Source organism: Corythoichthys intestinalis, chromosome 4, assembly GCF_030265065.1.
Source record: "Corythoichthys intestinalis isolate RoL2023-P3 chromosome 4, ASM3026506v1, whole genome shotgun sequence".
NCBI lineage: Eukaryota > Metazoa > Chordata > Actinopteri > Syngnathiformes > Syngnathidae > Corythoichthys > Corythoichthys intestinalis.
The window spans coordinates 1204118-1272366 of record NC_080398.1 but is presented as its reverse complement, the minus strand read 5'-3'; the positions used below and the strand labels follow the sequence as shown (position 1 = coordinate 1272366).

Genomic DNA, 68249 nt, shown 5'->3' with positions numbered 1-68249 from the left:
ACGATTTAATAAAAAAATATACAGTATATATATTTAAAAAAGGCATGGCCGATATTTTTTTGCCGATTCCGATACTTTGAAAATGACGTGATCAGACCCGATCCATCCCGATCGATCGGGACATCTCTAGTTAAAATTATTGTGATAAAATGGAAATTTCTTGGTTTTGAATCCGTGCTAAACATTTGTTTGATTTTTGTTGGTTTTGTCAACAGTGACGATAATGAAAATACAATCATGTGAAAAAAATGATCATGATGATGATCATGTGAAAGGCCACACTATGGAAGCCTGTCTGTTTTCTAACATATTTAGTCATATGGAGTTTTTATATAAATTTGAATAATCTTGAGAGATTCAAGTTCTAGAACTAAACAATTCAAACAAAACAAAAAAAGATTTTTCATAACTTTCTGTAAAATGTAATTTTAAATAAATGCCATTTATGTTGAGGAATAAATTAGGAGACCCCACATTCAATCCCACTTAAAATGGCTAAACACATGGGTATCACATCAGGTGCACATGATTGGAACATCATAACCCAGTATTTTGAAGAAGGCTTGCCTTATTTAAACCTCACATTTAGGTTGGTATGCCCCTAACTGTTGAAGTGAGAGAAAACACCATGGTGAGACCAAAGGAGCTGTCTGAGGCCTTCAGAAAGAAGACTGTAGACGCTTATGAGTCCGGTAAGGGATTTCAAAAGATCTCAAAAGAATATAAAATCAGCCATTCCACTATCCAGAAAATAGTCTACAGGTGGAGGACATTCAAAACAACTGCTAACATGCCCACGTCTGGCCATAAAAGCATGTTCACCCCAGAGCAGACCATAAAATGCTAAAAAGAAGTCTTCAAAAACCCTAAAATGTCATCACAGGATCTACAGCAGGCTCTTGCTACTGTTGATGTGAAAGTGCTTGCCTCTACAATCAGAAAAAGACATGTAAGACTGTGTAAGAAGGAGACCTTTGTTCTGCAAGAAGAACATGAAGGCCAGACTGAAGTTTGCCAGAGTGAATGTAGACATAGACCAGGACTTCTTGATTAATGTTCTTTGGGCAGATGAATCTAAAATTGAATTATTTGGACACCAGAACAGAGGACATGTTTGGCCTAAAGCCAATACAGTATTGCAGGAAAAGAATCTCATACCAACTGTGAAGCATGGAGGTGGAAGTGTCATGGTTTGGGGATGCTTTGCTTTTGCAGGACCTGGCCAGCTCACCATCATAGAATCCACCGTGAATTCTATCGCGTATCAGAGGGTGCTTGAGGAACATGTGAGAAAAATTAAATTAACTCGATTAAAAATGTTAAATGTTTGACAGCCCTAGTTAAATTTACACCTTATGCCTAATATATACATAACACAATAAAACAGAATTGTTGTGGAACTCGAACTGTTGACTGGACAGTTATGGACTATGCACATTAAATCATTAGTAACATCAAATATTACACAATACACCAATGTACAGTGCCTTGCAAAAGTATTCGGCCCCCTTGAATCTTGCAACCTTTCGCAACATTTCAGGCTTCAAACATAAAGATATGAAATTTAATTTTTTTGTCAAGAATCAACAACAAGTGGGACACAATCGTGAAGTGGAACAACATTTATTGGATAATTTCAACTTTTTTAACAAATAAAAAACTGAAAAGTGGAGCGTGCAATATTGTTCGGCCCCTTTACTTTCAGTGCAGCAAACTCACTCCAGAAGTTCAGTGAGGATCTCTGAATGATCCAATGTTGTCCTAAATGACCGATGATGATAAATAGAATCCACCTGTGTGTAATCAAGTCTCCGTATAAATGCACCTGCTCTGTGATAGTCTCAGGGTTCTGTTTAAAGTCCAGAGAGCATTATGAAAACCAAGGAACACACCAGGCAGGTCCGCGATACTGTTGTGGAGAAGTTTAAAGCCGGATTTGGATACAAAAAGATTTCCCAAGCTTTAAACATCTCAAGGAGCACTGTGCAAGCCATCATATTGAAATGGAAGGAGCATCAGACCACTGCAAATCTACCAAGACCCGGCTGTCCTTCCAAATTTTCTTCTCAAACAAGAAGAAAACTGATCAGAGATGCAGCCAAGAGGTCCATGATCACTCTGGATGAACTGCAGAGATCTACAGCTGAGGTTGGAGAGTCTGTCCATAGGACTACAATCAGTCGTACACTGCACAAATCTGGCCTTTATGGAAGAGTGGCAAGAAGAAAGCCATTTCTCAAAGATATCCATAAAAAGTCTCGTTTAAAGTTTGCCACAAGCCACCTAGGAGACACACCAAACATGTGGAAGAAGGTGCTCTGGTCAGATGAAACCAAAATTGAACTTTTTGGCCACAATGCAAAACGATATGTTTGGCGTAAAAGCAACACAGCTCATCACCCTGAACACACCATCCCCACTGTCAAACATGGTGGTGGCAGCATCATGGCTTGGGCCTGCTTTTCTTCAGCAGGGACAGGGAAGATGGTTAAAATTGACGGGAAGATGGATGCAGCCAAATACAGGAACATTCTCGAAGAAAACCTGTCGGTATCTGCACAAGACCTGAGACTGGGACGGAGATTTATCTTCCAACAGGACAATGATCCAAAACATAAAGCCAAATCTACAATGGAATGGTTCAAAAGTAAACGTATCCAGGTGTTAGAATGGCCAAGTCAAAGTCCAGACCTGAATCCAATCGAGAATCTGTGGAAAGAGCTGAAGACTGCTGTTCACAAACACTCTCCATCCAACCTCACTGAGCTCGAGCTGTTTTGCAAGGAAGAATGGGCAAGAATGTCAGTCTCTCCATGTGCAAAACTGATAGAAACATACCCCAAGCGACTTGCAGCTGTAATTGGAGCAAAAGGTGGCGCTACAAAGTATTAACGCAAGGGGGCCGAATAATATTGCACGCCCCACTTTTCAGTTTTTTATTTGTTAAAAAAGTTTAAATTATGCAATAAATTTTGTTCCACTTCACGATTGTGTCCCACTTGTTGTTGATTCTTGACAAAAAATTAAAATTTTATATCTTTATGTTTGAAGCCTGAAATGTGGCGAAAGGTTGCAAGGTTCAAGGGGGCCGAATACTTTTGCAAGGCACTGTATATCAGTAGCTGTGTCCTTCAGTCTTTCTGATAGTTTTCCCCTGACCTTTTTACAGCAATAATATAATGAAAACCTGAAATTATGGCTTTTAGTTTTGGCCACCCCAAGATTTTAAGTGGCCCCATCTAGCCACCCTTATGAAAAATTTCTGGAGGCGCCACTGCTGTATTCAAGTAAAAGTAAAAAGTATGGCTTTGTAAAACTACTCTTAGAAGTACATTTTTCTCCAAAAGTTACTCAAGTAAATGTAACAAAGTCCTGTGTTACGACCCACTTCTTAAAGTAATGGATTGTGTATAATATTGTATTAGTGTCTTCAATTTATTTTTATGTTGACATACAGTAAACAACAATTATTACATTGTGAAATTTAATTTCTTCATTATCAATGTTTATATGCAAGATATATTGTCAACATTGTGCTTTTAATGTACTTACCAGTAATGACATTTTTATTACCTCATCTCTGTGGTCGACACATTTTTATTTTTATATCATGTTTTATGTAAGATCTGTTTTCTCCATTGATACATTTTCGACTCGAATTTATGGCGTTCACCCATTTGTGTCTTTATGCGGTGGGCGTAATCCTTCAATTAAGCGTGTCGTGTTTTTTTTTTTTTTTTTTTTTTAATTGGATGCCATTTTGAAAACGCTCCGTATTTATGTTGTTTTTATTTGCGTTTACAGCTCTGTGTTCTTAATGAATTGCCAAGGACAATGCTTCAAAGGCATTGATGCCTTTATGTGGACGTTTAATTAATTTATGCTAATGGAGTTTACTTTCGAATATAGCTGGCACAATAAGAAAGACATACCCTTGTTTTTGGTATTTCTCGAGTGTGTTTATGTGGAGGAAAACGGGTAAACAGCATGTCATCGCGCTGCGGGAAACGGAGCGTGACGCTACTATAACGACGGCGTAGCTCGCACGCGGGTCATGCTAATTAGGCAGAACGTCATTTTCATAAATAGCCTCGTTTATTTGAATTACTTTTATTACGGGCTGTCACTCGGGATTCATCCAAGAAGCGCAGTGATTCTGATGAACGAATTTGACGCAAATTAGCAATACCAGGCTCGTTAAAAAGCCGTTTGTTTTCATGCATTTGCTCGTTTGATGACGTTGATAGGCGTCAAGGCCTCAATGAAGTTGACCCAACATCAGACACATATTTATGTGAAAATAATGTCAATTGTGCATCGTTTGTGCTGTTAAAAGTTTCGTTTGTGCTACTATCGTTTGACAAAAAGTATTTACAATACTTTTATAGGTTAATCTGAGGTCAGATAGCCCCCCATTTTGATTAAAAATGGGTAAAAATTGTGTCAATTGTTTGTGTTGCAGCACAAACAAAAGCTTTTACAGCAGTTTTGTAAATATTCTGCTTTTAATTTGCTGTGATGATGTCATACAGACCCTCCCTCCATCTACAGAGGAATAAAACCTCAATCATGCCGTTCGTTTGTGCTAATTTGTGCAAAATGTGATCACTACTGTCATGTACTTCCTCAATCTAAGTACATTTAAGGCCGAGACTTGAGTGGAGTGTGCTTCTCATCACATGTGCACGCGACTCATCACTTAGGTTCCTTTTTACCGTAATACGACACCCACAGGGAGTGCACAACTATGGCAACAGCAGTGTGATATAAATATGTTACAACTACATATTAAAAACAGAATACAGTGATACCTTGAAATACAAATTTAATTATTTAAAAAAATAATAGCAGCACAAACAAAACCTTTTAGAGGGCAAAAAAGCACCAACGATTGACATCATTGCGGTTCCATTCCAACGTCGATTGAGGGGGGGTGCGTGACGTCATCACCACAAATTAAAGGCAGAATATCTACAAAACCGTTGCAGCACAAAAAAAAAGCTTTTTTTACAACACGATTGACACCATTTTTAGCCATTTTTGATCAGAATGAGGAGCTAGTTGACCTCAGATTGAGCAATAAAAGAATTATAAATATCTCAAAAATGATAGCAGCACAACATAGCACAAATGTTCGACATCATTTTTATATAAATTTGCATCTGATGGGGGGGCCAACCATATTTGGAGATTAAGAGGGGGCCGGGTATAGCCCCCCGTAGTGGCTGAAAATATCATTGCATGTAAAGGACTTCTCCTATACTGTATATGAATTTAAAATCAAGAATTTGCCAGTAAAATGTTCTCTATAAAAGTTGTAATTAGAGATGTCCGATCACGTCATTTTCAAAGTATCGGAATCGGCAAAAAAATATCGGCCATGCCTTTTTTAATTTTTATTTTTTTATTTTTTTATTAAATCGTTTTCTAATTGTATTTAACGTTACAGACGTAATATGTTACACTCATCCAGAGTCTTTAGTTTAGGCTTAAGGTAGGGTTATCAAATGTATCCCAATAACGGCGGTAATTAATTTTTTTAAAAAATGTATCACGTTAAAATATTTAACGCAATTAATGCATGCACTGCATGACCCACTCACGCATTGTCACGCTCAACCTGTAATGGCGCCGTTTTACCTATATAGAGAGATAAAAGGCAGCATAAAATGAATAGAGTGAATTTTGGCAGCCTTTGGAGCCTTTTTTTTAATTGGCTAAAGCCTTACAATCCCTCTCCCTACGATTAGAAATATCATGGGAAGCAATGTGGGAAAGCAAGGTAGCAATTGATCTTTTTCTTAACACCTTATGCTATTTGCCAACGCTGAGAAGATATATCAATTGGTAGCACTACACACAGTCATGGTTCCACTTCCTATCATGCATTTGGGCATGGCTACAGTATCATTTACTGAAAGCTCCACAAATACTCTAGATGGCAATATTTAGTCACAATGTACAAAGTCACAAGTCTCTATCCGTGGATCCCTCTCACATAAGAATGTTAATAATGTAAATGCCATCTTGAGGATTTATTGTCATAATAAACAAATGCAGTATTTATGTACTGTATGTTGAATGTATATATTCGACCGAGTTTCATTCATTTTTTTCTTAATGCATTGCCAAAATGTACATGATCGGGAAAAATGATTGGGAATGATTGGAATTGAATCGGGAGCAAAAAAAGCAGTCGGATCGGGAAATATCAGGATCGGCAGATACTCAAACTAAAATGATCGGATCGGGAGCAAAAAAACATGATCGGAACAACCCTAGCTGTAATGCAAAACAACCAACAAAAATGAATGAAATGAACAAAAACAATATTTTCATAATGGGTCACAAATAATTTTCGATCATGTGACTAGCACCTTAAAGACGGTCATTTGCTTTGTTTATCAAAAACCATCTCAGTATAGAAGTGGGGTTGGTGGTGCGTCCCCTCTTCCCATCCCTGAAGGTCGGTTGATGGGGTAGTGAGTGGCCCGAGCGACCACCCTGGATCCTGGGGGGATGACGATGGCTCCATCACTGGGCTGCGGGAGGAGGGATGGTCTGCGCTGGCTCCATGATCACCCTCTCTCCTCGGGCTGGCTGGCGCCCATGCAGCGTCTCCGCTTGTCTCCATGGCTGTCACGTGTTTGGTGGGGCTCGTGCGCAGCTGTATTTGATTTGGCGCGCTCGGGTGGGGTCCCCAGTGCCGGGATTGGCGATAGGGCTGCGTAGGGTCAATTGCCGACGGGCTTACACTCACAAAGGATTCACCCGATTACTGGTTTCTAGATCACAGAACTGATTTGTGTACACTCCACCTCTCCCAGTCACATAGCTTGTAGACTCCCTAACCCCTTCCCCTTCTTTCCCTGGTCAACAGGCCTCCCACATGGTGTCAACCGGAAATACATCTAGCTGACGATAGCACCAACATATTCATAGTTAGTGTAGGCGTTCAATGTATTTCTTGTTGTTGATTGTGTTTCTTTTCTTGCGGTTTTTTTTCTTCTTTTCTTCTGTTTCCCCATAACCCCTTCCTGTTAGCTGCTTTGTCATAATAAACGAGGTATGTTGAATGATCACAAAGGGAGTATGTCATAGTCTCAATGTGAAACAGTAAAACTGTTCAGACCAACCAGACATCCGTTCTCCATGTCAAACAGCTGAACAGGACAGGTTTAAAAAAAAAAAAAAAATGATAAGCAGTTAAGCCGCTAAAGACTCTAATTGTATGACAGAGCCTCATCCGGGTGTACCATATTCAGTGGGCGACGTCCTTGGCCAAATGCATAACTGTCCTAAGCAGCAGAATTTCCCTAAAAAATGATGGTGAAGGGAAAAGGTACCGTTCTCGCACACACCATATAATTGTTTGCATTAGTATAACACATTCATTTAACTATAGTTCAGGCAGACTCCACTCAGTGGCCTTGAACACAGTAAAGTGAATCACCTTATCGGCGCTCATGAGGGGGAAAAGGAAAAATGGTACCGTTTCTCGTGGGCACCGTCAAACTGTTTGCATTACTCGAACACACGTCATATAATCAATCAGGGAATAGTATCATTTCTCATATTCACTGCAGGACTGCACTACTCTAACAATCCTAATGTAAAATAATTAGCACACCATAGTTTAAATAAACAGAATAGATACACAACGCCATCTTATCACAGAAGCCCAAAACGTGTGCGCCACATGCAAGACTGATGCACCAAACTCTGGCAATCAGTCCTCCCGACAAACGAACAAGGACAAAGACCAGCGCGCTTTGTCCTAAAACAAATATTACCAGCCCGGATAACAAAGTTGATAGCAGGCGCTTGTGACGTCAAGACCAGCGCCGGTCGCTGTAGCAACCACATCCCATCCACGCACGAACCTAAACAGCCCGAAACCGGCCAGAGAGGGATGATCCCAAAGCAACGCCTGGACACACCTTCGGCCGGCCCACTGACTTAAAAAACACTGGACACTGAGATAAGACAGATTTTGCTGCTCGGAAACATGTAGCCTTGTTTTGGATCCAGAATTGTCCCTCCGTCGTCTGTTTTTGCCTTGTTTTTGACCATTGTCGACGAATAAATTGTCAACCTGCTTTTGGCGAGTCTTTTTCAAACTTTTGGAACATAGAGTCAGTACAAAGGGTTAATATCAGAGGTGGACACGCGAAGTTCCGCCTTCCCGGTTGGCGCGCGCGGAGGCAGCATCGGCAGAGCGGCACTTTGTTCAGCTGTCGCTGTTTCCGTGCGGCTTGTCTGGGGAGGCGAATTTCAACAATGGGAAACAAAAAAAAGTTCATTTTCATTGAATGATTATAAATAATCTCAGCTGGAATATTCAGTCACAATGGATGCCGTCTCCTGTTTTGCCTGCCGCCATTTCAATTTCACCACGGTGAGGATTAGCTTCGCAAGGGTGTGAGTGACTGGATAAACTTGGCATTAAATTGAATATCTCCGCAGGATTGAAAAATCGGTGTCTACTTCTGTACAGAAAAACGCGAACACCCACACACACATAGCTGGGATGCCTGTAGTCACGAGCATGGGCTAAGCTACTAACCGAGCATATATCTTGTAAGTTAATGTTATTGCTGACACGACGTTTCGGGGTAATCAACGTGTCTTGCCACAAAAGTCAAACTCCGCCTATGCGGCCAACTTCACGTTGGTGGCGTCCAGTCCATTTGACTGGGAAGGCCGGCAGTGATTATTCGCTGCCAGCCTCTCCCAGTCAAAATGGATTGGATGCCTATCCCCGTCAATGGTAGTAAACAAATTAAATAGCAAAAAAAAAAAAAAAAAAAAAAAAAAAAAAAAAAAAAAAACACTTTCATCTGTCTTCTTCAAAGTCCCATTTCAGGTATACCTTGCCAACTGCCGTCTATTTAAGTCGTCGTCGTGGGTGAATTTACAACACACGCGTGAGTCGGAGGCGGACGACAGCTTGTCGGATTAATCAGCGCATTACTTTGACTGAAGGGAAGTAACAACGTAGAGTGTGATTGAGTGTCTGGGTTTCGCTCTTGAACGTCTACCTGAAAAGACGCCAGCTTCTTAATGCATGTTTTTTTTCTTAATAGCATATTTAGTCAATCAATGTGCTAATTGTTGTGCTGAGAAGCAAATGACGAGGTATGGTATCAAGCGATACTTTTGATTTGTTAGAGTTAAATAAAACCACCACTACATTAAACCAAGTGGGGGCCCAATGCGCAGAGGGTTTCCTGCTTATGCAATGGGGCGGCCTTGTCATAAAATGATTGTACCGCATTGGCCCAAATATAAGATGGCCCTTATTATAAGACGACCCCCTCTTTTTCAAGACTCAAGTTTGAAAAAAGACTTTTTGAACACCAAATTATTTTTTTATACAGAAAATAATTACAGTACACCCGAAACAAATGATTATAACAATATATTTTAGAGAAAAAGCATGTTATTTTGCCTCATTCAAATCTTAATATCTGAACATTTAAATATGTAAACTAAAGTGCAACCACATTCGTAACTGAATGGCTTCTGGTTTTCGAAATGTAAATAAACCAATCTATTGTGATAAAACAACAAAATTGCAATAACTGCATTCACAATCAAAGTGAAGTCTAACTGTAACTGTAGTCTTGAAACAAATCTGAATAAGGAAAAACATTGCAATAAAATAATGCAAACTGGTTAAACTTGAGAGTAGGTGAGATCTGTCATGACAAAACATCGCTTCAATGATATCTGGCGCCATCTAGCATCGTGAATGGGGAGAGTAGCTGAGATCTGTCATGACAGAACATCACTTCAATGATATCTGCCGCCATCTAGGGTTGTGAATTGGTATAATGTCTAGACCGCGAATATAAGACGACCCCCTCTTTTTCAGTCTTATTTCAATACAAAAAACACCTCCAGTCTTATATTCGGGTCACTATGGTAATTTGTTAGAGTTAAATAAAATTGCGTCCGATCTTATTAATTTTTACTCTCATTTATTCATATATGTCTGTAGCCTTAATTATATGATGATAATGTAAATAATTATACACAAATAAATGGGAGTAAAAATTAATAAGACACAATTTTATTTAACTAACAGATTACAGTATTTTTACATTGGCTAAAATAAAATAAAAAGTGCAAATAGTTCCAAAACTGAACAAGAAAATAGTGCAAAAATAATTACTCAGTGTCTGAAGTGTCTTCAGCCTTGGGTTAAAGCCAAATAAACATATCCTGATTTGAAAATACAGTATATCATAAATACAATTCAAAAAGTGCTAGTATTGCGGCATTTGATAGTTCCCACTAGGGCTGCAGTTATCGAGTATTTTAGTAGTCGATTAATTGATGAACTAGTTAGTTCGAATAATCGAGTAATCACATAAGGAACATAAAAAAATTGAGCTGAGCTCAAACAGTATTAAAAAATAATAATAAATGAATGAGGATCTCAGTAAAACAAAGAACAATTGGCAAACTTACATAGCACATGTCCGATAGCTTAAATGCTATATATATATATATATATATATTTTTTACAATGCTCTTAACAAATGGTTCAAATATATATTCCCACAAAAAATGGCTAAATAGACCTATAAACTAATTTACGAATGCATTAAAAAAGAAAAAAAAACTACAAAAAACTTCGCTTATGTGGGTCTTAACAGGGAGCAGCTCAATTCAGCCATTTGAAATGAGTTATGCCATATTCACTGTTGCCACAAGAGGGCAGTGTATCCATGCACATCAATAAAATTAAACACAAACACTTTCAAAACAAACAATTATAACACCACTTTGATTAAACGAATACTCGAAGCAGCAAAATTAAATTCAGATCTTTTTTCTAATCGAATTACTCGAGGTAATCGATTAATTAAGCAAGCAATCACTACTTGGAAAAGTTATGGCGAATGTACAGAGTGGGAACTAGTGCTGCAACGAATTATCGATCAATTTTGATGAATTGAGTATTCATTAAAGTCGTTGTAATGGTTTGAAAGTGTTTGCATTTAGTTTTATTGATCTGGGGGGGGGATACACTTCCCTCTAGTGGTGACAGTGAATATGACATAACATTTAACATGGCCGAATCCAGCTGTTAAGACAGACATAAGCTAAGTTTTGTTTGCTTGCTTTTTAATGCATTCGTGATTTAGTTTATAGGTATATTTAACCGTTTTTTGTGGAAATATGTGTTTGAACCATTTGTTAAAAGCATTGCAAAAAAAAAAAAAAAGTTAGCATTTTATAGCATTTAAGCTAGCGGATTTTTGCTATGTAAGTTAGTAAAACAAATTGAACAAAAGAACAATTGGCCAAGATGCTCATTTATTTACTTATTATTTTTTTATACCATTTGAGGCTCAGCTCAGGTATTTTAATTATGTTCCTGATCCGATTACTCGATTACTCGAACTAACTAGTACATCGATTAATCAACTACTAAAATAATCGATAGCTGTGGCCCTAGTCCTATCGTCCTGTCGTGATGTTACCAAACGGTAGCAAATTCATCCATCTAGAGCATTCAATCGCCTATTGAAATGCAAGGCTTCAACTAAAATGTCAACTTGGGATGCACATGGAGTACATTTACGCGCCCAAGAATGATTCAGTACCGCTGCAATAGATTTTTCCATAATTTATGTGATCTACATGCATGAATTATACATTCAGCCAACATATTGCGTACATAGCACACCCCATGCTGTGCTTTCTCATCCTTTCCGTAAACATTTGCTATCATGGCGCCATGTAGATTTTGTAGCTTATATATCACCTTCATTATGGAAAGCCATTTGGAAATTTATTACATATCCTTGATAGCCACCTCTACAAAAAGGTACAGTGGGGAAAATAAGTATTTAGTCAACCACTAAATGTGCAAGTTCTCCCACTTGAAAATATTAGAGAGGCCTGTAATTGTCAACGTGGGTAAACCTCAACCATGAGAGACAGAACGTGAAAAAAAAAACAGAAAATCACATTGTTTGATTTTTAAAGAATTTATTTGCAAATCATGGTGGAAAATAATTATTTGGTCAATACCAAAAGTTCATCTCAATACTTTGTTGTGTACCCTTTGTTGGCAATAACGGAGGCCAAACATTTTCTGTAACTCTTCACAAGCTTTTCACACACTGTTGCTGGTATTTTGGCCCATTTCTCCATGCAGGGGCTGTCATTGGGCAACACGGACTTTCAACTCCCTCCACAGATTTTCTATGGGGTTGAGATCTGGAGACTGGCTAGGCCACTCCAGGACCTTGAAATGCTTCTTACGAAGCCACTCCTTTGTTGCCCTGGCTGTGTGTTTGGGATCATTGTTATGCTGAAAGACTCAGCCACGTCTCATCTTCAACGCCCTTGCTGATAGAAAGAGATTTTCACTCAAAATCTCTCGATGCATGGCCCCATTCATTCTTTCATTTACACAGATCAGTCATCCTGGTCCCTTTGCAGAAAACAGCCCCAAAGCATGATGTTTTCACCCCCATGCTTCACAGTGTGTATGGTGTCCTTCGGATGCAATTCAGTATTCTTTCTCCTTCAAACACGAGGACCTGTTTTTCTACCAAAAAGTTCTATTTTGTTTTCATCTGATCATAACACATTCTCCCAGTCCTCTTCTGGATCATCCAAAAGCTCTCTAGTGAACCGCAGACGGGCCTGGACGTGTACTTTCTTCAGCAGGGGGACACGTATGGCAGTGCAGGATTGGAATCCCTGTCGGCGCATTGTGTTACTGATAGTAGCCTTTGTTACTGTGGTCCCAGCTCTCTGTAGGTCATTCACTAGGTCCCTACGTGTGGTTCTGGGATTTTTGCTCACCGTTCTTGTTATCATTTTGACGCCACTCGGTGAGCTCTTGCATGGAGCCCCAGATCGAGGGAGATTATCAGTGGTCTTGTATGTCTTTCTTTTTAAAATTATTGCTCCCTAAGTTGATTTCTTTACACCAAGCGTTTTACCTATTGCAGATTCAGTCTTCCCAGCCCGGTACAGGTCTACAATTTTGTCTCTGGTGTTCTTCGACAGCTCTTTGGTCTTGGCCATAGTGGAGTTTGGTGTGTGACTGACTGAAGTTGTGGACAGGTGTCTTTTATACCGATAATGAATTTAGACAGGTACCATTAATACAGGTAACGAGTGGAGCCTTGTTAGACCTCGTTAGAAAAAGTTAGACAGCCAGAAATCTTGCTTGTTTGTAGGTGACCAAATACTTATTTTCCCCTCTAATTTGGAAATAAATTCTTTAAAAATCAAACAATGTGATTTTCTGTTTTTTTTTTTTTTTTTTCACATTCTGTCTCTAATGGTTGAGGTTAACCCATGTTGACAATTTACAGGGCTCTCTAATCTTTTCAAGTAAGAGAACTTGCACAATTGGTGGTTGGCTAAATACTTATTTGCCCCACTTTACGATTTACCAAAATGCTTTTCATTATCTTTCTGTCATAATCATCAAAATTAAACAAGTTTGACATTTTTTAAACAAATGATTTAGATAAATCCACTTTCCCTCAATATTCAATTTTTTGGACCCATACATGAATACTTGATGCAACATCCAGTTTTTCTTTTTTCCATGCAAACTGCAACGCTCATCAAATGTTTCCAGTTTGCTAGCGTCAATATAAAGCACGCAAGCATGAAAAAAAAAAGCTGTTCGCTGTTTGTTAGTGTCTCAACGAGGCATTGTTTACGGGGAAACAACACGCCAGAGCGGAACAAGCGGAGACGACGGTGAAATGAAGCCTGGTCGGCTCTGCGCAGGCTAATCAGATACGTAGCAAGCGGTGAGCGAGGCGGAAAAGCATTGAGCCATTTATCAAGCTGGAAACTCCACCAGGAATATAATATATTCTTTGGATGAAAAGATAATAATACTTAACTCATTGGCTGCCATTATAGCTATTGTCAATGGCAGACAATCAGTTAATACTAAAATACAAACTCATCTTTCACATATCCAGCGGTAAGGGATGCCGTCAAGCTGAAGAAGGAGGCCTATCGGGCCTTTTTGGCCTGTGGGACTCCGGAGGCAGCTGACAGGTACCGGCTGGCCAAGCGGACTGCGGCCTCGGCGGTCGCCGAGGCAAAAACTCGGACATGGGAGGAGTTCGGTGAGGCCATGGAAAATGACTTCCGGATGGCTTCGAGGAAATTCTGGTCCACCATCCGGCGTCTGAGGAGAGGAAAGCAGTGCACTATTAACACTGTGTATAGTGAAGATGGTGTACTGCTGACCTCGACTCGGGACGTCGTGAGTCGGTGGAGAGAATACTTCGAAGCCCTCCTCAATTCCACCTACACGCCTTCCTTTGAGGAAGCAGAGTCTGGGGACTCTGAGGTGGGCTCTTCGATCTCTGGGGTTGAAGTCACTGAGGCGGTTGGTAAGCTCCTCGGTGGCAAGGCCCCGGGGGTGGATGAGATCCGCCCGGAGTTCCTAAAGGCTCTGGATGTTGTAGGGCTGTCATGGCTGACACGCCTCTACAACATCGCGTGGACATCGGGGACAGTGCCTCTGGATTGGCAGACCGGGGTGGTGGTCCCCCTTTTTAAAAAGGGGGACCGGAGGGTGTGTTCCAATTATAGAGGAATCACACTCCTCAGCCTCCCCGGTAAAGTCTATTCAGGGGTGCTGGAGAGGAGGGTCCGTCGGGAAGTCGAATCTCGGATTCAGGAGGAGCAGTGTGGTTTTCGTCCCGGCCGTGGAACAGTGGACCAGCTCTACACCCTCAGCAGGGTCCTCGAGGGTGCATGGGAGTTCGCCCAACCAGTCTACATGTGTTTTGTGGATTTGGAGAAGGCGTTCGACCGTGTGCCTAGGGGAATCCTGTGGAGGGTGCTCCGGGAGTACGGGGTACCGAGCCCCTTGGTAAGGGCTGTTCGGTCCCTGTACGACCGGTGTCAGAGTCTGGTCCGCATTGCCGGCAGTAAGTCGAATTCGTTCCCAGTGAGGGTTGGACTCCGCCAAGGCTGCCCTTTGTCACCGATTTTGTTCATAACTTTTATGGACAGAATTTCTAGGCGCAGCCGAAGCGTTGAGGGGGTCCGGTTTGGTGACCTCAGCATTGAATCTCTGCTTTTTGCAGATGATTTAGTGCTGTTGGCTTCATCAAGCCGTGACCTCCAACTCTCACTGGAGCGGTTCGCAGCTGAGTGTGAAGCGGTTGGGATGAAGATCAGCACCTCCAAATCCGAGACCATGGTCCTCAGTCGGAAAAGGGTGGAGTGCCCTCTCCGGGTCGGGGATGAGATCCTGCCCCAAGTGGAGGAGTTCAAGTATCTTGGGGTCTTGTTCACGAGTGACGGTAGGAGGGAGCGGGAGATCGACAGGCGAATCGGTGCGGCGTCTGCAGTAATGCGGACGCTGCACCGGTCCGTAGTGGTGAAGAAGGAGCTGAGCCGAAAGGCAAAGCTCTCGATTTACCAGTCGATCTACGTTCCTGCCCTCACCTATGGTCACGAGCTTTGGGTCGTGACCGAAAGAACAAGATCCCGGATACAAGCGGCCGAAATGAGTTTCCTCCGCAGGGTGTCCGGGCTCTCCCTTAGAGATAGGGTGAGAAGCTCGGTCATCCGGGAGGGACTCGGCGTCGAGCCGCTACTCCTCCGCGTAGAGAGGAGCCAGCTGAGGTGGCTCGGGCATCTGGTTCGGATGCCTCCCGGACGCCTCCCTGGAGAGGTGTTCCGGGCATGTCCCACCGGCGGGAGGCCCCGGGGACGACCCAGGACACACTGGAGAGACTATGTCTCTCGGCTGGCCTGGGAACGCCTTGGGATCCCGCCGGAGGAGCTGGTTGAAGTGGCTGGGGAGAGGGAAGTCTGGGCTTCCCTGTTAAAGCTGCTGCCCCCGCGACCCGACCCTGGAACAAGCGGAAGATAATGGATGGATGGATGGATCTTTCACATAGGCCACACTGTCGTTTTGTTTCCTCGAGAGGACGATTAGGTCTGACAACTAGGACTACCACTATGAAACAACGAATCGACAACTGATCGATCATCAAATTAATCAACAACTATTTTTAATCGATTATTTGTTTAGTTTTTAGTTCGTTTAGTTAATTAGACAGACTCAGAGAGATTGTCGGTGCCAGGATTAGCGATCAGCTAGCATAGAGTAGGATGTCAACATAACTGCACCGCAGGTGATTTACACAATACTGGGTTTCCAACCTCCCTGAGGTTGGGTGTGTGTGTGTATGGGGGTGGGGGCAGGGGTGGTTGAGCTGCGGTTTGTCGCCAATTCACTCACACGCACACTAAGCTCATATTTTTCTATCATTTCCTTATTAATTTCAATGGTAAGGGTCACCCTTTTCTATTTTACATGACTCGCACTAACCTTCCTGGGTATGGAGGTAGATTTGTGTCTTTATTATTCAATCATAAAAAAATAAATTAAAAAAAAGTTGCTTCAATCAAAATCTATATTTTCGATAAAAAAGTCACTTCAATAAAACAAAAAAAAATTTTTTTGAATGCAAAAATAAATTTGAAACCCCAAAAAAAGCATTTGAAAACTATTTTTCTAACTTTTTAACTTTTTTTTTTTTTTTTTTTTTTGATTGAAGTCAAGTTTTATTTTTTTTTTGTATTGAAACTTTTTTTCAAGGGATTTAACTGAAGTAGTTGTTTTGCGTTTGGGCCACATTTTGGCGAGGACATTTGTGTCTATTATTCAATCAAAAAATAAGATGCCTCAAACAAAAACAAAAAAATATTTTTTTGCTAAACAAAAATCACATTAAAAAATAATAATTCAATCATAGACAAAATGTTTTTGAATGCGAATAAATATTTGAGACTCAAAACTGTGCATTTGAGCACTTCATTTTCATAGAAAATGTTTTCTTCGATTGAAGCAATCCTTTTTTTTTGTGTTTGGGCCATATTATTGGTAGGACATTTGTTTGTAAATCATTCAATCCCCCCCAAAAAAGTTGCTTCATTCAAAATAAAAAATATTATTTTCAATCAAAGAAAAAAATCATTTGCAAAAATAAAATTACCCTCCCCTAAAAATTATATATATGGCGGAAAACACAGACAAGACTGAAAAAGCAGTTTCTGCTCTTGCACTCCTCTTTAAAAGAAACTGCTGTATTTTAAGCCAAAACAACTGTTTTGTTTGATAGAACAGATAGAATTACCCAAAATAAGTAGAAGAGGCACTCAATTTGGTTGAAAAGCTTGCAAGGAGAAAGAGGGGAAACCTATACAGCTTCCGCAATCATTCAACCTACCCCTTCCTTCACCTGGCTTTTTATTTGTGATGGCCCTAGCAACAGACAGGTGTCTTGCCCTAAAAGGGGCAGCAAGCTGGCGACACCCCTTGTATTTGTATGGCTATGTGTGTGCATGTAGGTGGAATTATATACATGTGTGTCAGCAAATTTCAGCAAAGCAAAACTGCCTCTTCTGCCTGTCATTGAACAGGCAAGAGGCCTCCTCAAGGCTTCTTCAAGACAAAACATAAACAAATAAGCAAAGGCATTTCTTCATTGCGAGCAGCACTAGGCAAAAGCATTTGGCAAGTAAAAAAATGCAACGATATACTGTATTGGCCCGAATATAAGACGGTGAAATAAGACCGAAAAAGAGGGGGTCGTCTTATATTTGGGGTCTGGACATTATACCCATTCATGACACTAGATGGCACCAGATATCATTAAAGTAATGTTCTGTTATGACCGCTCTCAGCTACTCTCCCCATTCACGACGCTAGATGGCGCCAGATATCATTGAAGCGATGTTCTGTTATGACGGATCTCAGCTACTAGTTTAACCAGTTTGCATTATTTTATTGCAATGTTTTTCCTTATTCAGATTTGTTTCAAGACTACAGTTACAGTTAAACTTCACTTTGATGGTTAATGCAGTTATTGCAGTTTTGTTTTATCACAATAGATCGGTTTATTTACATTTCAAAAACCAGAAGCCATTCTTTTACGAATGTGACTGCTCTTTAGTTTAAATATTTAAATGTTCAAATATTAAGATTTGAATGAGGCAACATAACATGCTTTTTCTCTCAAATATATTGGTATAATCATTTGTTTCAGATGTACTGTAATTATTTTCTCTATAAAAATTAATTTGGTGTTCAAAAAGTCTTTTTTCAAACTTGAGTCTTGAAAAAGAGGGGGTCGTCTTATAATCAGGGCCGTCTCATATTTGGACCAATACAGTAATAATATAATATTTAATAATATAATAAATGTCCTAGACAGTTCAGTTTCTCAATGTCCGTGGCTTGTCCTTGAAGTTGACCTGTGGAACCTAGGCCGGTTTAAACCGGTCAGAATGACAGGCAGTTTTATCAAGAACTAAACATGTCTACAGTCATCTATCACAAAAATGTGTTTTACTGCACTCAATCAGGGAACATCCTATTAAAGTAATCAATACTTTATTATGAGCCTTCAATGGTAAAAGCAAATATTTAATAACCGTTTAATAATCATCTCATCAGATCTATTAGCTAAACTAACTTTTCAAATTTTATAAAAACGAAAACATTAAGATTGGTTTGAATATCAAATTAGTATAACGCATACTAAGATTCATCTTTTAATGTATAAAATGGTTCCGTTTATCTTTATGAAGAAACATGAAGCCGATGCCCACGATTTACTTTCGCGGGCCACACAAAATGTTGTGGCGGGCCTAGATCTGGCCCCTGGGCTATTAGTTTGACACCAGTTCTCTGATACTTTTATGTTTGTCCAAGCCAATGTCTCCCTCAGAGACTAAACGATTCCCCTGGGAATCTGCCAGATTCGCCTGTTGTTGTTATTATTTTTTTAATGGCCAGCCGGGAACCCGCTGAGGTCCGGCTCCACCGACGCAACTTTGTTTTTTTTTCCCCAGAAAAGAGAGCACACTGTAGATAAGATGTGACAGCTCGATAGCTGCTCAGCGCTCTGCATGGAAGACTGACAGCCACAGCAGATAGGAAGGAGGCGCAAGAGGCGATATGTGACCTTTTCGCAAATGGATTTCTGTAAACTCGCACCGGACGCCGTGACATTCTCGTTGTGTTTTTAATTTGCCACTACATACTTATATTAAATAGGGACGCTAGCGCACCCGTGGGCTAAACAGTCTGGGCTGGTTTTATGACGAAAAGGTCAAGTCAAGCCAGGGATTTTTTTTTTTCAAGGCTTTTTAACAGGCTGCCAACTGCACGCGTTACATCACTTACTAGGTGAGTGAAGATACAGGTAGTCCCCGGGTTACGAACGGCTTCTGTTCCTACGCTGGCAACATAACCCAAATTTCCGCGTAAGTCGGAATTAACACTTAAAAAATAGCTATCCATAAAGTCCAAAAGTATTGTATTTTGTTTAATGGTGGAGGCTACACTGCCCTCTGGTGGCAGCGTTGGGTGCGGGTGGACTGTTGCCTTGGCTTCTATGACTGAGTAGGAGACTGGCATGACTATAGAGCCTACCCACCAACGTCATAAAACCACGTGCTCGCTGTATGGTTCCGCCCACTTGTCCGTCATTTTGACTCTGTATTAGCATTGTTTTCAATTGACGGCGGAATTTAAAATGCCTTTCATGGAAGACCCGGTGCTTTCTGATGCCGCAAACTCACTGGATCTGTTGCATAAAAAGCGTTATGAGGAAAAGCTTCGTTCTATACAGTCGCCAGATCCATATTTGATGCCCAAATCGATGTTTTTCGACCCACTGTCTTCGCCCTGTCTGCCTGACATCTGCTACGCTGATATTTACAATTATCTTGTCCACACAAAATCAGCCTATTCCCACGAAAATTTGAAAAACTTCAAGAGCTTGGAGGCTTATAAATACTTCGTTGCTGGTTGGGTGAAACAGGTCCTCGTTCGGCAGGAATCTATCTTGTGCTTGGAAAGGTGAGTTACGAAATTTTCAATTCAAAATCTTTTGTTATTGCTAACATCCACTGTCAAGTCTAATGTATTTCATGTCGTTTGTCAATGGAGTTAAGGCTTTTAATGTTTCATTTGGTACCAGCTAAATATTATTTCAAAAAATAACGATGGTGGAAGAAAGGGAAGTCACAAACATCTTGAATTTGAAACTATGTCGTACTACGTCGTATGTTGTCGGCGATTAGCCTCGCAATGATCTTAATTGTGGTTATTTGTCAGCTCCGTAGACTAGGCCAGTTTCTTTCACTTGGTACCAGCTAAATATTATTCAAAAAATAACGATGGTGGAAGAAAGGGAAGTCACAAACATCTTGAATTTGAAACTATGTCGTACTACGTCGTATGTTGTCGGCGATTAGCCTCGCAATGATCTTAATTGTGGTTATTTGTCAGCCCCGTAGACGAGGCCAGTTTCTTTCACTTGGTACCAGCTAAATATTATTCAAAAAATAACGATGGTGGAAGAAAGGGAAGTCACAAACATCTTGAATTTGAAACCATGTCATACTACGTCGTATGTTGTCGGCGATTAGCCTCGCAATGATCTTAATTGTGGTTATTTGTCAGCTCCGTAGACGAGGCCAGTTTCTTTCACTTGGTACCAGCTAAATATTATTCAAAAAATAACGATGGTGGAAGAAAGGGAAGTCACAAACATCTTGAATTTGAAACTATGTCGTACTACGTCGTATGTTGTCGGCGATTAGCCTAGCAATGATCTTAATTGTGGTTGTCAGGCCAAAACCCTCTAAATATATATTAAATGCATCTTACCGGATATAAAATGACTACTACATAGTCTGTGGTGATTTTTTGGTGTCCAGTTTTCACGTCGAATTGCAGCCGTCCATTTCGCTCTCCTCTTTGGATCCCTCGGAATACGGTAAAACTTCAAGTCTCTCCTTCCATCTTCTCTGTTAGTGCAACCAACAGCCACACATGCCTTCACCATTTTGATTATTAATGTTAAGGAGCAGAAAAACACGCCGTAAATAGGAGAAATGTACGTAGCCGTAACAGGTTAACACTATGTTTTGACGGACAAGTGGGCGGTACCATTCAGGAGAGGGGAGTTGTGACGTCACGTGGGTAGGGTCTATAGGACAGCTGTCCTCTCCTTTGTCCCACATAAGGCTGCAAGTTTTTTTCAGCTAATTTATGTTTGTGTCTGCATTTGTAATTAAGTTTAGAGCTACAGTTTGTGGAGTTATATGTGAGCGTTTTATTTTTATTTATTAATTTTTTTATGTAAATACGTTAGCATTCATAGCATTTAAGCTAGCGGACTTTTGCTAGGCAAATTAGGCTAATTTAATCTACTAAATTTACATTCTGATCAGACGAGATGGATCTTTGAATGCCAATTGTTTTTTTTAATATGTTTTACTACTAAGAAGTGTGTCGTTTTGAGTATAGGTGTACAGTATAGTGTATCACAAAAGTGAGTACACCCCTCGCATTTCTGCAGATATTTAAGTATATCTTTTCATAGGACAACACTGACAAAATGACACTTTGACACAATGAAAAATGTGTGCAGCTTACATAATAGAGTTAATTTATTTTCCCCTCAAAATAACAAAATATAGCCATTTATATCTAAACCCCTGGCAACAAAAGTTGAGTACACCCCTTAGAAGCTATGTCCCTAAATGTCCACATTGAGTACTGCTTGTCATTTTCCCTCCAAAATGTCATGTAACTTGTTACAGGAGTGCTGTCAGCATTGCTGCAGAGATTGGGGGGGGGGGGGGGGGGTTCCGCCTGTTAGTGCTTAGACCATACGCTGCACTCTACACCCAAATTGGTGTGCATGGCTGTGACCCCAGGAGGAAGCCTCTTCTGAAGACGTTACACAAGAAAGCCTGCAAACAGTTTGCTGAAGACATGTCAACAAAGCACATGAATTACTGGAACCATGTCCTAGAGTTTGATGAGACGGACGGGTTGCATATGTTGCATATGGGGCTAGCATGCAGCCCCATATCATCAAGGACTGAGGGAATTTTGATGTCTTCTTCAGACAGTCATCTTTGTAAATCTCACTGCAACAGCACCAAACATAAGTTCCAGCATAATCGCCTTGTCCAATGCAGATTCTTGACTTTTAACACCCTGTCCGGTGCAGATTCTTGACTCTTGACAAGGTGATGATGCTGGAACTTTTGTTTGGTGCTGTTCCAGTAAGATTTACAAAGATGACTGCCTGAAGTAGACATCAAAATTCCCTCAGTCCTTGATCATATGGGGCTGCATGTCAGGCAAAGGCACCGGGGAGATGGCTGTAGTTAAATCTTCGATAAATGCACAAGTTTACATTGAAATTTTAGACAGCTTTCTTATCCCTTCAAATGAAAATGTCATTTTTCAAGATGACAATGCATCATGCCACAGAGCTAAAACTGTTAATGCATTCCTTGGAGAAAGACTCATCCAGTCAATGTCATGGCCTGCAAATAGCCCAGATCTCAACCCTATTGAAAACCTGTGGTGGGAATTGAAAAAAATGGTCCACAGCAAGGCTCTGACCCGCAGGGATGATCAGGCAACTGCAATCAAAGAGAGTTGGCACCAAATTGATGAAGAATACTCATCAAGTCCATGCCTCAGAGACCGCTAGCTGTCATAAAAGCCAGAGCTGGTGCTACTAAATACTAGAGATGTGTTTTGATTGTCATTTCTTTGTTTGTTTCTCATGGTTTTATATTATTTTCCTCAGAATGGAGTGATTTCATGTATATTTCCCTGCACTTGCTCTATAAGATTAACATTTACTGACCACCACAATGTTTTTTATTCATTTCTTTTCGTGTTTCTGAATGCTAAAGAGTTGCACTTTTGAACTAATTCATTATTTTTTTCAAGCTTTTTATCTGACTTTGTTCAACATGATAAAATACCTGAGTGAGTGCTTGTCCGAGACTGGTGATTCCATTCTTTTTGCTGGGGTTTGTATTTTACTGTATGGGTTGCTCGTCAGTTTATCGTAATAAAAATATTGTTCGTCGACGAAATCTTTTCGTTACCGTCATTGTTGACGGAAACAACACCGTCTGGCACTCTAGTTTCTTTCCCTATCGAGCAGCCACTGAGCCCCTCCACCGTCACAAAGAACTCACAGGTGGACACACTTCTGGCTTCTCCTCATTGAAAGACCAGCATCCGCCACTGGCTTAAGAACAGTTTATTTACCCGTGTCCTGAATTTGTTTGAAAACGTGCGCAAGCAGACGGGGAAATCTTTTGTTCCGTTATGTACCTTTGGCTTAATTTCATTTCAGAGTTGACTGCTTTTGAAGGGCGGCATTATGTGCTATAAGTCGGCCGTGTCGTCCAGCTTGCCCAATGTGAAACAAAACTGAAACTAAACCAACACCTAAATTTGACTCAGGTTATCTTGCGCTGTAACTCCACAAAGGGTGAGAGATTACATTTGAAAATGACAAATGGCAAATTGCAAGCAAAAGCATATTTGTGCAATGAAAGAAGCACATTCATTCCTCACTTCCTCCCTTGGCAAATGGCTTTTTTCCCACATGGCATCTAAACGAATTAGAGGTATTCTGACTCTATTCATCCGTCACTGGCTGGGGATCAGTAATATGTGCTCATAAATTATTTTTCAGGTGATTTATTGCTCGAACCTGGACATTCTCATATTGAGTCTGATCTGAAAAACTAAGGTTATTATTACTATGAAGCCAATTTCATGCTGCAATTCCATGATTTTCACATGGGTATTGGCCTCACCTTCATCCGCACCACGTTAATTATAACGATCACGCGTAAATTGATGGCTTCGGATAATGTCACGGCACGATCAAAATGAGCGGCTGGGCCCGCGAGACACACAACAGATGATTTTGACATACAAAAACATCGGTCATTAATTAACGCAAAAGGGCACGGTGACGAGAAAAAAAAATTTGATTCGTGGGCGTATTTAATGTTTTCTGCTGTACTCGGAACAACATACATTTTCAAGTCATTACGGCGCCAACTTCTGACCTTGGCTGTTGTTTTTAATTAACTTCCCAGGATTTATCTGTCACGCGCCGCCAATGAGCCAAGAAAGCCGCACGAGATAGATGTTTTCAAAAGCCTTAATGTCATTGTGCTCTATTTATTTTGCCTGCCGAGAGATGGCCGTTTGATTGTGCGATGCATTTGGAGCGAAGCCACCTTTGTCTTTGCTGGATTTACCCTTCTGCGCAGCTGCCTACTTTAGCGCTGTGGTGTTGTCTCAGCCCAAACAGTTGTTAGTTTCTGGAATATCTACAAAAAGATCCTCAGCGGCTCAAAACCCAGAAAAAAATGGAGTGATGAAATATCTCTGGGCTACATTTTTTCAGCAAGCAACAGAGGGAATCGAGTCAGACCACCATAACCTTGAAAAAAAATCAGTCCTAGAATGTGGAAGTAGAACTAGGCTACTTCTCTGTACAGTATGTTAAAGAGGAACAATTCTCAAACTTAATGCAGTGAGTGATCAACAATATGTGGACTTCCAAAACTTTTTGGCAGATTAGTTGCAGAAAGATTTTCAGCGTACTGTGATTTTTGCACGATAAGGAGTTTGACTTTTTGGGCAGTGGTTGCACAAAATGTTGACCCCAAAACGCAGCGTCGGCAATAAAATTAACTTACAAGAAATATTTATTAGGGTTGTTCCGATCATGTTTTTTTGCTCCCGATCTGATCCTGATCGTTTTAGTTGGAGTATCTGCCGATCCCGATATTTCCCGATCCGATTGCTTTTTTTTTTGTTGCTCCCGATTCAATTCCAATCATTCCTGATCATTTTTCCCGATCATATACATTTTGGCAATGCATTAAGAAAAAAAATGAATAAAACTCAGACTAATATATATACATTCAACATACAGTACATACAGTGCCTTACAAAAGTATTCGGCCCCCTTGAATCTTGCAACCTTTCGCCACATTTCAGGCTTCAAACATAAAGATATGAAATTTAATTTTTTTGTCAAGAATCAACAACAAGTGGGACACAATCGTGAAGTGGAACAACATTTATTGGATAATTTAAACTTTTTTAACAAATAAAAAACTGAAAAGTGGGGCGTGCAATATTATTCGGCCCCTTTACTTTCAGTGCAGCAAACTCACTCCAGAAGTTCAGTGAGGATCTCTGAATGATCCAATGTTGTCCTAAATGACCGATGATGATAAATAGAATCCACCTGTGTGTAATCAAGTCTCCGTATAAATGCACCTGCTCTGTGATAGTCTCAAAATACTGCTTACTTAACTTTTTGGCCACAATGCAAAACGATATGTTTGGCGTAAAAGCAACACAGCTCATCACCCTGAACACGCCATCCCCACTGTCAAACATGGTGGTGGCAGCATCATGGTTTGGGCCTGCTTTTCTTCAGCAGGGACAGGGAAGTTGGTTAAAATTGACGCGAAGATGGATGCAGCCAAATACAGGAACATTCTGGAAGAAAACCTGTTGGTATCTGCACAAGACCTGAGACTGGGACGGAGATTTATCTTCCAACAGGACAATGATCCAAAACATAAAGCCAAATCTACAATGGAATGGTTAAAAAATAAACGTATCCAGGTGTTAGAATGGCCAAGTCAAAGTCCAGACCTGAATCCAATGGAGAATCTGTGGAAAGAGCTGAAGACTGCTGTTCACAAACACTCTCCATCCAACCTCACTGAGCTCGAGCTGTTTTGCAAGGAAGAATGGGCAAGAATGTCAGTCTCTCTATGCGCAAAACTGATAGAAACATACCCCAAGCGACTTGCAGCTGTAATTGGAGCAAAAGGTGGCGCTACAAAGTATTAACGCAAGGGGGCCGAATAATATTGCACGCCCCACTTTTCAGTTTTTTATTTGTTAAAAAAGTTTAAATTATCCAATAAATTTTGTTCCACTTCACGATTGTGTCCCACTTGTTGTTGATTCTTGACAAAAAAATTAAGATTTTATATCTTTATGTTTGAAGCCTGAAATGTGGCGAAAGGTTGCAAGGTTCAAGGGGGCCGAATACTTTTGCAAGGCACTGTAAGTACTGTATTTGTTTATTATGACAATAAATCATCAAGATGGCATTTATTTATTAACATTCTGTGAGAGGGATCCACGGATAGAAAGACTTGTGACTTTGTATATTGTGACTAAATATTGCCATCTAGTGTATTTGTTGAGCTTTCAGTGTCATGAAGTGCGGGGCAGGCAGGTGGTGTGTGGACCCAAATGCAGGGAAAGGGAGGCGAGGCAGGTAGACGGTGCAAAAATGATTTAATTAAGGCCAGCACAAACAAAGTATCAACAAATAATGTGGAGATCCGAAAAAATGCAGCATACAAAACTCAGGTCACTAACAAAGACTGGGTATCAAAAACTTACTGAGGCGAACACGAGGGCTTGGACAGGACTTGAAAGTGACGTTGACATAGACATTGACGGAGACTCTGACATTGACAATGACACAACAAGGAGTGAAAAGAAATTGGGTGCTTATATACACACACATGCAGACAAGACGAGACAACGAGGAACAGCTGGGCAATACAGGAGGACTCACTAGGAGCAGGCACAACAGGTGAAATCAATGGGTAATCACGGGGACAAGTCACAATAAGAAAAAAACAACACAAAACCTAACATTCAGTAAATGATACTGCAGCCATTCAACCCAAATGAATGATGGGAAGTGGAACCATGACTGTGCGTAGTGCTACCAATTGATATATCTTCTCTGCGTTGGGAAATAACATAAGGTGTTAAGAAAAAGAACAATTGCTACCTTGCTTCCCCACATTGCTTCCCATGATATTTCTAATCGTAGGGTGAGGGATTGTAAGGTTTTAGTCAATTCAAAAAAGGCTCCAAACTTCCAAAGGCTGCCAAAATTCACTCTACTTACTCATTTTACGCTGCCTTTTATCTCTCTATATAGATAAAACGGCGCCATTACAGATTGAGCGCGACAATGCGGGAGTGTGTCGTGCAACGCATGCATTAATTGCGTTAAATATTTTAACGTGATACATTTTTTAAAAAATTAATTACCACCCTTACATTAGCTTCAATTTTAATGCACATCCAATGTTATTACCAACTAGCTAAAATTGAGGATTTGCATTTAGGAAATGTGGGATGAAAATTAGATGGAGGTTGGGGATACTTCTGTGTTTGTTGACTTATTTTGCAAATAATTGAAAAAATACTATTTTGAATGAAAATGATTTTTTGTCTGTATGTGTTATACAGTGCCTTGCAAAAGTATTCGGCCCCCTTGAACATTGCAACCTTTCGCCACATTTCAGGCTTCAACCAAGATATAAAATTTTAATTTTTTGTCAAGAATCAATAACAAGTGGGACACAATCGTGAAGTGGAACAAAATTTATTGGATAATTTAAACTTTTTTAACAAATAAAAAACTGAAAAGTGGGGCGTGCAATATTATTCGGCCCCCTTGCGTTAATACTTTGTAGCGCCACCTTTTGCTCCAATTACAGCTGCAAGTCGCTTGGGGTATGTTTCTATCAGTTTTGCACATCGAGAGACTGACATCCTTGCCCATTCTTCCTTGCAAAACAGCTCGAGCTCAGTGAGGTTGGATGGAGAGTGTTTGTGAACAGCAGTCTTCAGCTCTTTCCACAGATTCTCCATTGGATTCAGGTCTGGACTTTGACTTGGCCATTCCAACACCTGGATACGTTTATTTTTTAACCATTCCATTGTAGATTTGGCTTTATGTTTTGGATCATTGTCCTGTTGGAAGATAAATCTCCGTCCTAGTCTCAGGTCTTGTGCAGATACCAACAGGTTTTCTTCCATAATGTTCCTGTATTTGGCTGCATCCATCTTCCCGTCAATTTTAAGCATCTTCCCTGTCCCTGCAGAAGAAAAGCAGGCCCAAACCATGATGCTGCCACCACCATGTTTGACAGTGGGGATGGTGTGTTCAGGGTGATGAGCTGTGTTGCTTTTACGCCAAACATATCGTTTTGCATTGTGGCCAAAAAGTTCAATTTTGGTTTCATCTGACCAGAGCACCTTCTTCCACATGTTTGGTGTGTCTCCCAGGTGGCTTGTGGCAAACTTTAAACGAGACTTTTATGGATATCTTTGAGAAATGGCTTTCTTCTTGCCACTCTTCCATAAAGGCCAGGTTTGTGCAGTGTACGACTGATTGTTGTCCTATGGACAGACTCTCCCACCTCAGCTGTAGATCTCTGCAGTTCATCCAGAGTGATCATGGGCCTCTCGGCTGCATCTCTGATCAGTTTTCTCCTTGTTTGAGAAGAAAGTTTGGAAGGACGGCCGGGTCTTGGTAGATTTGCAGTGGTCTGATGCTCCTTCCATTTCAATATGATGGCTTGCACAGTGCTCCTTGAGATGTTTAAAGCTTGGGAAATCTTTTTGTATCCAAATCCGGCTTTAAACTTCTCCACAACAGTATCTCGGACCTGCCTGGTGTGTTCCTTGGTTTTCATAATGCTCTCTGCACTTTAAACAGAACCCTGGGACTATCACAGAGCAGGTGCATTTATACGGAGACTTTATTCCACACAGTTGGATTCTATTTATCATCATCGGTCATTTAGGACAACATTGGATCATTCAGAGATCCTCACTGAACTTCTGGAGTGAGTTTGCTGCACTGAAAGTAAAGGGGCCGAATAATATTGCACGCCCCACTTTTCAGTTTTTTATTTGTTAAAAAAGTTTAAATTATCCAATAAATGTTGTTCCACCTTACGATTGTGTCCCACTTGTTGTTGATTCTTGATAAAAAAATTAAATTTCATATCTTTATGTTTGAAGCCTGAAATGTGGCGAAAGGTTGCAAGATTCAAGGGGGCCGAATACTTTTGCAAGGCACTGTAGGAATAACTGTGCCAAAAGTAGTTTTATCTGCATTTCAGTGGTTTTTGGAGGTTTAACCCCCCCCCCCCAAAAAAAAAACTTCTTTGCCTTCTTGACAGAGAGTTCCGGCAAGAAATTCTAACCACTTTCACCCCTGTTTAAGAGGCAGGGTAAAAAAAAAAAGGAAAAAAAAGGGATGGTCATTAAAAGTGCCCAGTTTATATTAAAGTCTTAACCTCTCGATGATTTTTTAAATAAAATGGAAATTTTCACGGGGCTAATTTTAACTTGTATATAAATATCAGTCTTTGAACTCGAGCAATTTTTTTCCGCTCGGCCCTCAGGGCATCAAAATAAGGAATCGAAATTTTAAAGTTGGAACGATTCCAGGAGCATCGGAGTGTTAGAACCGGTTCCCATCGATGCTTGATGCCCAACCCTGTTCAAGAAGCTTCATTTGGCCATGAGTGCTCCCTTGAGGAAGACAGTCAACCTCTGCGGCCAGCTGCTGTCAATGCTGTTATTGTCCAACATGCCTCCTAGCATGCATTGCAGAGCTACTCATGTAAATAAATCAAAATTTATGTTCTGTGTTAATTATTTCTTCAGTTGCTGTTCCAGCTGTTTCATTAAGTGCCAGTTATGGTATTTGGTAACACTTTATTTGATAGCGATACCAAATGACTCTCATTGGACAATCATAATTATGACAAGACACTGTCATTTCCATTAATAAATGCTTAAAACAGATGCCATTCAGTGTTATCCGGGAAATTATCTCACTTTTGAATGGATGTAAAAGATCCGAGCTGGACAAAAATGGAGTTAGTGACATACGTAGGTAGATTGTCTTCTTCTTGGAGATGCGTGTGTGGCAGCCTGGCAGTTTTTTTTAACATGGGGTTTATGACATTTGCCCGCATATTTTGGGAATCAAAGCACTTATGGCCCCGAATCTTTTACCGGAATGGGGTACCGGACCGTTCTGACCCACTTCTCACCCCCTGAGAACAAGGTTACTTATCCGTACACTATGCGATAGAGGAAGAATTCATGGAGTTCATGCAGTGAGTGAGCAACAATCTGTGGACTTCTAAAACTGTAGTATTTGGCTGATTATTTGCAAAGACTTTCACAAAAAAAGTCACTTTTCACATACAAAAAGAATAATTAAAGGGTGACGGTTATCAGGCCTCGCAACAGCTGTGGGTGGTATAGTCCTTAAGTAGATCATATTGTAGACATTCAAAGAAATCGCATGCTAACGCTAAGAATGCTAAAGATTGGATTAGGTGAAGCGCCACCTCCCCCATCTCGACTGATCAAAGACACTGCTCAACCCAAGCGACGGAAAGAGGCTGGGGATTCAAGCGGCGACTGATTCGCCAAGACACTGCAAAAGATGATTCATTGATGATGTTCACCAAGAGAAAGTCGCTTCGTCTCAGTTTGCAGTCCTCACCATCAAAGCTACACCTCCGCTGGGAAGCCAAAAGGCTCTCACTCACTATAATGCTCAGGAAGGCGTGAAGTGAAACTGAGGTGCCACTTTGGTCGCACTTTGGACTGCGTAGGGAAGCATGTACTGCATTGATTACTGCGTTCTTGTCAACTTGATTTATACGTCGCACGGGTCCTTGAAGACCAGAGATGCACTGAAGAGTGTCACTAGCTGAGTGAAAGTAAAACCTATTACATTGAAATAGGGTTGAAAAAAGGCTTTAGAAAAACCAAGACTTAAATTGAGTGTCAAGAAGTCATTGATTGTTGTAGAGTTGATTGTCAGTTGTTTAAAAGTAGTGTTGCGCTGATACCGATACTAGTATCGGTACCAAAATGGGGAGTACTAAGAAATAATGCTGTGTAATAACGTGCCCAACGCAATATGTACTTATCGAGATCTACAGTGGTGTGGAAAAAGTATCTGAACCTTTTGAATTTCTCACATTTCTGCAAAAAATCACCGTCAAATGTGATCTGATCTTTGTCAAAATCACGCAGATGTAAAAACTTACTACATATTTTTCCCCTTCTGTTATTGTTTGCGTACTATCCTCATCAAAATATGAAAACCTATAAATGTTTGGGTGGTTTTGGTTAAAGCAGACACTGTTTTTTCATCTGTGTGATGAATGGGTTTTCCCATTGACAGTGTATCAAATACTTGTTCTCCCCACTGTATATACTAGGGGTGTAACGCTACACAAAAATGTGAAAATCCATGGTAATCAATGACTTTTGAACGAAATGTGAAGATTATGACTGGACTGATACACAATATGCCGTTTGTGCGTCCCGGGCTGATGGGGGACGGGTTTCAATAAGCATCTGCTTTTCCCGTCTTTCCTTGTCTGTCTTCGTCTTTCCTTCGGGTAAAATTCCACACTCTGAAACTGTCAATGATTTTTTTGATGATGATGACAATGACAATAAATAAATTCATTCATTCATTCATTCATTCATTCATTCATTCATTCATTCATTCAAAATCTCGGTTCGGTACTGATGGGGGAAAATATTACATTATGCCTTTGTGATGTATGATTGCTTCTGTGACCTAGATTGTAACAACTTCTATTGTTTTTTTACCTTGAGTTCCATAGTTAGGAGGGAATCTCGAGAAATAACTTGTTTTGCACCATTGTATTGTTTTATTACACGCCTGGGTCCCATAGTTACACGCCTGGGTCCCATAGCTAGAAGGGAATCTCACGAGATAACACGCCTGGGTCCCATAGTTACATGCCCGGGTCCCATAGCTAGAAGGGAATCTCACGAGTTTTGCACCCATAATATTTACACCACTTGTTGCATCTGTTGCAGTACAGTTCATTTGTCCCATGTGAAAAGCCCCTTTTCAAGGAGGCTGAACCAAAAGTAGCTTTAATGTTTGTCAGTGGGCAGGGCCGCGCCGCTCGGGGATGGAAGTTGGCCTCTCCGCCGCCGCGGGGCGCGTCCCTACAAAAACCGGACATTTCCGGGCGACCCATTAAGTCCGCCAGCTGGTCACATACGGATCGCCTGGCTTTGTTCCTTCGCCGCTTTACCGTTGGCTCCCGCTCGTTTGTCACGGTAAGCGATTTTCATTGCAAAGGGACATTTGGTTGTGCTGTAGCGTAGCGCGGGGATTCTGGAATTGACAAACTCAAATCTAGCGTCATCGTTACCCTTGTTATGCTCGTTTTTGATGCTTGTTGCTTGCTCTTGTGGGATTGTAATCAATAAATCTCATTTATTCTGCATTTTCTAATCAATAAACATTGTCTATTGAGCAAAAGTGTGCCTGTTACTGATTCACCGCGAACCTGGAAATTTCGGAAAACAGGTACGTACCTCGGTTTTGAGGTCACGGTTCGGTTCATTTTCGGTACAGTAAGAAAACAAAATGCAAAATATAAATGTGCTAGTTGTTTATTACACACTTTTGTGCTTCCAACAATAGGAACAGTAGCCTATACAAAGCTATAATTCTGCTCAAAAAGTAGCGGGTACTAAAAGATAATAATTCAACAACAATTTGCCTTTCAGACCCTGCATATTGGTCAGCTTTCTTTCTGAAAGAAAGAAGAAAAAATAAGTTCTGTGCTAAAGAGAAAAACAATCCCAATGACAAAGATTTTAACATGTATTTTACAAATGAAATGCCTCAGATTTTTTTTTCTTATGAACGGTTTTCAAAAGCTTTATTGGTGGATTTTCTCAAAGCGCCACACAGAAATTAATAAATGTAATTGTGTAAGCAGGATATTATTTAATTACAGGTGTTTTAGCTCATTTCAATTTATTTTATTTAAATTAGCTATTATTTATTTTATTATGTGTTTGCATTTTACAAATGTGATGAAGTATTCATTTATATTGTATATTTTATGTTGTATAACTTTAGTTCCTATGTGAATATTATTTCCTACTTGTTTTGTTGTGGTAGGAGGGTTTTGTATTGAACACGGGGCTGTGTTAGTTATTATTATAGCAGAGAAGACAACTGTAAATCAACAAAGACAAGTCAACTGTGCCCCGTTCTACCACTCAAGAGATCTGATGGACTCAAACAGTGGGTTACGATTGCATATTAGTTTGAAAATCGACCGGATCCACCGTATTTTTACACGAGTGACTTCCTGTCTGCCTGGTCTGCTAGCTAGTAGTATGGACGCAGGAGGGCCGCGTCTCGCTTCAAATAAATAAACTCTGCCGTTCTTTTCGCCTGCATCGCGTTGAGCCGCTTCTGGGACGCATGTAACACCACAGCCGCGCTGCGACTGGTTCGCATTGGCTGATTGACTTTAACGGCCGCGTTTCACTGCGTTCTCGCGGCGGCCACGTTGTCGCGCAGTTGACGTTTCTTACTGTCCTACCGTGTTGGTCCTCATTATATTAGAGAAGACGGAGTAAATATAATCAACACAAAGAAACTGTAACCCGATCGACTCACAGCCTCGACAAGTTACATTACGTCAGAAACTCGTTTGGTACGACTCCCATCCGAACCGAGCACCAAGTACCGAAACGGTTCAATACGGATACATGTACCGTTACACCCTTAGTATATACAGTAGTATTAAAGCAACTATCCATTCATTAACTACAGAATTTGTCTTTATGTCGATGTCCAGATAGGACTTCTGCATTGACGGGGATAGATATCCAGTCTTTGACTTGGAGGGCTAATGCAACACTACAGGTTATACATATGCTAAGATTATAAATTAGGATATTTCATTCATAACATGAGGGAAATTCAATGCCCGCTACAAATAGATGACACTACCCGATAAACACAATAACAATCGTGGCAAAGTCAGAGTTTAATTACGATGGAACCATCGCACTAATGTATTATAACGACCGTGCCGTTGCTGTACTTTCAGCAAATCTGATTACAAATTAAGGAAATTGCTTTTCCCGGTTAATTAATATATTCTGCAGCACAAAGGATTTATATTAGCTGCGCTCATATTGGATGAATATAGAAACATCACAGTTTATGATTTATATATTACTTTGTGGTAATTTGTTGTATTTAGTTTTTTGTGGAAGTGTGATTGATTGTTTATTCTTTGAAAATTCATCTTCTAAGAATAAGGATAAACATTTTAAATGATCTACAAATTGTGTAATTTTGGAGAGACAGCGAGAACCAAAAGTGGTATTTGCCCTGTGGCAAAATTTTTTGCCATGTGCCATTTTTTTTTTTTTTTTTTTTTTTTGCCATGTGCCATTTTTTCTGCCATGAGGCAAACATTTTTTTGCCATGTGCCATATTTTGTTGCCATGTGGCAAATTTTTTTTTGCCATGTCGCAATTTCTGTTTGCCATATGGCAATTTTTTTTGCCATGTGGCAAAATGGATTTTGCCATGTGCTATTTTTTTTTTTTTTTCGCCATGTGCCATTTTTTGGAGTATGTGGCAAAATGCAATTTGGTTTGTGGGGGGGTATATGGCATTTTTGGGGTATACGGCTGTTTTGCAGGCCATACAAGTCCATGCCATTGACGGCTATGCACTTCCAAATTTTACTTTCATTTTAAATGGCAGAAAAATATGTGTGGTTGTGATTTTTGACCATACACTTTACATTAGAGCACATGGCGGAAAAAAAAAAAAGCCACATGGCAAAATCCATTTTGCCACATGGCAAAAAACACTTTTGGTTTTCGGCCCTGCTGGAGAGACCGCGAGAAAATTTTTATTGCCATGTTTTTTTTTTGTTGTTTTTTTTTTTTTGCCATGCGGCATTTTTTTGCCATGTGGCTTTTTTTTTTTTTTTTTTTTGCCACGTGGCAATGTGGATTTTGTCATGTGCCATTTTTTTCCCGCCAAGTGTCAATTTTTAGGGGTATGTAGCAAAATGCATTTTGGTTTGTGTAGGGGTATATGGCATTTTTTGGGTTATACGGCTGTTTTGCAGGCCATACAAGTCCAAGCCATTGACGGCTATGCACGTCTGAATTTTACCTTCATTTTAAAAGGCAGAAAAACGTGTGGTTGCGATTATTGACCCTAAACTTTACATTAGAGCACATGGCAAAAAAAATGCCACATGACAAAATCCATTTTGCCACATGGCCAAAATAATGCCACATGGCAAAACAAATTTGCCACATGGCAAAACATTTTTGCCACATGGCTAAAATTTTTTGCCACATGGCAAAAACCACTTTTGGCTTTCAGCCCCACTGTAATTTTGTCCAAAAATACAAAAGTTAATTGAAGAGTATCTACTGTATGTTCTCCTATTTGTTGTAATTGAAGATTAGCACAATCCAGTGGCAGATGCTCGCCTTTCAATGAGGGGAAGCTCAAAGTGCGAACTTCTCCGAGGATGTGACTTCAGAAGCGAGGAAGAACAAGGCCTTGGAGTGGCCGACCGGCAGAAAGAGGACAAAAGGACACATGACTGTAAATATAATACATTTTTTGAATGCCAAAAATAGTCACTTGCCCTATTAAAAGGTTAAAGGTCTTGAGTGTAACATGCTCATTGCTTAATGAAGGGTTAAAGGTCAACTTTCAATAGTTTATTATTCATTAGTGACCAATTGTCCCTGAAAGTGTTAACAGTTTGAAAGGAACAAAACCATTCTCACGTTACCCACGCAAGAGTAACTACAGTATATGATAACGACCACATAGCTTGTGGTTTTGTACATGTGAGAACTGGAAAAACATGTCCATGGCAAACCGTATCAAGGAATTAAATTTTATCTTTCCCTTTCACTTTTTCTTAGAGAGGTTGCCATAGAGGTTATGCTTTGTCTGGATGAACCACAAGACCAGCAGAGTATGACTCCTATGTTGAAAAGGTGTAATAAAAAAAATTATGGGCGGAACATCCAGAGAGCGGAATAGCAGGAAGCAAGGTGATAAATGTACACCTGCACACCTAGGTGACACCACTCCTTTCAGTAAACCACACCAGTGATGGTTGGCAGCGGCAGCGCCATGAAAGCTGAGGTGACTTAACTACATCTCTGGTGTCATGAAACTTTTACCGGCAGAACTTTAACAAAGATGTGGTCTGTCAAAGTCATTATTCTGCTTCTCTTCTGCTATGGTGAGTCTATATTTCTATTGTATATCTTTCGTTCTGTCCAGTGTTGTTTTGTTTTCTAATCTTACACATTTATTCTTAAAGCCTGGAATCAATAATTGAATTAATATGACAACCCGTGGATGTTCTACTGTCCAGTAATCCACTAGAGAACCAATGTTCTATTATAAACTTTTTCACCAAATGTGATATTGATTATCCCATTACACGACTAATAAAAATGCAAATTGTCCGAACGGACCGGTCCGATCTTTTGTATCGCTCATCACCGACTGACATTCAGGGTGATAACGTTTAACGGTACTGCACCCCGGGCTCATTTCAACGACGGGCCGTCGTAAATACGCGATTTACTTAATAAACAGTCAGGCAATAAATTACAACACAGGAAGGATAGGGCTGAGGTTAGAAGACACATTTACAAAAGTAGCGGTTCAGCAGAGACGTGAGAGGAAAAATAAAGAAGGGTTCTGAAAATATGTGTTCTGTTCTATTCTGGGGTTACACTATTCACATTTTGCATCTGTTAATGTTGATTTTAAGGCATTTTGGGATTCTAGGTGTTTATTGGTAACTCCCTGTTGATTTTGTAGCATTTCAAGGTCACATTATGTTGGTTTTAGGGTACTTATGGGCAGTGTTGTCACAGATTACTTGAAAAAGTAATTTAATTACTGATTACTGATTACGCCTCAAAAAAGTAATCTAGTTACTTTACTGATTACTTCATTATCAAAGTAACTAAGTTACTTTAAAAGTAGTCTGTCAGTTACTTTTTACCTATTTTTCTCCCTTTGCCGCCTCAACATAAGAATGACAACAGAAAAATGTCATCACATGTAATTGACGTTCCGATGATTGAATCTAAAGGGAATTATCAGAATTTCGTGCTAGCTTAGCCACTCCGGAGCCCTGAAACTAACAAATATCTGAGAAACTGCTTGGAATTTGTTGAAATCAATTCCACCGACCAATTAAACCCCGCTAACTCTAAGATTAAGCCTTATGTCAAAACTTCTGAATTTCGGCTTATGGTCAACAATATATCAGTGCCAATGTAAAACAATGCAAACTGACTCCACAAAATTGCAAAGGTGGTGGCGGGCGCGGATGCGCGGCCACAACCCGGAAGTGCTCCTCTCAACACACACGCGGTCAATTTGGCCACAAAACGTGGTGGCAACTAAGCACTTTACACTCAATCGGACTTAAAACACATCCCACAGATGATAAACGAACACATCACCTCACTGCATAAATGTGCAACACGCATATGATGTAAACAAAGCTTACCAACTTGGAGCGATGACTGCCCGTCGTTGCTACAGCAAAGCTACGAAACGGCCGCGCATGTAGGAAGTCCAACCTTTTGCTGATACCCTCCAGAATGAAGGAAAAATACTCACTTTCATTCATGGATATCCACAGATCAACATTCCCTCGCAACGTGTCAACACTCGGCTCCAATGTCCACCCGCCTGGCCCACGCCTTCAGTCCCCCAACACATGTGACACGAGACCAAAACAGGAAATAGCTAAGAGGTTGTCATGGAAACACGTACCGGGAACGTTTTATTTTAGCATTTTCTATTCAAAATGCTCTTCGTACATGACTACAATAATCTTCATTTTACATACGTTATGAGGCAATGAAAAAATTATAACGCAGAGACACTAAGGAAACTAACTTTAATCAGATTACTGGTGTAGAAAAACGAACGCTTTAGATTACTCGTTACTGAAAAAAGTAATCAGATTACAGTAACGCGTTACTAACTAACGTGTTACTGACAACACTGCTTATGGGTTACTTTCTATTCATTTTGAGGCATTCTATGTGCACGTCCAGTACATTTTGGGCCCACTTGGTGTCAATTGGTCACTTTCTGTTGATTTAGGGGCATTCTTGGGTCACTTCCTGTTCCTTGGTAATTTCCTGTTGATTTCGGGGGCATTCTGGGGTTACACACACCACATTTTGCATTTGTTAATGTCGATTATGGAGCATTTAGGGGTCACTTGGTGTTCCTTGGTCACTTCGTGATGATTTTGGGGCATTCTGAGGTTGCATCCTCATCGGTTAATGTGTTTAGGGTCTTATTTCCCGTCTTGACATCCCAGGCGCCCGCTATTAACTTGTTATCCTGGTTGGGTGAGGGTGTTCTCTGATGCTACTTGTTTTAGGACAGAGCGCCCTGCTCTTTGTCCTGGAGTGCGCGGGAGAACTGATTGCGAGAGTTGGTGCGTCAATCTTGCTCGTGATGCGCACATTGGACCTCTGTGATAAGATGATGTTGTGTATCTTTTATGCCCTCTATTCTGCTTGTTTTCATTAAACTATTGTATAAGTGCTATTTATTTTATATTAGGTGTGTTAGAGTAATAGAAACAGTCCTACAGTAAATCTGAGAAACAACACTATTCCCCGATTGATTATATTAAGTGTGTTGGAGTAATGCAATCAGTTATATGGTGTGTGCGAGAAAAGTAACTATTCCCTTCAGTTAATGTTGATTTTAGGGCATTTATGGGCTACTTGGTCTTTATTGGTCACTTCCTGTTGATTTTGTAGCGTTTCCAGGTCACGTCATGTTGGTTTTAGGGTACTTACGGGTTACTTTCTATTCATTTTGAGGCATTCTAGGTGCACGTCCAGTACATTTTGAATGAATTCATGTTGATTTTAGAGTATTTTTGGGGCCCCTTGGTGTTAATTGGTCACTTCCTGGTGATTTTGGGGCATTCTGGGGTTGCATCCTTCTACATTTTGCATCAGTTAATGTGGTTAGGGTCTTACATCCCGTCTTGACGTCCCAGGCGCCCGCTATCAACTTGTTACCCTGGTTGGGTGAGGGTGTTCTCTGATGCTACTTGTTTTAGGACAGAGCGCCCTGCTCTTTGTGCCAGAGTGTGTGTAATGTGGTAATGGTAAGGTGTGTGCTTATCGCCATTGCTGATTTCAATTATTATTATTAGTAGTAGTAGTTTTTGTTTTATTTTTATTTTTGTTTTATTTTTATTTATTTATTTTTATTCTATTTGTGATTAAATGCGATCTTTTGTCTTGGTTTTTACGTTGTATTGATTAAAATGTGATTTTTATGATCTTCATGTGATTTAAAGCACTTTGAATTGCCCTGTGTTGAATTGTGCTATATAAATAAATTTGCCTTGCCTTGCCTTGGTAGTGTAATAGAAACAGTCCTACAGTAAATCTGACAAAACGACACTATTCCCCGACTGATTATATTAAGTGTGTTGGAGTAATGCAATCAGTTATATGGTGTGTGCGAGAAAAGTAACTATTCCCTTCAGTTAATGTTGATTTTATGGCATTTATGGGCTACTTGGTCTTTATTGGTCACTTCCTGTTGATTTTGTAGCGTTTCCAGGTCACGTCATGTTGGTTTTAGGGTACTTATGGGTTACTTTCTATTCATTTTGAGGCATTCTAGGTGCATGTCCAGTACATTTTGAATGAATTTATGTTGATTTTAGAGTATTTTTGGGGCCACTTGGTGTTAATTGGTCACTTTCTGTTGATTTAGGGGCATTCTTGGGTCACTTCCTGTTCCTTGATCATTTCCTGTTGATTTTGGGGGCATTCTGGGGTTACACACACCACATTTTGCATCAGTTAATGTCGATTTTGGAGCATTTAGGGGTCACTTGGTGTTGCTTGGTCACTTCCTGATGATTCTGGGGCATTCTGGGGTTGCATCCTCTACATTTTGCATCAGTTAATGTGGTTAGGGTCTTATATCCCGTCTCGACGCCCCAGGCGCCCGCTATCAACTTGTTATCCTGGTTGGGTGAGGGTGTTCTCTGATGTTACTTGTTTTAGAACAGAGCGCCCTGCTCTTTGTCCTGGAGTGCCCGGGAGAACTGATTGCTAGAGTTGGTGCGTCAATCTTGCTCGTGACGCACACGTTGGGCTTCTGTGATAAGATAGCATTGTGTATCTTTTATGCCCTCTATTCTGCTTCTTTTCTTTAAACTATTGTATAAGTGCCATTTATTTTATATTAGGTGTGTTAGAGTAATACAAACAGTCCTACAGTAAATCTGAGAAACGACACTATTCCCCGATTGATTATATTAAGTGTGTTGGAGTAATGCAATCAGTTATATAGTGTGTGCGAGAAAAGTAACTATTCCCTTCAGATAATGTTGATTTTAGGGCAATTTGGGAGTCATTTGAGCTTCATTGGTCACTTCCTGTTGATTATGGTGCATTTCCAGGTAACTGTCTGTTTATTTTGGGTCATTCGTGGGTTACTCCCTGTTCATTGGTCACTTCCTTTTGGCTTTAGAGTACTTACCGGTCACTTTCTATTCTATTTCTATTCATTTTAAGGTCACTTCCTATTGGTTTTGGGCCATTTCTAGGTCAGCTTCCTGTTCATTGGTCATTTCCTTTTGATTTTGTGGCATTTCCCGCGAACGTTCTGTTGATTTGGGGGCATTCATGGGTCACTTCCTGTTGGTTTTAGGGCACTTACGGGTCACTTTCTACTCATTTTGAGGCATTCTAGGGTCAGGTGCTGGACGTTTTGCATCACTTCATGTTGATTTTAGAGGATTTATGAGGAACTTTCTGTTCATTGGTCATCTACTGTTGATTTTGGGACATTCTGGGGTTACATTCTCCACATTTTGGATCAGTTCATGTTGATTTTAGGGCATTTTTTGGCCACTTGGTGTTTAATGGTTACTTTCTGTTGATTTTGTAGCATTTCCAGGTCACGCTATGTTGGTTTTAGGGTACATACAGGTTACTTTCGATTCATTTTAAGGCATTCAAGGGTCACGTGCTGTACGTTTTGCATCAATTCATGTTGATTTTAGAGTATTTTTGGGGCCACTTGGTGTTCATTGGTCACTTTCTGTTGATTTTAGGGCATTCTTAGGTTACATACTCCACGTTTTGCTTCATTTAATGTTGGTTTTAGAGCATTTTGGGGCCACTTGGTGTTCATTAGTCACTTTTTGGGGCATTCTGGGGTTGCATCCTCTACATTTTGTATCAGTTAATGTGGAATTTAAGGCGTTTTTGGGGTCGTTTGATCTTCATTGGTCACTTCCTGTTGATTTTGGAGCATTCCTGGGTCACTACCTGTTGGTTTTAGGGCACTTACGGGTCACTTTCTAAATTATTTAGAGGCATTCTAGGGTCATGTACTGTCGATTTTGAATCACTTCATGTTGATTTTAGAGTATTTCTGGGCTATAAAGTGTTCATTGGTCACTTTCTGCTAATTATGGGGCACTCAGGGGTTATATCCTCCACATTTTGCATTGGTTAATGTTGATTTTAGGGCATTTTGGGGGTTGTTTGATCTTCATTGGTCACTTCCTGTTAATTTTGGAGCATTTCCAGATAACTTTCTGTTTATTTTGGGGCATTCGTGGATTACTACTTGTTTATTGGTCACTTCCTGTTGGCTTTAGGGCACTTGCCGGTCACTTTAATTCCTTTTTAGGCATTTTAGGGCCACATTCTGTACATTTAGCATCACTTCATGTTGATTTGAGAGTCTTTTTGTGGAACTTTTGGTTCATTGGTCATTTTCTGTTGATTTTGTGGCATTTCCAGCTAACTCTGTTGATTTGGGGGCATTCGTGGGTCACTACCTGTTTATTTGGTACTTGTTGTTGGTTTTCATGCACTTACGGGTCACTTTCTATTCATTTTAAGGCATTCTCGGGGCACGTTCTGTACATTTTGCATCACTTCATGTTGATTTTTGAGAGTTTTTAGGGCTCTTCCTGTTAATTGGTCATTTCCTTTTGATTTTGGGGCATTCTGAGGTCACGTGCTCCACATTTTGCATCAGTTAATGTTGATTTTAGGAATTTTTTGGGCTACTTGGGGTTCATTGGGCACTCTCTTTGGGTTTGCGACATTCTCAGGTCACTTCCTATTGGTTTTGGGCCATTCCTGGGTCAGCTTCCTGTTCATTGGTCATTTCCTTTGATTTTGGAGCATTTCCAGCCAAATTTCTGTTGATTTTGGGGCATTTGTGGGTCACTACCTGTTCGTTGGCCACTTCTTGTTGGTTTTAATGCACTTACGGGTCACTTTCTATTCATTTTAAGTAGGGTTGTTCCGATCATGTTTTTTTGCTCCCGATCCGATCCCGGATCGTTTTAGTTTGAGTATCTGCCCATCCCGATATTTCCCGATCCGATTGCTTTTTTTTGCTCCCGATTCGATTCCAATCATTCCCGATAATTTTTCCCGATCATATACATTTTGGCAATGCATTAAGAAAAAAATGAATAAAACTCGGACGAATATATACATTCAACATACAGTACATAAGTACTGTATTTGTTTATTTTGACAATAAATCCTCAAGATGGCATTTACATTCTTAACATTCTTTCTGTGAGAGGGATCCACGGCTGGAAAGACTTGTAATTCTTAAAGGATAAATGTGACTTTGTATATTGTGACTAAATATTGCCATTTAGTGCATTTGTTGAGCTTTCAGTAAATGATACTGTAGCCATTTAACTGTTCTGCCCAAATGCATGATGGGAAGTGCAACCATGACCGTGCGTAGTGGCACCAATTGATATATCTTCTCTGCGTTGGGAAGTAACATAGGGTGTTAAGGAAAAGATCAACCACTCGTTCTTCCCCACATTGGTTCCCACGATATTTCTAATTACTGAGAGAGGGATTTAAGGCTTTAACCAATTAAAAAGAGGCTCCAAAGACTGCCAAAATTCTCATTTTACGCTGCCTGTTAGCTCTATATATAGCTAAAACGGCGCCATTATAGATAGAACGTGACAATGCGTGAGTGGGTCGTTCAGCGCATGCTTTAATTGCATTAAATATTTTATCGTGATTAATTTTTAAGAAGTTAATTACCACCGTTTACGTGATAAATTTGTTAGCCCTACTTTAAGCCAAAACTAAAGACTGGATGAATGCAAGACATTTTGTCTGTAACGTTAAATACAATTAGAAAATGATTTAATTAAAAAATATATATATATTAAAAAAAAGGTATTTTTTTGCCGATTCCAATACTTTGAAAACGACCTGATAGGACCCGATCGATCGGGACATCTTTAATTTCAAGGCATCCTAGGGTCATGTCCTGTATGTTTTGCATCACTTCATGTTGATTTTAGAGAATTTCGGGGGCTCTTTCTGTTAATTGGTCATATCCTGTTGATTTTGGGGCATTCTGAGGTTACATGCTCTACATTTTGCATCAGTTAACGTTGATTTTAGGAAATTTTTGGGCTACTTGGTGTTCATTGGTCACTTTCTGTTGGGTTTTGGGTTATTCTTGGATCACTTCCTGTTGGTTTTAGGGCACTTTGTTCTGTTCTTAAGTTTGTCAGTAAAAATACAGGGTTATTCATAAAGAATGTGCCTAAGTCATCATGTGATAAATAAAGTGTTACCGGTTGATATCGTTTGGTGTAAAAATCTCATAATACAGTGAGGACAGCTTCTTATAGTCCAGTGCAGCTAATCTATGAACAAATGCCGTTTCGTTTCAAATTTGGTGGGTGGCGGCTTATGGTCAGGTGCGCCTTATAGTGCGAAAATTACTGAAACTTCAAGTTTCAAATCAAGTACTCAAAAGTAGCCATTACCGGCACTTGAAATACATGAAATAATACTTGATGTTGAACACATTTGCCTATGCCAGAGTTTTGTAATGTTTTTCATTTTTGACATATCGCGTGATGTTTTATGCACATTCTTTTTGAATCACCCTGTACTATATTATATGTAACCGCGCTGTGGATAAAGACCCCTTGCATTATATCTAAACTTATATAAGAGTACTTCACGTTGTCTTATCCAAGAAAAATGTGTTATGTTACTGATTAAACACGTTTGTTTGATGCAAGCGAACGAATTATCATCCAAACAAATGACTCAAATGGACTTTGTCCTTTTCTGCCTCTGGTAGCGTGTCTTTCCACTGAAGGTGACAAGGTGTGGTTTGAATCCAAGAACTTTAACAACATGCTTCGCTGGGAAGCGGCGGCGCCTTCGGTACCTGAACAAAAGGTGTTCTACAGTGTCCAGTACTGGAGGTACGCAACAAATATTGCATGACATACACAACTGGACCAGTGTTGTTTTCCTGAAGAATAACGATAAAGAAAATATTTAGTCAACGAACAATTTTTTTCATGACGATGACGTGATGATGACGAGCTAAAAACGTGTGTTGGAAGACTAAAATATCACAAGATGGATGCCAGTTTTCGTCTGATGAGACGAGAACGAGATGAAAATTCGCATTGTTTGAGTCATAAATTCACAATTTGTGAGATTTTTTTATTGTATGTGTAGTTAGCATGCATCGTAGCAGTTTGGTCGTGTCACTCATGTGACGTGCTACACTGCCCTCCAGCCCCACAGTCCACTCCAGGCTCCTTTTGTGAAACACATGCGTCAGGTCCTGCTTGTTAAGTTTTGTTCTCTACCTTGGCTAAAAATGCCATGTTGCTTATCCTTAAGTAATTTAAAAGTAACTTATCGGTTACTTTTACCATTTTTTATTTCTTTTTGCTGCTTGAACATAATGACGACAACAAAAAAATGTCATCACATGGAATTGACTTGACTTTGGAATTTTGCAATTTACTTTCCGATAATTGAATTTAAAGGGGAAGATCAGATTTTTTTACATAAGGCTTAATCTTCGAGTTTTAATTAGGGATTTAATTAGTCGATGGAGATTACTTCAACCACCACTTGCACTAGCTTAGCCACTCCGGCCAGCCCTGAAACTAACCTATAACGGACAAACTGTATAGAATTTGTCGAAATCAACTCCACTGACTAATTAACCCCCCGCCAACTCGAAGATGAAGGCAAATGTCAAAAATTCAGAATTTCGGGTTCGGGGTTATGGTTACCAACAGATCAGTGCTAATGTGAAACAATGCAAATTGACTGCACAATAATCAACAACATACAAATGAATTGCACAGTGCAAAAAACACAAAAGTAGGGGCGGGCGAGAATGCACGCGCACAACACGCAAGTACACCGTACAAACACGCGGTCAATTTGGCCACAAAACTTGGTGGCAACTAAGCTCTTTACACGCAATCGGACTTACAACACATCACAAAGATGCTAAACGAACACGTCACCTCACGGCATGAATGTGCAACATGAATATGATGTACCGTATTGCAGGGGTCCCGAACCTTTTTTGCACCACGGACAAGCGTTATCTGGGTCTTATTTTCACGGACCGGTGTTCTGACAAATTTTGCAACCCATCAAAAATTGCAACTATGGGGTTCTGCACATGAGCATAACGTTAAAAATGGCCGCGAATGCAGCAATTCCAAAGTAAACACTACAAACTCTCTTAAAAGAAAGGAATATTAACTTACGTTTGATCATGGATGGACATGTAGAAAAGTTCTCAGACACATCCTGCCATGTTAGCTGCACACAACAACTGCACACCGCTCTCTCACCGTTAACGACTTCGCCGTGTCGTCAAGCATTAATTAAGAAGCCTGCTTCACAAAGATACGATGTTGGAAATTGTAGCAAGGTTTTCAGTGCTCTCGTAGCGATGTCGGGATATTCCGGAATGACTTTAATCCAGAGTTGTTGTCTCAAATGTATGTTTAAGGTCGCCGTCATTTGCAATCTCTACAAGCTGATCCTCCTGTTGCACAGACATGCTCGAATCACTCGGTTTATTCACAAACGGGTCACGAATCCACTCCTTCACAGTTCGTGGGTCTTCGAGGTTGTAGGCTCATCTTCTGGCTCGTCTAGTGCCCTTTTTACCGTAAAAAATCTCTAATGACGTCTGTTTTCCAGTCATCACGCTCGTGTGGGGGCTAATTATTTCCGGGATCAAATGTGCTGCACCCGCTGCTTAGTCATACGTTATTATCGAGGACAAGCGCACATAGATACAGTGGGGCAAATAAGTATTTAGTCAACCACTAATTGTGCAAGTTCTCCCACTTGAAAATATTAGAGAGGCTTGTAATTGTCAACATGGGTAAACCTCAACCATGAGAGACAGAATGTGGAAAAAAAAAATAACAAGAAAATCACATTTTTGATTTTTAAAGAATTTATTTGCAAATCATGGTGGAAAATAAGTATTTGGTCTATACCAAAAGTTCATCTCAATACTTTGTTATGTAACCTTTGTTGGCAATAACGGAGGCCAAACGTTTTCTGTAACTATTCACAAGCTTTTCACACGCTGTTGCTGGTATTTTGGCCCATTCCTCCATGCAGATCTCCTCTAGAGCAGTGATGTTTTGGGGCTGTCGTTGGGCAACACGGACTTTCAACTCCCTCCTCACCCCGTGACATCAAAATGATAACAAGAACGGGGAGCAAAAATCCCAGAACCACACGGGGGACCTAGTGAATGACTACAGAAAGCTGGGACCACAGTAACAAAGGCTACTATCAGTAACACAATGCGCCGCCAGGGACTCAAATCCTGCACTGCCAGACGTGTCCCCCTGCTGAAGAAAGTACATGTCCAGGCCCGTCTGCGGTTCGCTCGAGAGCATTTAGATGATCCAGAAGAGGACTGGGAGAATGTGTTATGGTCAGATGAAACCAAAATAGAACTTTTTGGTAGAAACACAGGTTCTCTTGTTTGGAGGAAAAAGAATACTGAATTGCACCATACCCACTGTGAAGCATGGGGGTGGAAACATCATGCTTTGGGGCTGTTTTTCTGCAAAGGGACCAGGACGAATGATCTGTGTAAAGGAAAGAATGAATGGGGCCATGTATCGAGACATTTTGAGTGAAAATCTCCTTCCATCAGCAAGGGCATTGAAGATGAGACGTGAAACGGTCTTTCAGCATGACAATGATCCCAAACACACAGCCAGGGCAACAAAGGAGTGGTCCTGGAATGGCCTAGCCAGTCTCCAGGTCTCAAGCCCACAGAAAATTGAGTTGAAAGTCTGTGTTGCCCAACAACAGCCCCAAAACATCACTGCTCTAGAGGAGATCTGCATGGAGGAATGGTCCAAAATACCAGCAACAGTGTGTGAAAAGCTTGTGAAGAGAACAATGTGATTTTCTGTTTTTTTTTTTTTTTTTTTTTTCCACATTCTGTCTCTCATGGTTGAGGTTTTACCATGTTGACAATTACAGGCCTCGCTAATATTTTCAAGTGGGATAACTTGCACAATTAGTGGTTGACTAAATACTTATTTGCCCCACTGTATATAATATATACAAAACAAGATGTACTGCTAGCAGTCCAGTCAATGAATTTCTATGACGATATTCTAATCTATCCTGTATTATTATATCTGGAGTAGACAGGGATATTGGTGTGTTAAGCAGAGGCACAGGGTTAATTCGGCCAGAATGCGGTCGTTAATAAATAATTATTTCTGTGCGGCCCGGTAGCAAATGCGCCATGGCCCGGCAGATGGGGACCCCTGCCATATTGGCCCGAACATAAGAAAAAATACTTTTTGAACACCAAATTATTTTTTATACAGAAAATAATTACAGTACATCTGAAACAAATGATTATAACAATATTTTTGATAGACAAAGCATGATATTTTGCTTCATTCAAATCTTAATATCTGAACATTTAAAAATGTAAACTAAAGTGCAATCACGTTCATTAATGAATGGCTTCTGGTTTTTGAAATGTAAATAAACCAATCTATTGTGATAAAACAACAAAATTGCAATAACTGCATTAACCATCAAAGTGAGGTCTAACTAACTGTAGTCTTGAAACAAATCTGAATAAGGAAAAAATATCGGACATGCCTTTTTTTAATATAGTATATTTTTTTAATAAATCGTTTTCTAATTGTATTTAACGTTACAGACAAAATGTCTTACACTCATCCAGAGGCTCTAGTTTTGGCTTAAAGTAGGTCTATCAAATTTATCGCGTTAACGGCGGTAATTATTTTTTTTAAATTAATCACGTTAAAATATTTAACGCAATTAATGCATGCGCTGCACGTCCCATTCACGCATTGTCGCATTCAATCTATAATGGCGCCGTGTTACCTATATATATATAGAGCTAAAAGGCAGTGTAAAATAAGTAGAGTGAATTTTGATAGTCTTTGGAGCCTTTTTTTAATTGGCTAAAGCCTTAAAATTCCTCTCTCAACACTTAGAAATATTGTGAGAAGCAAATGGGGAAGAAAGGTAGTAGTTGATCTTTTTCTTAACACCCTATTTTATTTCCCAACGCAGAGAAGATATATTAATTGGTGCCACTACGCACAGTCATGGTTGCACTTCCCATCATGCATTTGGGCAGAACCGTTAAATGGCTACAGTATCATTTACTGAAAGCTCAACAAATACACTAGATGGCAATATTTAGTCACAATATACAAAGTCACAAGTCTTTCCATCCGTGGATCCCTCTCACAGAAAGAATGTTAATAATGTAAATGCCATCTTGAGGTTTTATTGTCATAATAAACAAATACAGTACTTATGTACTGTATGTTGAATGTATATATTTGTCTGAGTTTTATTCATTTTTTTCTTAATGCATTGCCAAAATGTATATGATGGGGAAAAATTATCGGGAATGATTGGAATTGAATCGGGAGCAAAAAAAAGCAATCAGATCGGGAAATATCGGGATTAGCAGATACTCAAACTAAAACGATCGGATCAGGAGCAAAAAAACATGATCGGAGCAACCCTATCGCCGACTACCCACCGCTGCATCAGCAAAGCTACGAAACGGTCGCGCATGTAGCGGCTTAAACCTATCGCTGGAACACTCCAGAATGAAGGAAAAATACATTCATTCATGTCATTCATGGTCGCACACAGATCAACATGTGCACCCTCGTGCCGTGTGTTGTTAATGACAGCGCAAGAATATAACGCCATTACTAACGGCATTTGTCGTGCGTTACTATGCATTACTACGTCGGTTGAATGATGCAAGAAAAATCGGAGAGACATCGACTCACGGAGACACGAGAGAAGAGCGGGAGTGGGGAAGAGGAGTACTAACCTCATTTTGTTCACTAAACTTGTTGCAGGAATGGTAACTCGGATATTTACAACAAGACCGAATGTTACAATATAACTACGCTTGAATGCGACCTGACTGCAGAAACACCATCACTTCCTGACACTCAGTACTATGCGAAAGTTTACGCCAATGGTCAAGCTCATGGACGCACCCAACAATTAAATCCTATTGCGGACAGTAAGTCACAACAATTAACAGTCATATGTGACTAGTGTTAAATGTGTGTTTTTGTTTCTTCTGCAGCTATTCTGGGTCAACCTACATTGGATACACGCGTGACGTCGGTTTCCTTGCAAATTCATGCCACGATTCCGTTGGGTCCTAATGGCGCCTCCCTGGAGAACATCATCAGTCGCGGCAAAGGCTTCAAATGTTCCATGCGATACAGCTATTACATCACCAATCATAATCGCAGTAAAAAAGTACGGTAAATTACAGGAAACCTTCAGCACCTATTCACATAATCAGATTTTAAGGGGGCCCCTGGTGGCTGAAAAGTGTCATTGCATGAAATTGACTTTCTTATATACTGTGTATAAAAGTTGTAAAGCAATAAAATTGCAACAAAAATGAATGAAATGAACAAAAACATTTTTTTCTAATGGGTCAAAATTATTTTTCAAACAGAGCATGTGACTAGCACCTTAGACGGTCATTTGTTTTGCAAATAATTTAAAAAAAAAAAAAAAAAAGAAGAAGAAAGAAAAAAAGGGGGAGGGGAATTTTATTTTTCAAACGTTTTTTTCTTTGATTGATAATTTTTTTTTTTTTTTGATTGAAGCAACTTTTTAGGGGATTGAATGATCCAGACACAAATCTCCTACCCATAATATGGCCCAAACACAAAAAGGATTGCTTCAATCAAAGAAAACTTTTTCAATGAAAAATTAAGTGTTCAAATGGAAATTTTTCAATCTCAAATATTTTTAGTTTCCCATTTTTAGTTTTCTATGATTGAAGTTTTTCTTTTTTAGATTGAAGTGATTTTTCTTTTTGAAAAATATATATTTTTTGAAGCAACTTCTTTTTTGATTGAATAAAGACAAAAATGTCCTAGCCAAAATGTGGCCCAAACACAAGTCATCATTACTTCAATCAAAAAAGTTTCTTCAATCTAAAAAAAAAAAAAAAAAAAAAAAAAAAAAAAAAATTTAATCAATGAAAAATAGCTTTCACGTGCATTTTTTTGAGTTTCGAATTTATTTTTGCATTCAAAACCCTTTTTTTTTTTTTTTTTTTTTTTTTGATTGAAGTGACTTTTTTTTTTGTTGAAAATATATATTTTGATTGAAGCAACTTTTTTTTTATTGAAGCAACTTTTTTTGGATTGAATAATAAAGACCTCCATATGGCTCCGCCCAGGGGATACAATTTTTGACTGGGGTAACTACATTGGCACGACACCGATGGGTGTACCATATTCAATGGTTGACGATCTTCGCGAAAAGTATTGCCTAGAATTCCCCTCAAGAATGATGAGAAACAAAAAACGCTCATTGTCAACTTATTATTATTATAAATTATAAATATTCTTGTAAATTACAGTGGGGCAAATAAATATTTAGTCAACCACCAATTGTGCTAGTTCCCCTACTTGAAAAGATTAGAGAGGCCTGTCATTTTCAACATGGCCCTTTCTGGAATCTGACACCTGTGGTGTAAAATCAACTGTGGGAGCAATTATTAGAAAATAGAAGACATACAATACCACTGATAATCTCCCTCGATCTGGGGCTCCATGCAAGATCTCACCCCGTGGCGTCAAAATGATATAAAGAACGGTGAGCAAAAATCCCAGAACCACACGGGGGGACCTAGTGAGAGCTGGGACCACAGTAACAAAGGCTACTATCAGTAACACAATGCACCGCTAGGGACTCAAATCCTGCACTGTCAGACATGTCCCCCTGCTGAAGCCAGTACACGTTTAGGCCCGTCTGCGGTACGCTAGAGAGCATTTTGATGATCCAGAAGAGGACTAGGAGAATGTCTTATGGTCAGATGAAACCAAAATAGAACTTTTTGGTAGAAACACAGGTTCTCGTGTTTTGAGGAGAAAGAATACTGAATTGCATCCGAAGAACACCATACCCACTGTGAAGCAAGGGGGTGGAAACATCATGCTTTGGGGCTGTTTTTGTTAGGTTTTGTGTTGGTTCCCTCCTAGTGTGTCCTTGTAATTGCCATTGATTTCACCTGGTGTACCGCTCCTTGTGTATCCTCCAATCTGCGTCCACCTGTGTCACCCATCTGTTCCTCATTGTCTCGTTACTCTTTGTCTGCGTGTGTATATAAGCTCCCAGTTTCTTTTCAGTCCTTATTGCGTCATTGTCAATGTCATGTCAATGTAGATGTCGAAGTCCTGTCCAAGCCCTGTCCAAGCCCTTGTGTATTAGTCCCTTCGGTAAAGTAAGTTTTGTTTGAACCTTGCCTTTTTGATCCCCAATCCTTTTGTTTGTACTTTGTGCTTTTGTTAGTTATAATTAAAACCTTTTTTTTTTTTTTTGGAGTTCTCTGCCACCTGCCTTGCATTATTATTTCACTGCATTTGGTTCCACACAACCTGCCTGCCCGCGCATTCTCTGACAGTTTTTCTGCAAAGGGACCAGGACGACTGATCTGTGTAAAGGAAAGAATGAATGGCGCCATGTATCGAGAGATTTTGAGTGAAAATCTCCTTTCATCAGCAAGGGCATTGAAGATGAGACGTGGCTGAGTCTTTCAGCATGACAGTGATCCCAAAAACACAGCCAGAGCAACAAAGGAGTGGCTTCGTAAGAAGCATTTCAAGGTCCTGGAGTGGCCTAGCCAGTCTCCAGATCTCAACCCCATAGAAAATCTGTGGAGGGAGTTGAAAGTCCGTGTTGCCCAACGGCAGCCTAAAAACATCACGCTCTAGAGGAGATCTGCATGGAGGAATGGGCTAAAATACCAGCAACAGTGTGTGAAAAGCTTGTGAAGAGTTACAGAAAACGTTTGGCCTCTGTTATTGCCAACAAAGGCTACATAACAAAGTATTGAGATGAACTTTTGGTATTGACCAAATACTTACTTTCCACCATGATTTGCAAATAAATTCTTTAAAAATCAAGCAATGTGATTTTCTTTTTTTTTTCACATTCTGTCTCTCATGGTTGAGGTTTACCCATTGTTGAAATTCGCCTCCCCGGCCCAGACGCACCCGCGGACAGCACCAACCAAAACAAGTGCCGCTCGGCTGACGCTGCCCTGCGTGCGCCCGCCGGGAAGGCTGAATCTCGCGCGTCCTCTTATTTTAACCCTTTGTACTGACTCCATGTTTCAAAAGCTTGAAGAACACTCACCGAAAACAGGTTGATAATTTATTCGTCGACAATGGTAAAAACAAGGCAAAAACAAATGACGGAGGGACAATTCTGGATCCAAAACAAGGCTACATGTTTCCGAGCAGAAAAAAATCTGTCTTATCTCAGTGTCCAGTCTTTTTAAAGTCTTTGCTGAGGCGGGCCTTGTCGAAGGATTTTCTGGGCGTTGCTTTTGGGTCATCCCCTCTGTGGCCGGTTTTGGGCGGCTTAGGTTCGTGCGCGGATTGGGATGCCCGCTATCAACTTTGCTGTCCGGGCTGGTTGTACTTGTTTTAGGACAAAGCGCTTTGTCCTTGGAGTTTGCTGGGAGAGCTGATTGCCAGAGTTGGTGCGTCAATCTTGTGATAAGACGGCATTGTGTATCTCTTCTATTTCTTCTCATTAAACTATGGTGTTCTAATGATTTTATATTAGTAGTGTAGTCCTACCGTAAATATGAAAATGATATTATTTCCTGATTAATTATATTACGTGTGTTAGAGTAATGCAAACAGTTAGACGGTGCCTACGAGAACCTGTACCATATGTATGTGTTAGACTATATGTGACTAATGCAAACAATTATGTTGTGTGTGCGATGACGGTACCTTTTTCCTTCACCATGTTGACAATTACATTCCTCTCTAACATTTTCAAGTGGGAGAACTTGCACAATTAGTGGTTGACTAAATACTTTGCCCCACTGTAATTTTATTTCGGTTCCGTTCGGTTTCGTTTCGGGGTCATCAACATGTTGTGCCCCCCCCTGCCCCAACAGTCAAACTCCGCCTATGCCTATTCACTATCTCACCAACACAGGTTAATTGATTTTAGGAGTGTGACAATATCTCAATATCCCAATACTTTGTTTCACCACTTAATAGGGCACTCATTTAAGTCACTGGCTTCAATTGACAGCACTAGACCGCCACTCAATTTTGACCGGGAGAGGCTGTTAGCAAATTATCACAGCCAACCCTCCCATTCAAAATGACCTGGACATCTCGTCACATCAATTGCACTTATCGTGACCATTCATAGGAATTTACTGTTCTAAAATGAACAATAGAATGATTTCCGATTAGGTAATTTCTTTTTTCTATGTTTCTCCAGGGAGATAGCAAGTCGTCTGCTCATTTTGTCATCAGCTTGGCAGCCCACCCAACCAATTATTGTGGCTATGTATTCTACGAGCCTTCTTGCAACAAAGGTCGTCCAGTGAGCGAGAATACCTCTTTCTGTGTAACAATACCAGGTACGTATTGATCAATTGCTTCAAGAGTTCACATGAAAAAAAAAAAAAAGAATTGATTTCATCAAGTAACTCTCAAGTCTTGGTTTTTAGACCACAAAACGTTTTTTTTTTTCAATCTCTATTAGGGCTGCAGCTATCGATTATTTTAGTTGTCGATTACCGTAATTTTCGGACTACAAGTCGCACCTGGCTATAAGCTACCACCCACCAAATTTGACCATAAGCGGATATTAAGGGGGCGGCAGGGGGGGGGCCGAGAAGTGTCATTGCATGAAATTGACTTTCCTATATATATAAAAGTTGTAAAGCAATAAAACCGCAACAAAAATGAATGTAATGAAAAAAAATTAGGGCTGTCAAAATTATCACATTAACGGGCGTTAATTAATTTTTAACTTTAATTAACGCACTCCCCCCGCTCAGACAGATTTAAATGACAGTACAGTGAACTGCTTGTTAATTGTGTTTTATGGAGTTTTGCCGCCCTCTGCTGGCGCTTGGGTGCGACTGATTTTATAGGCTTCAGCACCCATGAACATTGTGTAAGTAATTATTGACATCAACAATGGCGGGCTACTAGTTTATTTTTTGATTGAAAATTTTACAAATTTTATTAAAACGAAAACATTAAGAGGGGTTTTAATATAAAATTTCTATAACTTGTACTAACGTTTTTCTTTCTTTCGTTTTTCTATCCATGGATCGCTTTAACAGAATGTTAATAATGTTAATGCCATCTTGTTGATTTATTGTTTAAATAAACAAATAGTCCTTATGTACTGTATTTTGAATGGATATATCCATCTTGTGTCTTATCTTTCCATTCCAACAATAATTTACAGAATATAGCATATTTTATCGATGGTTTGAATTGCAATTAATTGCGATTAAATACGATTAATTTTTAAGCTGTAATTAATTCGGTTAAAAATTTTAATCGTTTGACAGCCCTAAAAAATATATTTTTATAATGGGTCAAAATTATTTTTCGAACAGATCATGTGACTTTAGATGGTCATTTGCTTTGCATATAATTTTCAACAACAACAAAAAAAAAATAGGGGAGGGCAATTTTATTTTTCAAATTTTTTTTTTTCTTTGATTGAAAATATATATATATTTTTTTTTTTTTTTGATTGAAGCAACTTTTTGGGGGATTGAATGATTTAGACACAAATGTCCTACCCATAAAATGGCCCAAACACAAAAAGGATTGCTTCACTAAAAGAAAACTTTTTCAATGAAAAATTAAGTGTTCAAATGCAAATTTTTCAATAGCTTTTCAATATTTTTTCGCATTCAAAAACCTTTTCTGTGATTGAATTTTTTCTTTTTTTTGATTGAAGTGATTTTTCTTTTGAAAATATAATTTTTTTTGTATGAAGCAACTTTTTTGGTTGAATAATAAAGACAAAAATGTCGTAGCCAAAATGTGGCCCAAACACAAATCAACATTACTTCAATCAAAAAAGTGACCCCTAAAAAAAATTAAATCAAATTAAAGAAAAATGGCTTTCACATGCATTTTTTTGAGTTTCAAATTTATTTTTGCATTTAAAAACATTTTTTTTATTGCAGCGACTTTTCTTTTTATTGAAAATATATATTTTGATTGAAGCAACTTTTCTTTTTATTGAAGCAACTTTTTTTGATTGAATAATAAAGACAAATCTAGTACTCTCTATTTATCATTACCTCCATATAGCTCTGTCCAGGGGATACAATTTTTGACTGGGGTAACTACATTGGAACGACACCGGCGGGCGTACCATATTCAATGGATGACGATCTTGGCGAAAACTATAGCTGTCGTAAGCAGCCTGATTTAGAATTCCCCTCAAGAACGATGGGAAACAAAAAACGCTCATTGTCAACGTATTATTATAAATATTCTTGTAAGTTAATTTTTATGGCTGATACTGCGTTTTGAGGTCATCAACATGATGTGCCCCCTCTGCCCCAAGAGTCAAACTCCACCTATGATTTTGACACAAAAACGACATTTGTTCATAGATAAGCCGCACTGGACTATAAGCCGCAGCTGTCCTTACTGTATTATGGGGTATTTACACCAAAAGACAGTCATGAGACCAAATGAACCACCATGAAGCTTTGAGCCAATTCACTGCAAAACTTCATTGCTTCAAGAAGATTCATTTGGCCATCAATGCTCCCTTGGGGGAGACAGTCAACCTCTGCTGCCACCTACTGTCAGCACTGTTGTCATCCAACATGCCTCCTAGCATGCATTGCAGTGCAACAGATGTAAATAACAAACAAAATTCATGTTCTGTGCTAATTATGTCTTCAGTTACTGTTCCAGTGGTGTCACTAATTGCTAGTTATGGCATTTGGTATCATTTTATTTGACAATGGCGCCATAAGGCTGTCATAAGACAATCATAATTATGACATGAAACTGTCATGAGCATTAATGAATGCTTATAACAGATGTTATTTAGTATCTTATGACACACTTATGACGCCACTGTCAAGTTAATCGTTACCTATTAACCCAAATTAATCAACAAATAAGCCACACTGGACTATATGCCGCAGAATGAGGGGAAAAAGTAGCGGCTTATAGCATGAAAATTACGGTAATCAATGAAGTAGTTCGAATAATCGAGTAATTGGATAAGGAACATAAAATTAAAAATACCTGAGCTGAGCCTCAAACTGTATAAAAAAAAATAAAATGAGGATTTAAGTACAACAAAAGAATTTGCTAACTTACATAGCAAAAATCCGCTAGCTAACTTTTCTTTTTTAATGCGCTTAACAAATGTTTAAAACACATATACCCACATAAAGACAGCTAAATATAAATTAACTCAAACAAAAACTTAGCTTATGTTGGCCTTAACAGGGAGCAGCTGGATTCACCCATGTGAAATGAGTTATGCCACATTCACTGTTGCCACTAGAGGGCAGTGTAGCTACCCAAATCAATAAAACTAAATGCAAACACTTTCAAAACAAACCATTACGACGCCACTTAAATTAAACAAATCTTTTTTCTAATTTAATTACTTGAGTTAATCGATTAATCGTTACAGCACTGATCTCTATTCACACCTTTCTGCCTGGAGTTTGGTACTTGAGATATCTTTTGAAGTTGTTAACACGAGGAAGTGACAGTAGCTCTGAGGTTTCCTTCCTCTCTTGTCCCTGGAGTCCGGTTTACTGAAAATGTTTCATTTACTTAATTGAAAATCAGACAATTGCACGAGTCCTGAGTCTTTCCTGTTGTGGGCAAGTCGAGTCGAGTCACGAGGTTATGTCGAGTCGAGTCTCGAGGTCATGTCGAGTCACAAGGTTGTAAAGACAAGTCGTGTCAAGTCAAAAGGTTGTTGACTCGAGTCGAGTCACAGGTTAGTCAATGTCTACAACATTGTTCCCCAGCCCACACACAAAGCCCTCAGGTTTATCTTTGAGAGAAACCTTACTGTCATTGTATGTCAATCTTAAAAATGAATCTATGCAGTAGTCTGCAGGGAATTTGATTGATTTTTGATCTCCATGATGTTCCGTGAGGGCGTAGCAAGAGCAGTCAATGCGACCAAAGGGATTACTGGCAGGTGGGAACCAATCCACGAAGTTTTTCGAGTCAGCTTGTCAAGTTTCGAATCATTGTCTCACAAGTCAAGTCTCACATTATTGTCTCACAAGTAGGGATGGGAATCGAGAACCCATAAGAACCGGTTCCGTGTGTTTCAATTCCAGTGAATCGTTTGGCAGTTTATCTAACAATTGTCTTATTTATTCCAACCAGCACAAATAACGTCACATAATTTAAGCAAGATACACACAATCGAATCTACAAGTAAGACTACATGATTACTCAAAGAGTGATCACTCATCAAGTAAATCTGAAGACTCGTCGCCGGGTGATTTTGCATTGATTTTCCAAAGCCAAGTCATTATTCATGAGACTACTTAAAGAAATAGTGATTTTTCAAAAGTCTATGAATGGGTCTATCGTATTCCTCGTGAAATACTCTATAAGAAAAATATAACACATATGCATCTAAAATAATCCAAAACGATTTTATTAGCAACTCTAATACACTTGTTAGAAAGGTTCCCTGGGTATGCGTTCGTTCCCATAGCAACCAGTGAGTTACTTCCTGTTATTGTCCTACGTCACACGCGCTTCGTATTCTGTGACAGAGAATTGGCGTAAGGTGCGCATTTCGAACAGAGTGCGGCGACTTGTTAACCTGTGTGCGTCCATGAATGTATGTAAGTTTGTCCTCTTCATGTCATAAAGTTCTTATGATAGGTTAGAGCCGTTATTTCGTGTTGTTACTGTTACGTCGGCTGGTTGCTCCCGCTCGTCCTCGCTGTGCCAAGGAGAGCGTTGTTTACATTATATTTGCGTTTCACAATCATGTTAAGAGGGAATGTGTTAGTTTTGCATCTTAAGTAGGGCTGTCAAACGATTAAAAATTTTAATCGAGTTAATCACAGCTTAAAAATTAATTAATCGCAATTCAAACCATCTCTAAAATATGCCATATTTTTCTGTAAGTTATTGTTGGAATGGAAACATAAAACGCAAGATGGATATAAACATTCAACATACTGTCCATAAGTACTGTATTTGGTTATTACAACAATAAATCCACAAGATGGCATTAACATTATTAACATTTTTTCTGTTAAAGGGATCCACGCTCCACAGATAGAAAGACTTGTAGTTCTTAAAAGATAAATGTTAGTACAAGTTACAGTAATTTTATATTAAAACCCCTCTTAATGTTTTTGTTTTAATAAAATTTGTAAAATTTTCAGTTACAAAAATAAACTAGTAGCTCGCAATTGTTGAAGTCGCCGAGCGGTGACGTCACATGGGCTCCCTGCCGTTCTTCCACAATGTCTTTAACTACGTAAGGTAGTGATTGAAATACACCACAAGGTGTCAATAGCGAGTTTTAAATTACAGTACTTAGAAATCAAGCCAATGAGTGTATTTTGTCCCTTGACTGACGCCGTAGCTAGCTGTTTTTTTTTTTTTTTTTTTAAGACTGGGTCTATTGTGATTCAAGTTCATGTGAGTGCTGGCTTCGCAACGTACGGGACCTCTGATAGTTTGTATATTGTGACTAAATATTGCCATTCAGTGTATTTGTTGAGCTAAACGAAATGTTTGAACAGAGTTTGACCAAAGTCTGAGTAAGTTTTATGCATATTTTGCATAGCTATTTTGATTGGCAGTGCCAGTTCTTTGCATTGTTGTTTAACTGTGTGAGGATAGGGCGTCATTAATAAAGATTGAAGCGCTTTTCTTTTTGTGAACATTTTTTTATTTTTCAGAGATAGGAATATTATTTTTGTTGTGCTTTCAATAAATGATACTTATGTTTGTTGTGAAGGAGTTGCCAATAAACGGCGCGGTCCAATGAACGCCTGTGTCCACTCGCCTTTCTTTTGCCTTTTAGCTCTCAATGTGCAAAAACGGCGTCATTGTAATCTGAGGCAATACATGAACGGGTCATTCCGCGCATGCGTTAAATGCGTCAGATATTTTAATGTGATTAATTTTTAAAAAACCAATTCCCGCCCATTAACGCAATAAATTTGACAGCACGAATCTTATAATGATGTTGTACATCAATATGAGTGTTAAGTGCTTAGTTTTCGCCACTTTCATGGCCAAGATGACCGCACGTGCACGCAGCGTGCTTCTGGGTTGTGCGCGCGCACTCGCCCCTCCCCACCACCACCACCTTTGTGTTCATTATACTGTGCGAGTCATGTATGTGTGTCATTGACTGCTTTACAGTCAATGACACAGTCAACCACCAATTGTGCAAGTTCTCCTACTTGAAAAGATTAGAGAGGCCTGTAATTGTCAACATGGGTAAACCTCAACCATGAGAGCCAGAATGTGAGGGGGGAAAAAAAGAAAATCACATTGTTTGATTTTTAAAGAATTTATTTCCAAATTAGAGTGGAAGATAAGTATTTGGTCACCTACAAACAAGCAACATTTCTGGCTGTCAAAGAGGTCTTCTAACGAGGTTTAATGAGGCTCCACTCGTTACCTGTATTTATGGCACCTTTTTTAACTCATTATCGGTATAAAAGACACCTGTCCACAACCTCAGTTAGTCACACTCCAAACTCCACTATGGCCAAGACCAAAGAGCTGTCGAAGGACAACAGAGACAAAATTGTAGTCCTGCACCAGACTGGGGAGACTGAATCTGCAATAGGTAAAACACTTGGTGTAAAGAAATCAACTGTGGGAGCAACTATTAGAAAATGGAAGACATACAAGACCACTGACAATCTCCCTCGATCTGGGGCTTCATGCAAGATCTCACCCCGTGGCGTCAAAATGATAAGAACGGTGAGCAAAAATCCCAGAACCATTACCACACGTGGGGAACTAGTGAATGACCTACAGAGAGCTGGGACCACAGTAACAAAGGCTACTATCAGTAACACAATGCGCCACCAGTGTCTCAAATCCTGCACTGCCAGACGTGTCCCCCTGCTGAAGATAGTACACGTCCAGGCCCGTCTGCAGTTCGCTGGAGAGCATTTGGATGATCCAGAAGAGGACTGGGAGAATGTGTTATGGTCGGATGAAACCAAAATAGAACTTTTTGGTAGAAACACAGGTTCTCATGTTTGGAGGAGAAAGAATACTGAATTGCATCTGAAGAACACCATACCCACTGTGACGCATGGGGGTGGAAACATCATGCTTTGGGTCTGTTTTTCTGCAAAGGGACCAGGACGACTGATCTGTGTAAAGGGAAGAATGAATGGGGCCATGTATCGAGAGATTTTGAGTGAAAATCTCATTCCATCAGCAAGGGCATTGAAGATGAGATGTGGCTGGGTCAGCATGACAATGATCCCAAACACACAGCCAGGGCAACAAAGGAGTGGCTTCGGAAGAAGCATTTCAAGGTCCTGGAGTGGCCTAACCAGTCTCCAGATCTCAACCCCATAGAAAATATGTGGAGGGAGTTGAAAGTCCATGTTGCCCAACGACAGCCCCAAAACATTACTGCTCTAGAGGAGATCTGCATGGAGGAATGGGCCAAAATACCAGCAATAGTGTGTGAAAAGTTGTGAAGAGTTACAGAAAACGTTTGGCCTCTGTTATTGCCAAAAAAGGGTACATAACAAAGTATTGAGATGAACTTTTGGTATTGACCAAATACTTATTTTCCACCATGATTTGCAAATAAATTCTTTAAAAATCAAACAATGTGATTTTCTGTTTTTTTTTCCACAATTTGTCTCTCATGGTTGAGGTTTACCCATGTTGACAATTACAGGCCTCTCCAATATTTTCAAGTGGGAGAACTTGCACAATTAGTGGTTGACTAAATACTTATTTGCCCCACTGTACCTACACATTCCGGTCTTCTTCCACACACATACAAATACATCAACATCTTTCCACGCATGCTCTCACATACTCATTGAGTGATTCTCATATCAAGTGCCATTGCCTCTATATAGTTGTGCCTGTTGCCAAGCTGGATTAAAAGTGCCAAAGACCAACTCCACTCTCCGCTCCTTGTGTTCCAACGGACACCTAGAGGCAAATGAACCATAAAACACTGAACCCAGAACCTCATACAGTCCATTAGTCCAAATTAGAATTGATAAGAGAATCGATAAAGAATCGAATCGTTAAGCAATATCGATAATGGAATCGGAAAAATCGTATCAATTCCCATCCCTCCTCACAAGTTGAGTTGAGTCGGGTCTCGGACCCTCTCAGCTTTGAGTTTTCTATTAAAACCTGACAATTCAAGTGAAATCGGTTGACTTGAATTTTTTTTACAGTGTACTTTTAACTGACTCTTTTGTCCACTGTTGTCCTTACCCAGCTAAAATCACTACGAGTCTATCATGGGTCCTCACTGGCACCGCCCTACTGGCATTCATCATACTGTTGTCATCTGGAGGTGTATGTTTCTACATGAAGGGCGGGACGGACAGGAAGCTGCCACGCTCACTGGTGAGTAGTCACTTTCTCTCTCTGCATTCTAAACCAGTATTGGTTCGACCGTTCTTTAGCAAAGGCACATATTTTACATCCTCTGCTAATAGTTGAACAGACATGTTTTTTGGTGGTAAGGGGATACATTTTTTCTGATTAAGACATTTGAAAAACTGTAATCACCCATGTCACGCCAAAGTATTCGTGCTATGGAATACTACTGGTCTAAAAAAAACAATCAGGAAATGTGGCACGACTTGAAAATCGGGCTCATCGCGCAGGATTCAAAGTGTCTGCACGTGTTAACGGCATTGAATAACTGTGTAAATATGTGGTTTTAGTAATTGCAACAGTTTCTTGATGACGTGCAGAACCTTTATTGTGGTGACAGCTCTCTTTAAAAATAAACCACAATGGAAAACTTTCTCAACGATGTCAACTATGGCAATAAAGCAGGGCCGGCCCAGGCCATTTGGGGGCCCTAAGCAAAATAATGCTTTTTTTTTTTTGCTCCCGATTCAATTCCAATCATTACAGATAATTTTTCCCAATCATATACAGTACATTTTGGCAATGCATTAAGAAAAAAATGAAGAAAACTCGGGACGAATATATACATTCAACATACAGTACACAAGTACTGTATTTGTTTATTACGACAAATCCTCAAGATTGCATTTACATTATTAACATTCTTTCCTTGAGAGGGATCCACGGATAGAAAGACTTGTAATTCTTAAAGGATAAATGTGATTTTGTATATTGTGACTAAATATTGCCATCTAGTGTATTTGTTGATTTTTGTTGTTTATACTGTAGCCATTTAACTTCTGCCCAAATGCATGATGGGAAGTGCAACCATGACTGTGCGTAGTGGTACCAATTGATATATCTTCTCTGCATTGGGAGATAACATAGGGTGTTAAGAAAAAGATCAACTACTACCTTTCTTCCCCACATTGCTTCCCACGATATTTCTAATTGTTGAGAGAGGGATTGTAAGGCTTTAGTCAATTAAAAAAAGGCTTCAAAGGCTGCCAAAATTCTCTCTACTCATTTTACGTTGCCTTTTAGCTCTATGTATACGTACAACGGCGCCATTATAGATTGAACGTGACAATGCGTGAGTGGGTAGTGCAGCGCATGCGTTAAATATTTTAATGTTATTACCGCCGTTAACGCGATAAATTTGATAGCCCTACTTTAAGCCAAAACTAAAGACTCTGGATGAGTGTAAGACATTTTGTCTGTAACGTTAAATACAATTAGAAAATGATTTAATTGAAAAAAAAAAAAATATATATATATATATAGTATATTTATATTAGGGCTGTCAAACGATTACAATTTTTAATCGAGTTAATTACAGCTTAAAAATTAATCGTAATTATTCGCAATTAATCACAATTCAAACCATCTATAAAATATGCCATATTTTTCTGTAAATTATTGTTGGAATGGAAAGATAAGACACAAGATGGATATATACATTCAACATACGGTACATAAGTACTGTATTTGTTTATTATAACAATAAATCAACAAGATGGCATTGACATTATTAACATTCTTTTAAAGTGATCCATGGATAGAAAGACTTGTTCTTATAAGAAAAATGGTAGTACAAGTTAGAGAAAATTTATATAAAAACCCCTCCTAATCTTTTTGTTTTAATAAAATTTGTATAATTTTCCATCAAAAAATAAACTAGTAGCCCGCCATTGTTGATGTCAATAATTACTTACTCAATGCCCATGGATGCTGAAGCCTATAAAATCAGTCGCACCCAAGCGCCAGCAGAGGGCGGCAAAACTCCATAAAACACAACAAGTGAGCGTTTCACTGTGTACTGTCATTTAAATCTCTCTGAGCGTGGCATCTGCGTTAATTGAGTCAAATATTTTAACGTGATTAATTTAAAAAATTAATTAACTCCCGTTAACGCGATAATTTTGATAGCCCTAATATATATTAAAAAAGGCATGTCCGATATTTTTTTGCCGATTCCGATACTTTGAAAATGATATGATTGGACCCGATCGATCGGGACATCTTTACTTGTAATCAAGTATCAAAACTAAAAAAAAAAAAAAAAAAAAAAAATGCAAAAGTCAAATGAAGCAAGCTGTTGTAAACGGATGTTTGCATAGATAAACGCAATATTAACAACGTATAAAATGAGGTTGCCAGATTGGGGGCCCCATAGTGGTCAGGGGCCCTAAGCAGCTGCATAGTCTGCCTATAGGCTGGGCCGGCCTTGCAATAAAGGTCGTGATTTGATTTCATTCAGTAAACCACAGTAATCTAGTTGGTGAGTCGATTTACTTGTCTCGAAAATAGCAGTCCCGCTAACTAATTTCACTACCCTGGACTTGTTTTCTGTTCTTTAAAACAGGAGATACATACTAGCAAACTACTGGCAAACCATCAGCATACCTCAGAGAGGAAACAGCTTATTTCCACTGCGACCGTCTCTGCTAAAAATCAGGAAATCCACAATTATGTTCCTGTCAGGCCTAACGCAAACAGGGATGTTTCCATACACAGTATGGACGGGAGTCCAAATGAACAGCTGTCCAGTGCCCATTCATCTATCGTCTACAGTTCTGTGTTGCTGGCTAATCAGAACAAGCTCTCAACAGTCCTCGTGGAAGATGTGGAAAAAACACCACCTCCTCTACAAATTGCAACCTCTGAGGACGAGGATCCGGTTGGACAGCTGACGTTGAAGACCACGCGAGACGCAAACGGTCAACTTAAGTTGACGTCAGTCCATTTCCATGTAGAAAAGCTTGAATCTAAAAAGGACTTGGTTTTAGCTCAGCTGAATCGCTTGAATAGCTCTGAATCGTCGGACTCCGGGTGTGTGGATGAGACGCTAAACACTCCGACCCCAAGGGACTCTGACTCAACTCATTCAGATCCACTTGGAGTTTACCTACGCAATGACGTACTACCAAAAGATGTCAATCCAACTTCGGAATACAAACAAAACTGGATGCCTCTAATTGCGCCTAAAGACAAGCAAGACTACGTGAGCAGAGATCAACCTTGGGGGTTTTCTGGTTTTAGAGAAACAGAGGAAGGCAATTTAAATGACAATGCAGGAATGCCAGGAAAATTTCTTGAAGGTTGGGTGTTACAGATACAAGAGTGACACTTTACTATTCCTTCAAGCATTGGAAAGCTTTTCTTATCGACTGTATCCTTCAAGAAAGTTGGACAAGTTACAAACTTACATTTCAGTCCCTTCAGGATATACAGTATGTGCATTGTGATTGACTAGAAATTTGTCTGTTTTGTCGATACATGCTATGTGATTGAATGGAGGTGAGCATCATTTCTCTACACGTGGTCTATATACGTATGATCTGTGATTGACTATCAAAATGTTCACTGTTTGTCAATTTGAACTAAAATCTACTGGTCACTAGTCCATAATGAGGAATTTGCTTTTGGCAGGATTTGTTGACAATTGACTAGATTTTCAGTGAAGTTTCAGTGTTTGGCAAAGATTTTGCAGAATCCTGGAGGCCTTTAGACCAGGGGTCCCCAACCTTTTTTGCACCACGGACCGGTGTGATTAGGGTCTTTTTTTCCACAGACCGGTGTTCTGTCAAATTTTGCACCCATATAAAATTTTGCTCCAAAAGCTTTTGTGGCAGTGAAAAAAAGCCCTCTTTTATATTCAGTTGGACTCTTAATGTTATCCAACGGTGCTAAAAAAACTTAACATCACAAACATACAGTGGGGCAAATAAGTATTTAGTCAGCCACTAATTGTGAAAGTTCTCCCACTTGAAAATATTAGAGAGGCCTGTAATGGCGTACCGCACGCAGACTATTTTTTGACCGTGACGTCGCATCGTAAAGCGGAAGTAAACCCGAAGTGGGACATTATAGACCAGCCCTCGCATAGACTTAACGTAATTTGTGCTAATTTTCGCCGGTAATCTTTCAAAAACGAACATGCCGATCACGCATTGCTTTTTTGGAACTTGGAGAAACTACTCTAGACATTACGACACATGAAGGATGTTTCTTCTTACGTTTCCGGAAACCAAAAACTCGGGAGGAAAAAATGTGAAGACCGAATCAATTTGCGCGGACTTTAACACCAGCTCGGTGAATCCATTCACATTTCGTATGCAGTAAACATTATGTTGGGTTGGCATGGTCTTTCAGAGGACAAAGAGCTAAGCCATTTTTATATTTTTAACTTATTCTTTTAGCGTAACGTCGTGCTGTACTGCTTCTGTCTGACAATGAATGACCTGAAAAGAATTACAATGGTATCTGACTGCCACTGTTACCGTTTCTGTTATATATATATATTATATAAAACAACTTTAGTAAGGGGGAAGTGTAAATAAATTATAGAATTAAGATGTGTTATCAATGAAAAAACTAAAAAAGTTCGTTGGCTGTCACTGAGTAGCATTTGCGATCGCTACACAAAGCCAACTAAATTACCCCCAAGAACGGTAAGAGACGTAGGACAACCAGAGGATATATAAGAAAGACAGGGCTGATGGTAAAGGATAGCTTGTTGAAACAGGAGAATGTCATTGTCAGTCGCGTCGATAAAAAAGCTAAAGCTATGCTTAGGTCGGCTCGTTTTTTTCCGTATTTTTCAGCCTTCGACACTCAAGCCATCTCTTTAACTGAAGATTTTTATGTTCTTCCACATCTTTGCCAGTGAATTTGGCACCAGGCACATCATTTTCGGAGAAAATTGGGAGGTTTAGCTCTGTAAACATCTCCTTCGTACACGATTTCCATTCATTTCCTATTAGGGACAAACCGTGGCTTCTCCCTACTTAGCAACAGTAGCTAATGTCATTAATATTAATGAGCGGAAGTGACGTGTTGCTTGCGGTACGCCATTGCCAATTTCAACAATGGGTAAACCTCAACCATGAGAGACAGAATGTGGAAAAAAAACCCTGAAAAATCACATTTTTTGAGTTTTAAAGAATTTATTTTCAAATCATGGTGGAAAATAAGTATTTGGTCTATACCAAAAGTTCATCTCAATACTTTGGTATGTATGTCTTTGTTGGCAATAACGGAGGCCAAACGTTTTCTGTAACTCTTCACAAGTTTTTCACACCCTGTTGCTGGTGTTTTGGCCCATTCCTCCATGCAGATCTCCTCTAGAGCAGTGATGTTTTGGGGGTGTCGTTGGGCAACACGGACTTTCAACTCCCTCCTCACCCCGTGGCGTCAAAATAACAGGAACGGGGAGCAAAAATCCCAGAACCACCAAGGGGGAATGGCCTACAGAGAGCTGGGACCACAGTAACAAAGGCTACTATCAGTAACACAATGCGCCGCCAGTGACTCAAATCCTGCACTGCCAGATGTGTCCCCCTGCTGAAGAAAGTACACGTCCAGGCCCGTCTGCGGTTCGTTAGAGAGCATTTGGATGATCCAGAAGAGGACTGGGAGAATGTGTTATGGTCAGATGAAAACAAAATAGAACTTTTTGGTAGAAACACAGCTTCTCGTGTTTGGAAGAAAAAGAATACTGAATTGCACCGTACCCACTGTGAAGCATGGGGGTGGAAACGTCATGCTTTGGGGCTGTTTTTCTGCAAAGGGACCAGGACGACTGATCTGTGTAAAGGAAAGAATGAGTAGGGCCATGTATCGAGAGATTTTGAGTGAAAATCTCCTTCCGTCAGCAAGGGCATTGAAGATGAGTCGTGCCTGGGTCTTTCAGCATGACAATGATCCCAAACACACAGCCAGGGCAACAAAGGAGTGGCTTCGTAAGAATCATTTCAAGGTCCTGGAGGAGTGGCCTAGCCAGTCTCCAGGTCTCAACCCCATAGAAAATCTACGGAGGGAGTTGAAAGTCCGTGTTGCCCAACGACAGCCCCAAAACATCACTGTTCTAGAGGAGATCTGCATGGAGGAATGGGCCAAAATACCAGCAACAGTGTGTGAAAAGCTTGTGAAGTTACAGAAAACGTTTGGCCTCCGTTATTGCCAACAAAGGGTACAAAACAAAGTATTTAAATGAACTTTTGGTATTGACCAAATACTTATTTTCCACCATGATTTGCAAATAAATTATTTAAAAATCAAACAATGTGATTTTCAGTTTTTTTTTTCCCACATTCTGTCTCTCATGGTTGAGGTTTAACGATGTTGACAATTACAGGCCTCTCTAATATTTTGTTGTTGTGTGCAGCTAACATGGCAAACGTAAGTTAATATTCCTTTCTTCAAAGTTTGTAATGTGTACTTTGGAATCGCTGCATCGCGGTCATTTTTAACGTTACGCGCATGCCAAATTTGTCAGAACACCGGCAATGTGCGGCAGAAAAATACAGCAAATACAAAATAACATTTGTTTTTAGCCCCGTCGTGTTAAGTGCAGGGAAAATATAACTCACCCGCTGAATCAGTGGGAGGCCTGAGCTTGTTTCGTTGAGACGAGATGGTCCCGATATGGGAGAGTGAGAGAAGCCCGCTTCACAAAGATACGATGTTGGAAATTGTAGCACAGTTTTCAGTGCGCTCCTGGCGATGTCAGGATATTCCGGAATGACTTTTATCTAGAACCTCGGTAAAGTTGTTGTCTCAAATGTACGTTTAAGGTCGCCGTGATTTGCGATCTCTACAAGCTGATATTCCTGTTGCACAGACATGCTCGAATCACTCGGTTTATTCACATACGGGTCACGAATCCGCTCCTTCGCAGTTCGTGTGTCTTTAGTGATTGGGAAGTAGCATAGATTTAGTTTTCTTCGAGGTTGTAGGCTCATCTTCTGGCTCGTCAGGTTCTCTTTTCCACGTAAAAAATATGT

The 68249-nt window shown here is 39.8% G+C and overlaps 1 protein-coding gene across 1 annotated transcript; it reads left to right on the top strand.

The window, feature by feature from the left end:
- The first annotated feature begins 35629 nt into the window (after positions 1 to 35629).
- LOC130914265 (uncharacterized) lies at positions 35630 to 66393 on the top strand. The gene is made up of 7 exons (XM_057833287.1): positions 35630 to 35847; positions 43791 to 43917; positions 48886 to 49055; positions 49122 to 49300; positions 53315 to 53456; positions 61319 to 61449; positions 63827 to 66393. Exons 1-7 carry the CDS (start codon positions 35805 to 35807, stop codon positions 64586 to 64588), a joined length of 1554 nt encoding a protein of 517 aa, XP_057689270.1. The 5' UTR covers positions 35630 to 35804; the 3' UTR covers positions 64589 to 66393.
- The last annotated feature ends 1856 nt before the right edge of the window (positions 66394 to 68249 follow it).

What these genes read in the sequence shown, in the direction of transcription:
- LOC130914265 (XM_057833287.1), top strand. Translation starts at nt 35,805, where the DNA reads ATGTGGTCTGTCAAAGTCATTATTCTGCTTCTCTTCTGCTATG. An exon ending in TCTGCTTCTCTTCTGCTATG is followed by an intron (nt 35,848 to 43,790) that starts GTGAGTCTATAT and finishes TGCCTCTGGTAG; the next exon opens with CGTGTCTTTCCACTGAAGGT. An exon ending in GGAAGCTGCCACGCTCACTG is followed by an intron (nt 61,450 to 63,826) that starts GTGAGTAGTCAC and finishes TCTTTAAAACAG; the next exon opens with GAGATACATACTAGCAAACT.